Source organism: Ptychodera flava, chromosome 20, assembly GCF_041260155.1.
Source record: "Ptychodera flava strain L36383 chromosome 20, AS_Pfla_20210202, whole genome shotgun sequence".
Lineage (NCBI taxonomy): Eukaryota > Metazoa > Hemichordata > Enteropneusta > Ptychoderidae > Ptychodera > Ptychodera flava.
This window is the reverse complement of record NC_091947.1, coordinates 4,927,392-4,987,212: the sequence shown is the minus strand read 5'-3', so window position 1 is coordinate 4,987,212 and position 59,821 is coordinate 4,927,392. Positions and strand designations below refer to the sequence as shown.

The following is a 59,821-nucleotide window of genomic DNA, read 5'->3' as shown; positions in this document are numbered from 1 at the left end:
CCGACTTAAATTCATTATAATACCATATTATTTGTCAGTCATCATTATTGAACACAGAATTTCTTGTAATACACAAAATTACTTTGTGTCAGTCGTTATGTCATTTGAAGTATCTTGAAGTGTTTCAATATAATGAATATTATCCAAGTCAAATGTGAAGAATTGTGTTTTTCTGTTTTAAGAGAAGGCTTTTCATGCCAAGAATCTAATTTATATGATGACAATCTCCTTTAAATACGGAGTAGTTGCACCTAGGGTATCATTACTGAATGAATCTACGACCAAGGAGAAATTCGAATATACCGGTACCTGTATATGCGGCCATTCGTGCCGATGAGGGCGTCCTCATAATTTTCAGAATCATCCGAATTAGAATCTGCAATGATCGGATTTCATCTTCAGCTATTCACACAGTTTGTTCAACAGCGGCCAAATTCTGCTCATTACTATAAGATTTTCTTATTAGACAGGTAATGGTGTGAGTAAAAATACGGATGTGTTTGCAGTTTTTGACGTGCGTATACTCTTCCAAAGGGGCAACCAATTCCAATGTCGACAACTTCAACATATCTAATTCTGAGGTATTTCTAACATAATTAAAACTTAATGTTTAGGTAGAGTGAAAGCTTTTCTATCTTATTTGACGCTGCGATTTGAAGTTTTTAAATATAATGAATATCATCCAAGTCAAATCTGAAGAGTTTTGTTATCTTACTCTCTGCCAGGCATGTACCTTATTTTCCGATTTCCAACCGATGATACGAATTAGCTCTATCGTTTCACCGTCTGCTGATACGAGACAAAACATTGCCCACCAAGCAATATTGTTTGCCAGCTGCAAATTTACTTAGCAAGTTAAATTTTCTGACGTCACGAAACAAACACATCAGCCTTTCATCTAAATAGTGACTGATTTCAGAGACAATGTGGAAAAATTCGAGAATACGAGTTAAATTCTAAACTTTTTTGTTTACTATACAATGTCTTCGTAAAGCTGTGGGTCGTATATTTGGAACGTTGACTATTTGTTTGGTTCTATCAATTGTTTTCAACTTGCCAATCAATGATGTAGAGAGGATATATTTCTGAAGGAAAATGATAAATTTTAATTTAAAATTGCATTAATACCCACTTTAAATCAGAGAAGCAGAATTGGTCCAAATGTCATTAAGGCTTTGTGGACAAGTCAAATTTATTTGCGTAAATATTAGTACAATACAGGCCGAGTATCAGTGCCAGTGGATTTTTGCATATTGTGTGTGACTCTAGACCCGTACGTAAATTCCCCACTTACTACTAGTGCTTAGCTTAGTATTTCTACCAACGATTAAACATAAGTGTAAGTAAGGCCGATAGCATCATTTGTTTGACACCGGTGAAGAAAGCGCCCTCAGTGTCGTTGAAATCTATGGAAGAATGAGAGTCGGTACTTGTTATATGTTCATAGCTTAGCGCAGATTTCTATCGTGATGCAATAGTTTATTCACAGATGAATTTCTTTGATATATTTTATTTTGATATTTTGCTAGACGGTGCTACCGTCTTTCTCATGCAGAATAGATTTACATAACAAAGTCATTAGGTTCATTTATCGGCGTATAACTGCTACAATTTTTTCAGAAAGTACTAATTTGATGACTGTAATTGAATGTATCCGAGAACCAGATTTTGATTGTGTATAAGATTCCATGCTGCTCTTGTAATAAAGTATACATAGGGGAAACAGGAAGAAGTCTTGGAGTTCGACTAAAAGAACATAAGAAGGAAGTTGATGAGATCAGTGAGAGGACTTACTCGTGCCATACAGAGACGAGCTTCTAAGGAATATAACAAGTCAGCAATCACAGACCATGTCGACCAGAATAATCACATCATAGACTGGAGCGCCGCACAAATAATAGACAGAGAATCAGACAGACTATCCAGGCAAATCAGGGAATCTATCCACATCAGAAGACAGGGGGCATCCATCATGAATAGAGATGAGGGGGCGTATCAACTTCAACATATTTACGATCTCGTCATTACCACTATGCCACCTAGCGGTATGACAACAAACAGACTGTTTGACAAAGCCTGCCGAAGAGGACAGGCGAAACGTTACTAGTTCAGGTAATGAAAATGTTTGGTCGTGCTAAAAGAACATTCAATAATACTAAGAGGTTGCATATTCAGAATTAGTTAATATTACGATTGAATATAAGCTTAATTTGCGAACTAAGTTTATTTAATAGATTTTCAAGCAAAAAATCAGTCACTTTGGGAAATTCTTTCGCTCCGGCGGCAGTTTTTTTGGGCCCAAGAGCGCCCGCCGCGTCCTTGGCAATTTTCTCCGGAAAAAGACAGTGAAAAAGACAACGGTTTCTAATGTTCACTTGTCATCTGACTCTACACTTCCATGGGAGAATACAACAGTTTTCTCACTCATCTTTCAAACCGTAATCTAAAGATTGACATGGCGTCCGTCAAGGTCATCATCTTTATATGTTTACAGGAGTAAAACAGTTTTAGTATGCCATGGTTTGCTGTTTTTGGTCCCGACTGATTTGACGGAAATACTGAGCTGATGCTCCATTGTTTCGTGCCTAATGTCCTCTTGAAAGAATGTAACACTGTTACTTTTTGGATAAGTTGAAAAGTTTCATGCATTAGTTGGCCCACTAGGTGGCTGTATATTCAGAAAATGTCTGATCTCCACTCGGTGTTCGCACTGACTCAGGCTGTTATGCAGACGAGACAGGGATGGTTAGGACAGTGCAATTTTAATGTGGAGACAAAACCTTTTTTTTGGCTTTAACCGTGAGACAGAAGGTGATACTTGAATGCTCCACCCTCTAGTGTGTAACAGATAATGTTTTATAAACCTTAATAAACCATCGTTTACATGAGAATTCAAAAACTCCCACCCAGTGAAAGCAAATGGTTGCGTCATCACCAATCCCCAAATGTTCGCCCACGGTCCTGTATCGTTCCGTTTAAAAGAGAACATTATTTCATATGACTTTTATAAATGCTAGATTTACGTGTAATTTTATTTCATTGGAAATTATATGTTGAAAACACGAATATCAAAAAGTTTTAATTCATTTCAAAAGACAACGAATTAATATTTACGAATATATTTATATATTTACATTATTTATATTTTTATACCATGGTGTACATTCCATCCTGAAATATTGGCAAAGTATTTGTAAACACCAGGGCAAAGTTCTTAAGATTGACGCAAAGACGCTAGAGGAAGAATGTGTGGTCGAATGTACGCGGTCACTCGATAGAGGGCGACTGCTGACCTGTTATCTCAGCTGGTATGCTCCTCAAAGTGAAATACTTTAATTTTTGCTCAAACTTTCCTCAATGAAACTTTCAACCATTCACATATCAAATTAAAAATAAAAATCAGAAGGTCACTTTGCCAATATTTTTACTAGAGAAACACATTACGCGGCCATCCCTGTGTTAACACTTACCAGTATTTGAAATTCAAAATGACGGCCATCCCTGTGTTAACTCTATGGGGTTAAATAAAATTTTCGATTTAAAAAAAAATTGAAAAAGTAAACATTTTTCTGACCCTAAGAGCTTTAACTTTAGCCCCAAAAAGTGGTAGATCGGCAAAGGGTGGTAAAAATTGAGATTCCGAATATCTGTCCCCGAGGCGCACTCTACCCGGTGTGGCAAAGCACGTGTGTGAAGACCTAAAAGTGGTGTCGTCAGACTTGAGTTTAACCCCCTAAATTACCAGACATTTAGGATGGGGACCACTTTGAAGTCGGGGGCCACTTTGAGGTCCTCACACACGTGTACGAACAGATGCGATGGAAGTGATGCCGACGAGAGACGACGCCTTCGTCTTCCTCGTCACCCCACAACTATGGCAACTAATTCAATCGAAACTGACGTGACACAAACCGGTGATCTCGGGGATCATCAACTTGTCTTTGAATTGACAAAGATGACACAAGTGACGTGTTACCCTTTAAAATGACAGTTTATTTAATATTCCATGTTTCTTTACGGTTACAACATTATAGCAATGTTAATATTCAAGAAGTGTCATTTTGACACCTAAGTATCAAATATTGATCTATGAATAAAAAGATGATACAACTTCCCCCAAGCGGAAAATTAAATCTGCATAGTTGTCTTGGAAACGTTTACAACTGTGGAATATCTATGTGTAGGAGAAATGAGATAATGTACTCAGTAAATTGCGTAGAAATAAACTTTGTTAACAAATATCTGGTCACCTTTAAAGCTCGAGGAAATGCAGAGTAATTTTGTAACGGATCTTGAATCTAATGGAAACACTTAACTAAGTCTTGTCGTGGATTCAGTAATAATCTGACAAATGTCGTCATAGAAGTCTCCTTATAAATTTGGATATCAAACATGGTTAAGCTGGTAGTGTCAATTAGGTAATAGTATTGAAGAGTGTAGATTCAGGGTTAAAGTCTACAATTACAAATTTAATTAGTATAATTACAAAGTCTCCACACAAGTCAATGATAATCGTAAAAGATGGGGCGACCGACAACGCTGTTCACCGAAAAAACAGATCTTCAAAATCGGCAGGCCTGATTGGGAAAGGATAGGTTTCGTTTTGTTTAATATAATCGGGAAGTGACTTTGATATTTTAAAACCTGGAAACGTGTATGGGTCGATGAGTGATGAGAATGACTCAGTTTGTTAGAACAGGGCATGCATGGAGGGGGAATTATGTGGTGGGAAGAAAGCATATGTCAGCTTTTCTTGGTGTCTATGCCATCCCGTGATGGGTAACTTCCCAATCAACCATGGTTTGAAGATGGTAAAGCATTGAGCCGGCCGCGAGCCGTCAACGTTACATAATCAGAAAGCAAATTAACTGAGCTGAACTATCATGGAAATCAGAATTTTACGACCGATTGTCAGGAAAATGAGCGCTACATATTCAGATATTTTGTCATTGTTAAAGTCTATGAACTTGTTTATGTAAAGATGACAACAAAATTATAGAAATGGTAGTAAGCGTTTCCATTCTGATGGAAATCACTATACGAACAGTTTCAAACCTAACGTTTGGTGATATTTCAGATTGATGTATTTACCTACAGGTACGAATATTTATTGAGTACGCAATGTTTATATAAGCTTGGTAAAGTCAAGATATACAGACCCTCAGTCGTGTTCAGCTGTCGTGTATGCACTGATGTATGAATATAAATACGATACTAAATGAGTAAAAGAAAAAGCGTGCCACATTTCATTCCAACCGTAGGTTGACATTGTTCTGCATACAGTTGAAAGGTCGGAAAAGTACAAAATCAATTAAAGTACAAAGTTTCTTTATTGAACACACTTTCTACATTATCATACATAAGGCAAAGTGTAAAATAAAGCTATAACTCGGTTAAAAAAATCGTCAAAAGTCGCAACTTGTCAATATGTGGTGCGCAAAATTAAATAATTCCTTATTAATTTATCAAGTTTCTATTGACGTATATGGCTTATTGAGGATCATACATGGCTCAAATGATTACTTAACAGCTAAAAACAAACGGTCGATTTAATTGGCAGTCTCATATGCTCTTTCAAAGCTCAAGTCGGTCTATCAAGTTGTTAAAACTAATGAACTGAAAAGCATGATTTAAAGGTTAACTGACCGTTTGTTCCGACTTTATCTAAACTGGCGGGTAAATAGATTATTTTGATTGATCAACATGTGAAATTCACATGGCGATCTGGAAAACTGTCTCAATCCAAATCGGTGGGTGAACGTTTGCTTTCATTACATGTTAAAATAAAATAACGAAATGACTTTAACATAGCTGTTTCTCCAAGTCTTTGCAATGGATTCCCTAAAATAGTCGAAACAAGACATCTCAGTGTAATGTTGCAAGAATGCCGAAGTGAATAATTCTACATAAGGAAAGTACATAGTGCCTACAGGCTTGCTGTCTGCAGCAGCCCAGAGAATTACCAAAGCCTAACTATAATAAGTTATGTAAATGAGAAGAATGTATTAGAATATAGATCCAGGTAACCGTCTCGAATATGACATGGCTAATGTGCGTACAGAATACTTCTAACTATACATCGCAACTTGACCGAATGGTTGTCGCGTCGAAATTTACCCCTAAATATTCACGATAAACTTATGTCTTATTTTATGGGTTAAACTAGATATGTGTAAGCTTTGCGTAAAGAAAATCAAAGTCGACTTTCGAAAAGTGTTTGCCAAGAATTTGCACTTATTCTGCATGCTATCTCTCGGCTAAGAAAACATCATGTTTCGCATAGAAATATTAAAATATGTTCATCAACATTTCATAAGTGTATTGCAATGTTTAGGACCATCAAGAATATTATTTTACATTCCTAATGAATCTACATATTGTATCGAAAAGGACAAGATAACTAATTCAAGAGCAATCACTAATATATTGAGATCAAATTGATATTTTCATTTGAAATGTCGTTCGCTCTTTTCTTTACAAATCCATTATGTTTCTGGTCATATTTCAAAAATAAGTTCAGAACGTACATTGGTTTGAGCTAACACAGCGTGAAAACAACCGATGAATGACATCTGTCCCGTGATGCTTTGCGTAATAAGTAAGATATCTTACAAGTCTATGAGGATTAATAATTTTTCTGGGTTGAGTAAAACCACTTTGTCGCAAAAAACGGAATCGCCAGAAGGCGAGAAGCATAAGATAAATTCTATCACAAGTTTTCTGCTAACTCTCAAGATGGCCGACTTTATGTACATTGATGTTGGCAACATTTGACACTGTGACTACAAAGTGCATTATACTCACGTGCAGGCGGTGTCGTGATATGCATTGATATTTTGTAAGCCAGCCACAGTGACAAAAAGATTAATTATATTTGCACAAAATGCGTGAATTGTACCTTGCTAGCTCAACTCATTTTCAACACTACTTTGCTTAAGAAATCTGGCTTTCAATTCACAAAATGATGTAAGTGTGGTTTACACTTGCGATAAGCGTACACAATGGTATATTTACATATTGCAATCATCATTTAAAATAGCACTTAAGTTGATTAAGTTTTTTTTTCAATTTTGTACAATTGAGAAAGGTAAACCCTATTGGCCTAACCTCAAACAAAGCATCACGGGATACGTACCTACTGTAGAGTTAAACATACACTTGATGTTAACATTTTATATTCGGCATAATCACCAGCCTTTGACTGGTCTCCATTCCTCAACTACCACACCCTTTGAATGAATATAGAAAGAGCCGTGAAGAGCAGCAGTAGCGCAAGCCTGCAATGAGAAACAAAGAAAATCCGACCGTCAACATCTTGGGAACTGATGTTCCCATTTGTGTATCCAGAATAAGAGAGAGAGAGAGAGAGAGAGAGAGAGAGAGAGAGAGAGAGAGAGAGGGGGGGAGAGAGAGAGAGAGAGAGAGAGAGAGAGAGAGAGAGAGAGAGAGAGAGAGAGAGAGAGAGAGAGAGAGAGAGAGAGGTGGGGAGAGAGAGAGAGGGGGAGAGAGAGAGAGATATCACCAACAAATAGAATGGTATTCCCGATCATACATATAAGAGTGTTGAGCCAAGAGTCCTTTCACTTCTTCTGTCTAATGATTGCAGGATGTATGAAACTTAAGTAACATATATCATTACTTTGTACTTAAAGTAATTTTGTGTTTATATATATATATATATATATATATATATATATATATATATATATATATATATATATATATATATACATATATTACATATATACATACATATATATATATATAATATATATATATATATTATATATATATATATATATATATATAACGGCTTTATATATATATATATATATATATATATATATATATATATATATATATATATATATATATATATCCCATTAAATACTACAAATAATACTCACGTTATAGGGTAGTATTCTCAGTATTGTGCCGATGGGATATCTTCCGAGATCTAAGTTGCCTCTGACGTCTTCGACTTTGCTTTCTTCTTGAAACATTGACGTTATCCTTCAAGAGACAAATAGTAACAATGTTCGTGTCAAGAATGACTCCTAAATATCAAGTTCGCTATCCTGAATTCAAATGAATATTACTATCAGAATCATTAAACAAAGGCTGCAAAAACTCTTCTGCAACATACGTAGAAGTAGGATATGTCACTAACATTTGTGTCAGAATATGCAAATTGAGCAACGATTTCACTATTCGAAACTACTTTTCCTTTTGCTGTGCCATCGAGTAAGGCCAAAGTAATTAAATACTTTGTTTTGCGTCCCCACCCGCTTAAGTTTTTAAGGTTTTCATGAAAAACACACACAGTTTATTTGAATAGGAAATTTTAGGACATAACCGCTTAGCTTTTCTGGACTAAAATTTTGTTACAATTTTATATTTGCTGCAATCAAATTACATTGTGTTTATTTTCTTGTGTGTGTTTTTCAGCCGCTCAGACGCGTACCTTTTGCGTACCTTTTCCCATTTAGAGTGGATGCAAAACAAAGAATTTAATTACTTTGGCCCAATAGAGAGGTTAAGATTGAATCCGTGGCGAGAACGTAATGTGTAGCTACGCGTTCCTACGCGTTCCGTACGCGTAACGCTAAGCACAGACTAGGATAAAGACTTGACTGGCCCCGTCGTTTGGCTTTTCTCGGCGGCAGTAACTGACTGGACTAAGAAGGTTCACATGTCGATGTGCCATCGCGTTCACCTATTAACGATCTACGTAACAGCCTACCACTAATGCGACAGTCTGCTAAAGTTTATTCCTTCACTGTGCTGTTTTGATTTTTATATGCCCATTTACATTGACTGAAAGCAAGTCTACAATAAGATGCGTATGTGCCGACTCACACAAGCCACTCACACAGTCGCATTGTCTAAAGAATTTTGCTCTGATATCAACTCAATAGAACACAGACACAAAAACTTGAAAATACTGCATGACATTTTACTTTGTGTTTGAACAACCGTGCAAAGCCGAACAACCGTACAAAGTCACGGGGGTAAAACAAATGACAATGTTAATTTCCGCCTAGACTGAATGCCAAAGCAGTCGGTATGCGACTTCTGGAGCGCGTGTGTCGTCTGGAGCGCGTGTGTCGTCATCTGCGATTCCACTGCAGGGGTACTTCTGCTTTGTTCAGCGCAACGTTGTATCCTTTTTGTTACCTAAAATATCTAAAAATCAGACGTCGATCGATACAACCTAGAACAACAATACAAATCGAAAGGAATATGTCAGAATTAGGACGCAAAGTTGCGCTGAACAAAGCAAAAGTACCGCCACCAAGAAAATCTTGATATGTTGTACGATTTGGAACGTTGACCTCGCTTTGTGACCCCTTCTCAGCAGGTTACTATGCGAGTTTTAGACAGCACCATTGCCCTTAATCCACAATTCGGTAGAAAATATTGACAAAGGGTTATGATAGAAATGTAGATTTTTGCACCCCCCTGCAAAGTTCAAGAAAAAACGTAGAGTTCATTTGGTAGTTTTCACTCATACCTTTCGTCCATAAATTGACCGTACTGTGACACCGCAGTTGTGCTTGTGGCGTCTATCGAATGCACTCGCGTATAGGGTTACCGCCACAGTACATTTTTTTCCAATACAAAATTAGGTAAATATAATCTTTGTATTGATGTATGCTTGATTATTCATATTAATGTACTTGATTATACTTGGGTGGTTACAAATGAATGTGTGTGCAAGAAATTGGATTTGGAATTTCACCGAAATGTTTAGTGCGTGATATGGTACATTCAAAAGTACTAAACACAGTACAAAATTGAAAACTTGAACACTTTCAAGAGGACAACAAAGTGTCCAAGTTGTACAATAACTATACAATGTATCCATCTCCGCCAGGCCCAAGCTACGCGTACCACTGAACACATATCTCATCAGGTCAACGGGTCAGAGCGCCAATACAACTTTCCCTTCATAAATAAACACGGACCCCGGGTCTTGTTCAGCGGGCTTATCATGCCATGCATACTTGATAGTCATTTATAAAAATGGGATCCAAAAACTGATTTCTTGGAAGTCGTTTTTTTTTCTGTCTTTCGTATACTGTCTTGTCCTGCCATTGAGGTCCCTGGCAAGCCGGAGAGAAGCAGTGAGCAAGGCGCGATCTACACGCACACTCTTGCGAAAGTTCTTTGACCTTGTAAACCGGAGGGGGAAAAAAAACTATACCCGTGCAAGCGGCATCGAGGGTATTTCATTTCTTCTCTCCCTCACGTTCAGGTCACAGGAGTATTATAATTTTACTTACTTACTTTACTTACTTTATTGCCAATTCCAAATATAAGTATAAGTATACAAGGTATACAAAGTATACAATGACAAGGAAAGAGGCAAGTTGGAGCCAGGAGTAATAGCTTAGAGCTAATCGAGCCTGGCCCCATTTTCATGAAATTTACATTGCAATATTTGTTTTAAAGGGCTAATTATGTCAATTGTTAGTCAAAATTCTATATTTGAAAAGAAAAAAAGATAAATATTCACACATCTTGGTATTCACTTAAGAGATGTAAATAAATCTCTTGTTGCACTTTGTTTGACAATATTGGGTAGGTTGTTCCAGACTTTGGCACCCATATATGAAATTGCAAACTGTCCTGCAGTTGTGCGTACCTAGTTTAAATCGAGTGTCATAGCAATGATCAGCTAATCTAAAATAATCACTCAAATTATGTGGTATATTTTGATGATGCAAATCAAACATGAATTTTCCCAGAAGTAATTTATGAAGTTTATAGACATCCGGTATACCTAGTCTGAAGAATAAAGGTGAAGTAGTCTCTCGAAATCTTGAAAACGTAATTATTCGTACCAGCATTTATTGGGTGATAACAATCTGATGTAAGTATGATGGATATGTACTTCCCCAACCTCAAGTCCATACATAAATATTTGGTTCAATAAAAGCTTTGTACAGCAGTACTAGATTTTGCTGAGGTACATAATTTCTTAGCCTCAATATGATTCCTACTTTTTTCTTATACTATTATTTATCTCATTAATATGAAATTTCCATGAACCAGTATAAGCGACTATTTAAAAGTATCGGAACCCGGAAGGATCGTGGATTCAATAATTTTCGCTAAATTTTCACCGAAAAGGTTGTCTTTTATAAAACAAACCCAAAATTTTGGTGAGGATTGATCGACTCCATGGGGGTGACTCACCCCACTGACATAGCGTTGCCACTGTTGATTGCATTTACACTGATTCTCATGTATTTCGGATTTTTCACGTCATGGTTAGAATAATAATTAGTATTTGGAGTAAATGGAAATGGCTAGGTGCTCTGGACACGCGAAACTGACGACAATTTGCAATTTTAATTTCGCCGAATTTCCGTCGAGTGCAATTTCCGTAGACTAGATTTTCCTTAATTTTGAGGCAAGATAAGACTAAATTTTATGTGCGTTTTTAAAAAATATCCATAGTCTGTCACCCATCACACTACAGTAGTGCTTTTGTCAAAACTGTCGCTGCATTCAAGTCTCTGTGCCTCGAGTCAATGCGTGACCTCATGGTGTACACAATGATCGACATCAGTGATAGCGAAAAGTCTATTTTCCTAGCAATGTCGTTGATTGAAATGATTGTTAATTAAAATGCCTTTATGGACAGTGGTTATGTAACTTGGAGTGCACAAACGATATCTATATGAGGTCACTCGTACCTCTGAGCCAAAGTTTCATTATTGATTGTGTATACTATAGGGTCGGGCCAGCATTGCATTGACTTATAAATCTATACGTTGGCGAAGTCATGAAAGAGGTTCGTACCGCTGCAAATATGATAAAATAAGATGACAAAGGAAAATAGGTATTTAAAAATATCAACTGCAATACTGTATTTGCAACGAAGTGATCTTCGAGTGAGCCAAGGTAGCAGGCTGGAGAATTACGGAATGAAAATGCTCGTTTCATGCTGTGAAAACAATTTTAAACAGATAAATTAGACTGATTAAGTCTATTTCTAGATTGGGAGACTTGAAAGAAAACATTATTAATGGGCTTTTTCAGTGTTTTCACTTCAAATTGCTCTGTTTTGTTGTTTCAATTATCTTTTGAATGTTTTTAATGTAAACATTGTGCAAGCTTGTGCTTTGTCTATTATGAAAGCAATTTTTAATATCGAGGATTCATTGTCTGCTTTTAAAAACTTGTCCAGCATGTGACAGAGAGTACATAATACAGCTCAATGAGAATAGATATTAGGGAATTATTAAATTGCAAATACAGAAAAGGAATATGGAAAGTTCGATTGAGTTTTTCGGAAATTATTGAAATGATACAGTAAAGTACTAAAATTGTGAAGGAGTGGTTCCCATACTAATCCATGGTTGTGATATGTGGAAGCATTGTATGCAGTGTTTGTCATCTGCGTCCTACCTCCATGTAAAGAAAATGCAAATTCGTGCAAATAAATGCAGATCCTTACGCTTTTTTGTCAGTCCTACAGATTTCGGATTACCCTGTTTTACTTGAATTGGATACTAATTACCTCTTCTGTGGTAATTTTGAGAAAAGTTGTTCACGAAATGGCTACCGAAGTTATCTTAAATAAAGATGGGGAAAGCTCCCGAGGAGAGAGTTAAACAAGTGTAGACTGATAATCAACGATTGGGCAATTACTCTGTTTTCCATTGACCCTCCCCGAAAAACTGTCATGGCCTCATATTTTTTATGTATAGGGAGCCCAAATATCCCCTGATTCGACGATCCTAGATTCAACACTGCGGCACTATATGTCGGCTATGAACACGCAATATAATCTGCGTTCAATATCGACTTTGTTAATATACGGCCTTTCGATATCAGTGACATAAATTAGGGAAATCGGGTTCCGATGACCTAACACTGCTTTATTTGTCATCACATCGCGAACATATACGTCGTTGGAGCAATTAAACGGCAACTGATACATACATTTGTACCGTATAAGTTATGTAGAATTGGGTTTTTTTGGAACGTATAAGTGAATTCACCATACAGGGGATGTCTGACTTATAGCCACTCTAACATGAACAGTGTCAACGATTCCCTTCAACGAGATGGTTTGAAGCTTTGAAACAATCTAAGTTACCGATCTATTTGACAAGCTATGCAACTTACTTTAGATGTGGATGTCCTTTAAACACACCGTGACCATGCTGGCTGCCTTGATAATTGAGTGCCGTCCATCCACAATCAATCAACAATTGATTTCTGTTTGGATAGTGAGCAATGACTTTGGCTAAGACTTCAATGGCGATGTCGTCTGTGTTGCATGCGCCAAGCGTTTTATTTCGCATATCTGTCGACGAAAACGAAAGTTGTTGAAAAACTCACATAACGCATACACAATCAATGTGACACACATACATAGAACACGATGGGAACTATTTTTGGAGAATTGGATCTTTATATTTTTCAAATTTCTAAAAAGTGTAGGGTGTCCTATAGCTGTATGTTGCAATATTGCAAATTACTCATAAAAACAAGTGCATTGCTAAAAGAGACAAGCAGATGAGCTTACATTAGTAGATTAAACCGACATTAATTCACCATCCAATTATCCCAAATTAGTTCAATTCGTGTTTATATACATTCATAGATAGACACATGCAGGGTTTTCTCTGGACTGCGCAACTGCGCAAATTGCGCATTTCGAGCCATTGTCTGGCCTGAAAAAGTTACTGACAGCGCTGAAATCGCGCACAAAACACATCAAGCAATGACGTCCACATATACTGATATATGAGGGTGACCCAAGCGCATAGTGTAGGGAATTTGCTGTTGTTTCTAAATATAACACTCCCTCGGAAAAGACGAAATATTGCCTGTCATTCACCTTTGGTGACGTGCTTGAAGTGTACGCATCGAAAAGAACTAGCCACCGATGTAGTTGTGGTTCAGTCTCTATGGATACTGGTGCAATTTTATGTTCATGTTTTGATAGCGGTTAAGTTCGACATCAGAACTTGAAAAACAGCACTGTATCAATTACGGAACTATGGATATTTCCAGCTTTAGCATTGTGTAGGCACGCGTACGTTGCAGTGACGATCGATCTCGATCGCAGTGCAAATATAGGCGCCGGAGATCGGCGCACATTTTCATGGATTTAAACCCCAAAATTCGGACCGTCAAACTCTATCGGGGAAACCTGTGGTGACAAATCGACAGAAGATGGAGAGCAGCCAAGCTCATCACAAGCTGACAAACATCATGATGTCGGTGTTCGTATGGTTGTTGCATGCCATATTGACGAAGTAGCTGAACTGCGTGACGATTGTAATGATATGGGAAAGCGTTCCAAAATGGCAAAATCAACATCAAAGGCGCCTGCCCCTAAAATGTCAAATCTGCCCCCTAATTTTGATGAATGGGGCAGAAATTGCCCCTTTCACTGAACATGCAGAGAAAACAACACTGCACATGCATACATACATGCTTACGTGTGTACGTACGTATATACGGACCTAACAACCAAACATATCGATTAATGTAGTAAATTGATTTAATTTTATGTAAATGTTATTATGAAACGTTGCAAAATGCAAAAAACAAACAAACATGTAATTGAGGACTTTTGAGTCAGGGTATTTTCCAAATGTACCTGAACTTTTTGTCATTTAGTGGCTTAAACTATTAAACGCTAAATGCAGTCAGGGCTTATTTGAAGTGACCCTGACTGACCGCAAATCAAACTGATCGAAATTTCATGTGGATTGAGCAAAACAACATGTTGAGATTAGTATTTCAGTGACTAAGAAAATATAGACAAGTTCAGATATTTTTAAGGAAATATTAATATTTGTCATGTTTTGAACAACATTGAATCATATACTGTCATTTGCAAAGTTTGAATATTTTTTTTAAGATGGAATCAAAGCAAACAGCTAGGCTAATATTAAAAAAGTAAAGTAAAAGTATGGAGCTAAAACCTAAGACAACTCGAAGTCATCTGAGCGAGCGAGCTAAATTAGAGGACTTAATAACAGGATTGCAGTCCTGCAACTTAAGGACCTAATAGCCATGATTTTTTGTGTTGGAAGAATGTACCACATTTCTGTGTCATCGTAAACGTTGTGTCTTCGTAATTTATTTTCGTTAGTAAGCAGTGATACAAGTATCGCCTGCTGTTGATTGTCTTGCCGCCTCTTATAGTCTCCCCTTCCACTTTCAAATCGTTTTTTCACTAAATTGTTTCCGGAAAGTGATTTGACTGCTAAGCTTATAATTTGAGTGAGTGACTTTTTTGTTGTTGTTGTTGTTGTTGTTGTTGTTGTTGTTGTTGTTGTTTTTGTTGTTGTTGTTAAAAGACAGGTTGGTGATTTCTGATTTGTAGCTCTAAGTTTCTGCTCGTTTGTATTCATTACTCTCGCAGTTGATGTCCGAGATGATTTTAGTTTGAAAGTGTTCTTTTTAAAAAGTTTTTTTTTCGGAAACTGTATTCTCAGTGAAATCATTCCAATTTTTCCATTTTTTAAAAGTTTTAAAAGGGAAATAGACTGTGATTTTACGATAGATGGGCATTCACTCCTTCCTCATACATTAAGAATATACAATTGTATCTGTTGTGACTCACGGCTGCAGGCAAATTTTTGAAAGAAAAGCAATAAAGAACAAGCTGAGACATTTTTGATATGAAATTGCATTTTTCTTATGGTAATTTTCAAAAATTCTATGGTAGATATGGGAACATAGTTTCCAAGTATGACACAACTGGTATACGCAAATGACGCGTGACAATATTCCAAACTTTGACCATATACGGTAGCTTCACTGAGTTGCCATTGATTTTGACACTTCAGGGCCATGCTTGACGGGTGTAGCGTGCTGGTAGGGTACGCTTACCCATTCCGGACACCTGGTACCACCACTTATGATTGTATTTGTGGTTCTAGCTGGTCCTTTACTACCTTGTACATATTTTATTTTGACATTTAATACTGAAGGACCTGATAATTTATTACTTTGTATGATTTGGATTATTGAATTGGCTTTGACGTCATATTAGCACAAGGCGCTTATTAACATAATTATGTGACAACTATACAACCTGTGGTCGAATAGGTATGGTATAATGCTTACAGTAGATCAGTCACGACCTTTCCTGCATCAGTCCAAAAGAGCGACTATACTTATATTCTCATCCGCATGAGCTTTTAGAACTGTACCCTTTGGAGGGAGTGGACGTCCTAGACAGCCGAAAAAGTTAAGGCCCATGGAATCAGTCCAAGATTACTAAGAATATTATCTCGGATCAATTCCGATTGCGAAAATTGCAATCTGGTACCAGCAAAAAAGGTGATCTGAGTAGACAAGGAGTCCGAGTTTATTGTCCGAGATCGTATTGTCGTACCTGTAAGCATAGTTCCCGCCTCATAAGCTACATGTTTGGCACATTGTATGAGTACTGATCCAATTAGAGGAATTAAATCATGATATCATTGCTTTCTCGTGAACAGATCCATCAGGCCTGAAAGATAATTGACTGAAGGAAACGGCATTGACAAATGTAGTGTAGCATTCTTGTGTATTTCTAAACACACTAAATGCGCGTTTTAAGAAGGGAAAAGTGTGATTTACTTTCAACTGTTACTGTATAATATAAAAGGCATTGAGAAATATGATGTATCAAAAAAGATACTCGAAAAAACACAAGAAATGATTTTGAGTTATTCAATATAAGGAAGGGTATACATTTGGCCGCCATCTTGAAATTATGCAAATTAGCATATCATTCAAACAATTAAATGGTAACATATATTTTTTACGTTGTTTTTAGAAAAATAATTATCTTGAAAAAAAGACCGATAAAAGCGAAATTACAAAAATACATAGACTACTTGAATCCTCTCTCTGAGGCAAAATGTGATATGCAGGCGGCCATTTTGATTATGCTAATAAATTCAAATTGTCGACAGCTGACAGAGTGTCAGTAATGATATTTTTTATTTCAGTGGGCTTGACAAAATAACACCGAGAAAAACCTAAGCAGACAAAACCAGGTTTACCCCATCGGCTGACGGGGACTAAATAAGAATTAGGGAATCCCTACAAACATATGAATCAAATATCAAAGCAATAGCTGCCATTAATGGAATTGTTTGTTAATTGATAAAACGTCATTATGATGCATTTTTGCTTTTGTGCGAATCACACTTTCAGTTGAATATAATAATGCAAACATTTTTTACATCTAAACCGGATCCCATTTAGTTCGGTAAATTTTGAATTATGATTTCGGCGGAAAATTGGTCTGCTGACGAACGGGCTGACGGACGGACGGACGGGCAGAATAACACACTTACAGACAGACAGACAGACTGACAAAGTGATAACACTCGTCCCTAGTTTGCCTTCGGAAGACGAGCTTCGGGCTCACAACACAACAATTGCTTGATAGATCTCCTGTCTGTATCAGACCAGATGGCGTCAAAGGCCGAATTCATTCAATGCCTGTAAACAGTGACGTGATCGATGTACAGTGTTTAATTTTGCAAAATGTATTAGAAGCTACTAGTAATTTAAGTCTGCCAATCCCATGATGATAACTCACGTTATTGTGTTTATTCAACGAAATCATGCACTTTAAACCACAACTTAGCGCGTGAATACTACTGCGCCACCAAGCGACGAATGATAGTGAAGCCATAGCGTAACCAGGACAACTGAACTCGGATGCAGGTTTTGATATGCTGTTTTGCACTGGTGACAGTGTTCTGCTCATGCGCCACATTACACACAGAAACATTTTCAACGAGATATTTGATAAACTACTGAAAACAGTTGAACTCTGGCGTATCTAGTCACATTTCAATGGTTTGATGTATATTATCCGACAGCAATAATATATGTCTGCTAAAACACGGCGATAGACTAAAAGTCACTCAACCGCTGCTATAACAATGCCGTCACTGTTTCATGACCGTTACACATACAATAATAGCTACCGAGGCTGAACGGTACAACCCGTACGTGCATATCACCGTGCATTGCATATTGATACAGTGTTCTATCAGTTTAGTTTTACGCATCCAGACGGTACTCAAATACTAAAATAGTCACTTACAGCTGGGAATACATACATTGTACATCAGCAGCTGGACAATTTACAACCGGCTTTCTGCCTAACAAAGACATCATATAGATGCATGTATATTTATTGAATACACGTACAGCGGCTCGGAAATATTCGATGCTGTTGCCAATGTTGTTACAATTATACAAAATAATGTTAGCAGAATCTTCTTTAGTTGAAATTTATTTATTTATTTATTTATTTTCGAGTTAAATTGTTGCTGCCTAGTTTGCTACAGTTTACCGGGGATCGAATATGTCGTTATTTTCATGAATTTTTAATAACCCTGTCAAAATTCCCTCACATTTTTTATTGTGTTATCATCGGATAGATATCGGTTATTTTATCTTTAACAGCGGTGTCATGACATTTAGTAATATATCTATCGGATATTTTAAACATCGTTTGTTTCAACTGTTCAAAGGTTGCACTTAACATTTTTAATTTATATGCTGAGCTTATGATGAAGACCCATATACTGTCTGAATGCTATTATACAAATACACACTGATAAAATACTTGGATGTTTATAATGTACTACATTACAGATGACACGACATTCATGGATATTTGGTACACTTATAAAAATTGCTCACATCCTCTTTACCGTAGGAATCATTGCTTGCCTTGAGGTGCCTTTAAATGGTGACATAATCGACCCCCTAGAATAATGTTGAATCGTAAAGGATAAACCCACAGCAAATATTATGCGAGCTTGAATGTATTTGTCAAAGAAACTTTTCAGCTTCAAAGTAACAAAGTGAAAGTTGACATTTCGCAATTAAAATATTTACTATAGTCGGGGTTTCCCAGAAGTCCATCAGTGTGTAGAGGAATTTTACACTAGACGAAGTAGCAGCACTTTGTATCTGTTGCCACGTAGCCGTGTCGATTGCGCTTTTGCTACTGACAAACTGATGAAAGGATATTAGCCCGAAGCTATATCGCTGGCCAACAAGGCATGGAGTGTACTTACCGGCATGAATAACTCTTAAGATGTCTCGTGTAATCGATGTCTGTCTTATTTACAGAGTGACAAGTCATTTGTCATCTGTTTTATTGTTCGTTGCAGTTGTCACATTTACGGAGTGACAGGAGTCATTTGTATACTTATTTCTTCGTTTAATTGTTTGTTAATTGTTTGTTGAAATTTAGTTTAGTAAAATGACATATTGCTTAAGGAAGCTGTCAATGTCTCCAATCACAAAGAGTATTAATTATTCATATTTCACTTAAAATCTTTATCCGCATTGAATTTGTGAATAATCACTTAATTAAGTCAATTGCATCTTATCTTCTATATTACGAAAAGTCTGATACAGTAATTATCAATATCTCATTGGAAAGTTGTACAGATCCGAATTTCAGACAGTAAAGCTATACCCTTCATGCAAAATTTAATAATTGAACAGCATGAAGTTATCGAGTGGTGACGAATAAATTTCACAAAACATTCTGCCAAGCGAGATAGCAATCGTAGATTTCATCGCGATGTTGTCTCCCTTTAAAAATTTAAGATTTGTGACTTATAAATCACCATTTATTTTATATCTTGCGGTCATTTTTTTCCCATTTTGATGTTTTATGTTCCGTGTCCCTCTATCTACTCGCATTTCGCATCCCTGTGTTGCTGTGTTTTTCTCTACATTTTTCTGACTACCTCCCCTACTGTATCTCTGTATGTCAGTTTGTTGTCTCTTTCCTCCAGTCTTTACCACTGTCCGAAGGGATTGAATCTTAAACTATCTATATCTATCCATTGTAATGATGTAAGATGGGAATAGATGAAAGGAGCATTGTGTATGATAGCGTTGTGATGCTACAGGACGAAGGTCAGACATATTCTGTTGCCGGGATTGTTACTTAGAAGTATGTGTGATAGAAAATCAAAGAAACAGATCAGATTTTTATATCATTATATGATTCAGCTGGCAGTTACGCAGCGTCTTTGGATTGTGATGCATCCAGCTTATTTTTTTCACACTAATATCATACCTGGCAACCCAGAACTAAATGAAAAGTAAGCCATTGCTAATTATCGATCAAAATTATTAACATTGGTAAGAAAATGTTGTTCGTTGATTCTTACCGTAAAATATATAACTCCCAGCATTCCATTCGGTGACGTTCTTCATAACTTCAAATGGCAAACTGCAAACTGGTGTCGAACCAAAGTTTACGTGAGGAAATTCAACTTTGTGTTTCTTCATTTTCCTGGCATGAATATAAAAACGTTAATTACTGACCGTGAATATTCACTTTTCTCAGCGAGGTACCGTAATGGTTGACCAGACTGATCCATGATCGTTGATCAGATTGAAAGTCGTTGCTATTAATTGTTGATATTTCCGTCAAACTATAAGTTCAATAATCTTTGTGTGCTCTCGGTCAAATTCTTTTTAAACCCATATATATATATATATATATATATATATATATATATATATATATATATATATATATATATATATATATATATATATATATATATATATATATATGTACAAGTAACTATGTGCTTGACGGTAGGTGACAACTTGAATGCGATGTTAGTGGGCAAATGTACGCCTCCTCTGTTTTGACTATAATCTTTTTATTACACGCCCCTCTTGCATTGTTTTCGTTCCAAGAAAAATTAAAAGTTTATTTCTCATCCTATACATATTGCAAAAATGATGCGGTGACGCGGGTTTTTTCCTTCTCAATTTTTTTTTATTCTTCAACTAACAAGAACGCGCAAAAACATGAAAAAATACAGGAATGTACGCAGAGATAAATGCACACCAGTGTTGCTTTAGTAATTTTTTACAGCAACAGTTCTGTGGTTTGACTTTTAGTGCAGCAATGCACAGTTTTGACTGCTTAATATAACAGTGACATATGTGTACAGTTCTGAATGGAATGTTAGTGTCAGTTATTTTGTTTACAGTTCTGTTTTATACAGCACTGTGTTATACGCTATCGTCGCATATTTTTGCTGAGTTTTTTTTTTCCATTTTATTTCCTCATGAGCAGGAAAAAAAGGTTGACACGGCGGGTCTGAATTGACGCGCGAGGATGAGAAACAAACTTTTTTATTTTTCTGGCCTAATCATGCCCTAGCCTGCAATTGACAATCGAATCGTGCCCTACTCTGCAACTGACCATCGAAGCACGCCCTAGCCTGCAGTTGACCATCGAGGATGTCTTCAAAGAAATGTTAACACAACAATGTTGTGACGCAGCTGGCCTACTGGTAGAGTCACTAGCATAGCAATATGCCGAACTGGTCTATATTATGTTCCTCGTTTGTAGTGGTCTGCATGAGGATCACCGAGCCAGGGACATTATCCTGCCTTTTCATTCCTGGCACCTTGTCCATATTATGTTCCTCGTTTGTAGTGGTCTGCATGAGGATCACCGAGCCAGGGACATTATCCTGCCTTTTCATTCCTGGCACCTTGCGAAAACAGGGACGAAAACACAGAATAGACAGGTAGCTTGACTGCCACAGGTGATCACAGTGCAATTCTTGGCTGATAACTTCCCTCTGTTGAAGAGTGCACTTGCCCACGTTATTAGTCTTGAATCTGCCTCGAGTACTTTTAATTTGTATGATGCGACAGCGTGCTTGCACACTGCTGCCAGTATTTTCTGTCCCCTGTCATGATTCATTGTTCATTCCTGTTTTCCTTGAATTTTCAACGAAACGTCAGTTTCTTTGAGACTAATCTTGGCAGCTCTAGACCTTGGTTTCAGCTTGATATGATATCAATCTCGGCAGCTCTTGGCATAAACCATGGTTCCAGCTGCGAGGCACGCCTACCATTGCAGAACTTGTCATCGGGTCTATATGTATACCACTGATGCCTTTTCCGCAACAGAAACCATTCAATGCAAGTGTTGTTGTTTGGTTCATGGCAGAGTATGTATTGTGAACATGACAATTTCAAAGCAGACAAATATAATTTACTTGTCATTTACTAGAAGTACAGACAATGACAAAACATCGATTATTAGCATGACAAAGCCAGGTTACGACCTTGTTGGTAGCTGCACGTCTTTCATAATTTATATTGATAGGCCACGCTATGTAGAAATACTTTGTATTGAAATTCTATATCACTGACTATGTGTTCATTTTGAGTCGTAAAATACATATTGCTTTTCAATGTCCAGGTAATGAAAGTCGGGCTCAGCCAACAAAAACGTACACAGTAAACCTGCGTAGTTGTCTCTTTTTAATATATCAGTATGAGTATGAAATGGTAATATGGTAGTTCAAAACTTGGCGATGTGGTCGTCTGTATGCGCACGCAAGATGAGTTGCCATCCCTGCCTTCTGCGATGTTTCTGGTCAAATAAGTTATTGTGTTGTCATTCCGCAGTTTTTTATTATGCCTCAGTAAGACATCTTTAATTCAGATGCATATATACGTATTAAACAGATTAACATTTAGACATCACAGTGCAATATCATATTCTGGTCCATTTATAAACGACTAGGTCAATGCATGATTAGAAAAAGCAGTGCTGAAGAAGATTCTTGGTATCTCTTCTTGAGGATTCGTTATGGCGTTTTGTTTCGTCAAACCGATCAGCGCATAGTGGCGTAATAATTTCTTATACACCAAAAATTGCTACCCTGCGAGAAGAGCATGAAATTTTGCGACCCTTTTTAACTGTTTGAAATATAAGGATATTCTCCCATAGCAACCACCCTCCACACGGCAATTCTTGTCCAAACTTATTGTGAATACATCGTGCATAAGTATATCGAAATATTTTGTTTCACGTGAGTTCAAGATTACAGAATTAAAAGTAGTGAACTACATGCCGGATCAACAACAAGGTGAAGTTTGATAATTTTACTTTTAACCTTTGCAGCATTGGGAATGTTCCGTAGGTTGAGCATTTCAAATTGTAAACGTTCTCAGTCTTTGTCGATTGGCTGTCATGGCAGTATTAATTCCTTGAAAACGTGAGTGAAATGCAAACCAGTAAACTAAAACGACTTTAATTGGCTCAACTGGCGAACTGTCATGATACCAATATTAAAAGACGCAGGATTGTCGTTATGTGTAAGGTTTCCAAGGTTTAAACCAATTAAGTTTTCAGTTGCCTTCTAAAACCAACCCTGATTCATGGACATTGAAAATTAGTCCCCGTAATCCATCAAATTAGTTTCCATTTCAGACTGAGCAGAATAATTTGTGTTCATTTCCAACATACTAAAATGCTTTAGAAATTTCTAATTAGATATTGAGTAGCCATCACAGAAACGCCCCGAGAGAGTCTTTGTGACCACACTCTCTTGCTATAATTAATGTTTTACATGGATCAAAACAGACCTTTTCATTTGGCATATTTTTATTTCAGGTCTGTTTGAATCAGCTATTTCACATTTTATCTCTTGTCAATCAAGACATAAAATGCCTTGTCAATCAAGACATTCTATGTTTTAACAGGCGAATCTACAGTGAGGGCACGAAATAATAACGAATTTTCAAAACTGGAAAGGGAAGAAAAAAGACATGATTATTTCATTAACGTTTTATCCCTCCAGACCGGACAGTTCCATGGAGGGCACGAACTGAGAGCTATATGCACTAACTTGTTTAGCTCTCTGTTTATCTCAGCGCCATCGATTTTATCTCAGGAATCGCAAAATGAGCCAATTTAAAAACGTGATATTCATGCCAATTAGTAATAAGTCACCATTTGAGCAATACGAATTAAATGGAATGTACCATGTCTTTATCAGTTTGCAAATTGTTGAATGTCCCTCGAGTACACTATAACGAGTGTGTTCAGCATCTCAAAGTGTGATAGTCGTCCATCTGACGGTGCAGCTAGTTGCTTTCCGCTTGAGGTAATTCGCGCCTCCGCCATGTTCTGTATAGTCCTACCATTTTTTAATGATAACCATTCCCTTCACGTACAAACTTGACTATCAGTCAGACAATGCAATTTTGTAATTTTGAAAATTAATCATTTATGTCATTAAAATATGTACCTGAGTCAATGAAGCTAAAAATGTGTCGGCTTGTCATCACAAATGTGGTTAGTTGATCCATTAATGAATTGGTCTGTCAGACGATTAATTTATTAAATACCTGGTAAGTTGGTCGTGCGTTGGAAAATTTGTGAAAATTGAGAGAATATACATATCACGTGATAGGTAGTGTATCCTCCCATGTGACTTTGGATTGTAGTACATTACGTCACTAAGAAGGATGTGTAACCAAAAGGAAATGTGACAATACGGTACACAGCGGATGGAAATTGGTCCAAATTGTGCAGTAATACTGGCATTAACTTAGTGACAGAAGGGTCATCATGAAATACCCCATCATCCTTTTTTTCTCAAAAATAATATTATATTTACAAAGTTAGTGAACATACAAATGTTGTTATCATATGTAAACATTACTTGCTAGTAGTGGATCATCACAAGCTTTGATTGTTAGATATGGAATAACACGTGCAAATGATTAGCTGCAACACAAAATGTAAATATACAAATTACAGTCTTCCACACAGTTTAAGCGTCGTGGCCCATGATTAAATTGCGGTAAAACAATATATTTTAGCGCTAAAACGTGTATGGCATGTTATGCATCAGTGCATTTGTTTGGCAGATAAATTTACAGTTCAGTCACGTGTTCCAAAGGCTGTGGTCGGGGTGAAAGCGGGTCATGGTTGCGTGACGTACACTACAATTAGATCCCAATTCAACTATGTTACTGATAAAAGGTCAACCGTGACAATTGACGAAATTGATAGAAATTTTCTAGCGGTCTTGTCAGTTTCATTTATCTTTGTCCGTTTCAGTTGCCAAGAACAAAGTGCACACTATCCAAAAGCATTTTAATAAGGTGTTATAATATATGAAAAGTCATGTTTTTTACTTTAGATGGTTGTTCATATCAGCGGTAATTTGGCTATCCACTGAGCATACTTTAATTAATTTGGTTGAATTAAGACAGAACTTCAGCGGAAAATTCATCAGGTTATGAGGTTGAAAATTTTGCTTCGTTTCATGTGGTAACATTGTTGATTTGGGAGACCAAAGTCACGTGTTCACACACCTGTAGGCATAGTAGTACCTCAGTTTCTTGGCAAAATTGATCACCGTGTTGGCAGTATCCTGACCGACACCTAGGACAGCTTCAGCGTCCGTGCAGCTGTAGGCATTTTCACAGTTAACATAAAGTCCGTTGAAGAAAATGTTCGGTTCAGATGTCAGAGAAACTGCCAACCCGACACCACTGTAATCAAGGGGGTCAACTCCCGCTGAAAGAAAAGAACACGAAGACTGATAGTAAGCAAGATATGGCGAGTCAGTTGCCTAGCGACGGCTATTGATCGCTAACACTTGTAATATGTCAGTGTTAATTTATTTTTGAGTGGAGAAGATTTCATGTTTTTCACGTCACTTTGATATCTATGTACCCTGTTAATTTGAAAGGCAATCCGAAGTACATTTCCAAAATAGCAGTATAGTCTAATGTAGGTCATCACGTCAGATTCCAATCATCTAATTGAGTTCATCTAATTTTAGTGAACCAAAACAGCTTGCACAAAGCCAGAGCAGACAGCATTATTTCAATAAAACTTCCAAAATTATCAATGAGTCATAAAAACAAGCAACTATACTAACGCATCATCCAGTGAGGTTGTTATTTTGCTATCGGTGATAGCTGCCACAGAGAACTTTGGATGATGGAAAATTGGAACGATGCAAATCGTTGAAGCATTTCACATTTATTAAATTTTACAACATGTACTGGTCCTATCTGATATGAGAATAGTCCTTCCAAAAATAACATATTCATTGCAAGGAAGGCTGTGCATATGTGAAAAGACGACAATACACATCCACAAGTATATAAATTCATATTTTACTATTTTTTCAGAAAAACGGCAACATTACGATGAATGCAAAACCAAAAGACTCGTTTAAGTTATTCATATTACACGCGATTCTCTCAAAATAGGTTTTTTGTTATTCTGTTTGTCGACTAATGAGTGACTCGTATGCACCAAAGAGACTGAAATGCCCTCACACTGAACTAATACCAACCTTGGCAGTACTATAGAAAAGAGTGCACAAATAAACAACCCATACAAAACTAATGAAAGGATCATTTGATGTAGGGACATGATGGCCGACACTGCAAGAGAGGCTAAAGTTTGTAAATGCATTTCATTGTACTACGTAGCATACTTAATTTAATCTGTACTGTTATAAGACGTTTTACCATCGCTGTACTGTTACATGACATTGCATTATCGATATGCTCTTACAGGACATTCCTATATCGATATATTGTAACAGGGTATTTTATTATCAATATATTGTAACGAGACACTTTACTATCGCTATACTGTTAGGGGATATTTTACTACCGATATACTATTACATAATATAATACTATCGATGTACTGTTATTAGACATTTTATTATAAATATGCCGTTGCAGGATATTTTTCTATCGATAAATTGGATCAGGACATTTCTTTATCAATATACTGTTACATGATATTTTATAATCGATATGCTGTTACAGGACATTCCTATATCGATATATTGTAACAGGGTATTTTACTATCAATATATAGTAACGGGACACTTTACTATCGCTATACTGTTAGGGGATATTTTACTACCGATATACTGTTACATAATATAATACTATCGATGTACTGTTATTAGACATTTTATTATAAATATGCCGTTGCAGGATATTTTTCTATCGATAAATTGGATCAGGACATTTCTTTATCAATATACTGTTACATGATATTTTATAATCGATATGCTGTTACAGGACATTCCTATATCGATATATTGTAACAGGGTATTTTACTATCAATATATAGTAACGGGACACTTTACTATCGCTATACTGTTAGGGGATATTTTACTACCGATATACTGTTACATAATATAATACTATCGATGTACTGTTATTAGACATTTTATTATAAATATGCCGTTGCAGGATATTTTTCTATCGATAAATTGGATCAGGACATTTCTTTATCAATATACTGTTACATGATATTTTATAATCGATATGCTGTTACAGGACATTCCTATATCGATATATTGTAACAGGGTATTTTACTATCAATATATAGTAACGAGACACTTTACTATCGCTATACTGTTACAGGATATTTTGCTATCGATATACTGTTACAGGATATTTTGCTATCGATGTACTGTTAATAGACATTTTATTATCCGTATACTGTTACAGAACATTTTTTCTACCGATGTATTAGAACAGGATATTTTACTATCAATATACTGTTACAGGACATCATTATCGATATTCTGTAACCGGACATTTTACTGTTGATATACTGTTACAGGATTTTGTACGATCAATGTACTGTTATAGCACATTTTACTATCGATATACCGTTACAGGACATCATTATCGATATTCTGTAACCGGACATTTTACTATTGATATACAGTTACAGGATTTTGTACGATCAATGTACTGTTATAGCACATTTTACTATCGATATACCGTTACAGGAAATTTTTCTATCGATATATTGTAACATGACGTTTCATAATCAAAACTGTTACTGGAAAGTTTACAATCAATATACCGCAGTTCCGTTGAGTACTTTCGCTCCCTCTGCGGAAGAAATGTTAAAACAGTCGTGCTTTAAGACAAACGATCAGCTCCAATACTTTTGGTAAATCTAGGAATATGGCATAAACTAAAGACTTTATTCTTTCCGAGAAGAGCATCATATACATGCAGAGATAATAAAATTCTATTCATGATTGGTACTATTTTTACTTTATGTGTATTTCCGGTCCCTGGTTACCACAGCTAGTGACGATGACGTTGAATGAATGAATGAATGAATGCTTTATTTCACCAGATGCTTCACAGTATGCACAATAATGAAAATTATCAGAAACTGTGTATTACTGAAATTGTACAAAGTCAAAGAAAAGAAACGAACATTGCAATATTGCAAAATCTGGTGGGGGCCATGAAAATAGTCTAAAATGACTAGTCGAGTTCATGGCCCGTGAGTATACTAATAACTATTCGGTACAAGCTTAAGTGTGATGGAGGATAGAAACAAACACAGTTTTAATGTAAATTCAGTAAGTGATGTTTCAATGCAGACTTGAAAACTTGTCTACTTGACAATTGTTTGAGATAGTCAGGCAGGGAATTCCAGTGTTTCACAGCTGCATACCTAATGTTATGTTGTGAAATTGTTAAATTTGAGCCTGGAATACGAAAATTTTCAACTTGTGTTAAACGTGTTGGATACGAGTGCTTTGGAATCTCAAAATAGTGTTCAACTGTATGAGGAAGATTGTTATTTTTCAAATCATAAACAAACATACAAGTACAATATTTACTCAGTTTGTATATATCTAAAATATTCAGTTTGTAAAACAGAGGTTCGGAATGAGCAATAAAATGAGAAAAGGTAATTGAGCGAACAATCCGTTTCTGAAGGCGAAAAATTGGCTCTAAATAGCTCGAAGAAGTGTTTCCCCAGATTTCCAAACAGTACATTATATGAGGTAAGATAAAAGCATTATATAGTTGAATGAGAATGGATTTTGGAACATAGTGTCTTAGTCGTGTAATGATACCACTTTTGGGTGTAATTACTTCAATGACCTTTCGTATATGATATTTCCATGACAAAGATGAATCTATCGTAACCCCTAAATAGCTGGCACAAGAAACGTGTTCTATTGTATCATTCCCAATTGACAGATCTCCTTCAAATGTGGTGTTTCGCTGTGGTGTCTTTATGATCATATAATTGGTTTTGTCAACGTTGACTGTGAGTTTGTTGGCCATACACCAACTGATAATTTCATTAAATTTGGCGTTAATTTGAGTAAGTTTTACATTCTGGGTACGTAGAGATTTAAAAATATTTGCATCATCTGCAAAAAGTCTACAATTAAAATAGTCTGTTGAATTACAAATATCGTTAATATATACCAAGAATAAAGTCGGACCCAGAATGGAACCCTGCGGTACACCACATTTGATTTGCCTGTAACAAGAAGATTTACCATTGACAATTACAAACTGATTACGATTTGTTAAATAACTATGAAATAAATTTAGTGATGGGCCCCGCACTCCATAATGATGTAGTTTGTGAAGAAGGATATCATGATCTATAGTGTCAAAGGCTTTTTTCAAATCAACAAAAATACCTAATGTAACACAGCCAAGGTTCATCTTTTCTATAAGATCAGCATCAATGTATGTTTTATAATGTCTCCAAGAATAAAGTCGGACCCAGAATGGAACCCTGCGGTACACCACATTTGATTTGCCTGTAACAAGAAGATTTACCATTGACAATTACAAACTGATTACGATTTGTTAAATAACTATGAAATAAATTTAGTGATGGGCCCCGCACTCCATAATGATGTAGTTTGTGAAGAAGGATATCATGATCTATAGTGTCAAAGGCTTTTTTCAAATCAACAAAAATACCTAATGTAACACAGCCAAGGTTCATCTTTTCTATAAGATCAGCAACAATGTATGTTTTATAATGTCTCCAAGAATAAAGTCGGACCCAGAATGGAACCCTGCGGTACACCACATTTGATTTGCCAAGAAGATTTACCATTGACAATTACAAACTGATTACGATTTGTTAAATAACTATGAAATGAATTTAGTGATGGGCCCCGCACTCCATAATGATGTAGTTTGTGAAGAAGGATATCATGATCTATAGTGTCAAAGGCTTTTTTCAAACCAACAAAATACCTAATGTAACATAGCCAAGGTCCATCTTTTCTAAAAGATCAGCAACAATGTCAGCGAGGGCAACTTTAGGACTGTATTTTTTGCGAAATCCATACTGCGTATCAATTAAAATATCGTACTTGTCAAGAAAAGAAACAAGCTGTTTGTTGATAACTGCTTCAAAAATTTTACTAAAGACTGGCAGAATTGAAATTGGCCTGTAATTACCAACATCAAATGGACAACCTTTTTTATAAAGAGGGGTAATTTTTGCAACTTTTAGACTATCAGGAAAAACACCATTTGAAATCGAAAGATTGATAATATGTGAAAGAGGGCCAGCGATATACTCAGCTGCATGGATAGTCAAAAGAGGATGAGTAAAATCATAACCAGGTGTTTTTGAGGAATCCAGGGAGAGTATTTCTTTTATAATGTCTCCTGGTACAACTGATTGAAAAAAGAAAGAATTGCTACGACTCTGCTTCAAATAATTCTGGAAATTGATATCAGTGGAAATTTTGGACGCCAAATTGGGCCCAATATCTGAGAAATACTCACAAAATTCATTTGCAATACTCACAAAATTCATTTGCAATATCTGTACTCTCTGTTATCACCTTGCCGCCAAATTCACTGAGTTCTAATTTGTTAGGGGCCATACTACTCCCATTATTTCTATTGAGAATTTCATTTATAACATTCCATGTTTTTCCAGAATTCCCACTTACAGAGTTTAATTTATTACAATAATACATTTTCTTTGCGTGTTTTAAAACCTTGGTTTAGACATTACGATAATTCTTATATATCATTATAGCATCATCGTTCATGGGACGCTTCGTACTCTTTGAGAAAAGCAAATGTTTTTTCTTGATAGAAATAAGCAAGCCTTTTGTTATCCATGGTTTCCGAATTGACTTACTACGGTGTTTTTTTTTTTGTCGTCAAGGGGACATGTTTCATTGCAATAGCGTGAAATTTTTCATGAAATATATTGTAGGCTTCATTCGCATTACTGCAATCGTACACTTCCTGCCATGAAGTACTACTCAAGTCAGTCAAAAAGGACTCACGATTGTAACTAGAAAAATCGAAACATGTGTGTTGCGTATGATGTTTGAATACATGCTTCAACCCTTCTACAATTGCAAATATAGACAGGTGATCTGAAATGTCAGTTTCGATGGAACCGCATTCCAAAAAGTGATCTGTTATATTGGTAATCAAGTGGTCTATTGTTGTACATGTATTATCAGTTATCCTGGTTGGGGTGTTACTTACTTGATGGAAGTTATACGAATTCAAAAGTGTTGAATAAGAAGTATTTGAATGAGACGATGAAGACGTATCGATATTGAAGTCTCCAACAATTATGCAATTTTTGTCTTTCGATGAAAGGAATTCAATGACTTTCTCAAAGCTTTCAAGAAAGTCAGATGTCGGAGTATTCGGCTTTCTATAAACTACACCAAAGACAACATTTTTCTTTGCAATGGTAACTTCAAAGAAAAGTGACTCACAGCTTGCAATATGCAAATTAACCATTTGTGAGTGGGCAAGCGAGGAATGGATGTACACTGCGACACCTCCACCCTGGCCATATTCCCGACTACATGTGTACAGCTGATATGATGGCAGTTGAAAAAGTGACTGATTTACATTTCTGTTCAACCATGTTTCTGACGTTTGGATTCGGCTTCGTCTATTTCGAACGCTTGTTCTGACACGGATCGATTATACACTGCAAAGGGCCACACGCGCCAAATATATGATAGACGTGGTATTCTACAAAATCTGGCATTAACATTATGTAGCTGTTATCAGTTCCTAAGATTTGACAAAGCTCTGCCATATCTGATATGTTCTATCGTTTTGTATTAAAGGTACAGTGCGTTAGCACAAGATGCATAGCGATCAAAAGTATACTTACAGCTTGAGATTAATGCCGACCGTCCCAAAACCGACGATGATAGAATAGTTTCACATTTTTTACAATAGAATGTAACTGATTCAAATTTTAAGTTTTACATCATTCGTAAAGTAGAGAGTATTTTAGTCTCTTATTTTTTGTATAAATTTTACAGCTTGTCGAGTTGACGCAATGTTAATTTTCTCGACCGATTAATATTAAATATACGAAGACAAGGTTTCCTAAGTGTTACGGTGAATTAAAAATCATATTTTGTTCTGTACAATTGATTGACATCAAGAACCGTGTCAGCTGAAGTTAAAGGTCACAAGTATAGTAAATTACTACTTTGAAATACTGCTATCTGACAATTCAGTTTGTTTCGGAGGTGTGAAATGACCGAGGAAATAAATAACTGGATAGTATAAAAATTTTGTCGAGATAGCTTTCTCTGAATAAAATAAATGTGATTTCAAGTGTTGTCATTCTACAAACAGACATTTTTTCATGATGGAACTTTTTTTCATCGACTTATAATTTGAGGCTACAAAGTTAACCAGCACCACGTCGCGGCATTGCAAATTATCTGTATGATTTGTTCATCGAAGTTGAATAACAGTTCTTATGTGATAAGAAATTTCCATGGAGAAAATTTGAAAACGTAAAATGTCAACCATAGAATAATGTGCCCTGTTGTTTTAGATTGTGTCATTGCCTTTCAAATTAGTGGACGCAATTGAATGTACTCATGGTAAATGCCGTAATACAAATGGAAAAAGAAGAAGCCTAAATCTGTGCCTGACGGAAAATATCGTTATGGCAAGATATCAGCCTTCGTTTTAGTGGGAAAAGTTTTATAAAACGATGGAGTCTTTGCGACTCCCGCGCTCACTAAAAGTTAGTTGGAGAAGGAAACATGGTCAATGATAAATAGCTTCAGAATTATCTGTAATATTTGATACAAAGTGTCAAAGCAAAGTATTGTAATTTCAGAATTATCTGTAATATTTGATACAAAGTGTCAAAGCAAAGTATTGTAATTTCAGAATTATCTGTAATATCTGATACAAAGTGTCAAAGCAAAGTATTCTAATTTCAGAATTATCTGTAATATTTGATACAAAGTGTCAAAGCAAAGTATTCTAATTTCAGAATTATCTGTAATATCTGATACAAAGTGTCAAAGCAAAGTATTCTAAATTTATCAATGAAGAGATACACTTACTTCCATTGTATCTGCATTCTACACCAATATACACAGACCAAACTTTATCATCTTTCAGCGGCCTGTCCCTCAATAACTCGATGACGTAATAGCTATCCAGTAGGACATGGAAACTTTTGATTTCTTCTGCAATTTCGGCACATATTTCCACTTTATCTTTATCTAAGTAACCGGCGAAAAGAATATCATCATAGCCAGCGTCTGCATAGAATTTAGCCTCTGCTAAGGTTGAGACTGAAATACATCTTTTTGTGCCTCCAGTCATGATATTTGCGCCCTCTCTGAAAAGAATTAAATGAATTAAAACAAACACCTATTAGAAATTATCATTATATGCGAAGTTCTAAATTTATTTATTAATATTTGTTTCTCTACATTGTCTGAGTTGCATGCTAATGATAAGTCATAAATAAAAATTGTAATAATCTTTCATACGGATACTTTTGACTTGATGCTTGTAAGACTTGATTATATAAGCATCAACACTGCAACAGAAACATCACGATAAGCGTACTTTATAGCAGTAAATCTTGTATCAAATCCCTTTCCCCCGTTTCCACTATTTTACATTCTATTTGGCCTCTTATGTCCACGAAAACGATGCGTATACTATATTGATGAAAATTCACCAATGACAGCATTGTTACAGCTCATAATGCGGTAAGAATGCAGTGTTTTCATCCTGAATAAAGAGTGCGTCTCTAAGGTCCAATACCATGTCTCATATCGGACCCTACAGTGTATCATGATGGTCTGAAATGACACTTAAATGTCTCGTATCGAACGTCGGGGTGTGTCTCTGAGATCCGATATGACACTTGAGTGTCTTATTGTATATCGGCCTTCAGAGTATGTCTCTAAGATCGGATGTGACACGAATATCTCGTATCGTCTCTGAGGTCCAATACCATGCCTCATATCGGACCTTGCAGTGTATCTAGTAGGTCTGATATGACACTTGAATGTCTCACATCGGACTTCAGAGTGTGATCGTTTCTTATTTTTAATGGAAACAGCTGTTTGGTGTAAACTGCTGTTTGATGTATAAATGTCTGTAAATTTAACAGGGAGCCATACCTTCATTAACTTACATTTATGTTAGATATTCCTTCAACAATTGAATCAATTACTCGAGATACTTGCCATGTTATTTGTAATATCGTGAAAGGAGTGAACAATCATTTAAATGTAGAGTAAACACTTGCGATGACAAAGGTAAACCAGGGGTAGGAACCCTGAACTTTCTAATAAGTTGGAAATTATACAATGACATTTAAAAACCAAGGCACTATGGACATAAGATACACTGTTAACCAAGGAGGATTATTAGCAAGCTGTGTTGGTTTATTCCTGTGTAGCTTAGCTTACTGCTGACCCTAGGCGACAAATTGGCAAATTTGAGTCTACTACATGCGTAAAGTGAAAACATTCACAAACACTGGGAAGTCTTGGTTCTACATGTCTGATACACTCAAGTCTGATACACTCAAATACTGGGAATTTTGGTATCGCACAGCCCTGCTCTTCACGGGCTATGTTAGAAATAGTTTTCCAAAAATTACCTTCTTGAATGGGGCTATTTCTTGTCTATGTCAAGGTAGATTGCTCCTTGGGGACAAATTTTTGGACTCTCAAATTTTCAAAATACTTTGTTTTGGTCTAGGAGACTCGACGTGGACTATGAAGTTTGCAGTGGTTTATTTTGTGGGAACAGAAAATTCTATTTCCCCATGGAGTTAACAAAGGGATAGCAACCATTTTGAGTTTCAAGTGTTGGTGAATTTTGGTAATTTGTGTCTCTGGTACGAAATTTTGTATGATTACCCATGATTTCATTCTTGATTTTGAAAGAGAATGATTTGTATTTTGCTTGCGGAAAATTTTAGCAAAGGTTAAAGATCTTTAAATTTCGAGGTGCATACCAGGCACTAACATACTGTAATAAAGTATCCACATTTAAAATTAACGTACATCTCCTCATAAGAATCCAAGAGGCTAATTAATTGCAAAAGGTCATTTCCGTCCATTAACCCTCAAATAACATGAGGATTAGTTGACTAGTGTAATGCCATGTACTCTCGAATTTCTATGTAGATGTTTGGTTTGTGATGCAAAATTTATGATGAAATGCATTTTATGGTCGATTGAACGCAGCTGGCGTGAAATGTATGTACAACTTATGGGATCATTTCCTTTATAAACTGAATTCTTAACCACCGTATTTCTGAATGTCTTCACTCAAAACTACATCAGAAAATGTCGTCTCTTAATAATTCCATGATGTGAGACTTTGGTTTGATCAGTTGCAATGTTGTATCATGACGTTGTATCGAGTCAAATCTTCCCCAGTCTCGCCGCTAACCTCACTCAATCGACATTTATCCGGGCACCCTGAAATCGCACGCTGATAATCGCATGCGTGAACATTTCAGAAATAGAGTATCGTCAGGACTGTTTGAGAATTCATCGAGGGTCCGACAAAAGCTATTAGTAGAGGAACGTTGATAAATTAATGTCCTCGAATGAACAGCGACAGCTGACGGAAATTCCGCCTTGCTTATTTGTGATAATTATTTGCGTTTTAGGATAAACCGAAAGAGATTGGTAAAAATTCTGGCGGTACACTTAATGCCAACTGATTAGCGTGAATGCCTATAGTATGTCAGAAACGTTTTCCATTGGACGACCAAGCATGATAGGAAGTTGTCGCTATATCAATATCAAACAAAAGCTGAGAAAGGTGGCGAGATATACTTGCTCTGAGACCTACAGAAGCTCTTTATCTCCATATTTCAACAGGAAAAATAGTGTAGTTAGCAAAGACTTTATGCTTTTTTCATCTGTAACAAAACGCTTTTCGATGCTGCTTGATCACATATTTTGTGTTGATAATATAGGATAATTTACTTTTACATACAACTCGTCTACATGACGCTAATGCTATTGGCCAGGAATACAAGTTTTTTAATCGGCAAAATGTATTTCCTTGGTAAAGTGTAACGGGCCGTTTATGAAACTGTTAGCAATCTACAAATTTATAATCCAGCGCCCTCGTCTAAAATCGGAAGTGGCATTAAGACGAGTTTACAGTAAAGTGCTGAAAATGAAAGCCAAATGTACAAATCAATGGAAATCGTTCACCAGTTGGTAAAAACTGTGTATAACCAACGTTTTCACAGACTCCTTGAAAGCCTGAAAGCATCTTCCCTTAATCATTATTTGAATGAAGTCGCTTTAAAGAAAGAGAAATGTAAATCGGGTTTTCGAGCATGCAGACGTTCTACAGTAAACTCTCCTATATTTAAATATTTGTGAAAGACCTATACCCCTTTTCCTGCCAAGTTCATATTTCACCATCAGGTCAAGTTGGTTAAAACTAGTAAAGCAAAACATGGTGCATTTTAACAAAGACTTGAAGATTTGAAGGTCCCTAAAGATAGAGATACTGTAAACATGATTTTTAAAGACTGAAGCTGTTATAACATACCAAGCCAGGTGGGTGAAAATGCGTATGGTTTCGGCTCCATACCTCTGTTTACTGACTTGACAGATGGGGAAGTGATACTGCCGGGCAGGTAAAGGGATACATGTGTTAAGACGCTGGTCTTTACGCCCCTGGACGGTGGGCTAAAGCTCTATTTAACCATCAATATTATCTATTGTCATATGTCATGAACTTGGGGATTAAATAATTAAAAATAGAGCGACTAGAATTTCAGGAAGCCTGAACACTTCAAGGTCATTATGTTGCAGTCTCTAAACAAATCCTATTCCTTTTCATGTAAACTTCGAGCGAACTCATGAAAAGTGTCCGGAGGTTGGTAGGAGGTTGTTGATTAACAGGATTATGTCGGTGACTAAATTGAAACATGCAACATATGTTGTAACAAAATGGCTTAACATGTGGATTCATCCAAATATGGTTACAGAAATCGACATGATATATTAGGAAATGGACATTACAGTATGACGTGCCGAAAATATCGACATGATTATGTCACGCAAAGTTCAGCAGGTGGTCTTGTAACATTGGCAGGTTAAATGAAGCTTTGTAGATGAATAAACTTAAGCAGGAACTACATAAAATATTTGTTCGGGAAGCAGCAGCTGAGATATCGAAACACTGTAAAATCATTTTTCATGCTTATTCAGACAACATGTTGTTCTGAATAGAACCTTTTTTATTACGTTGCGAGACGTATGCCCGATAGCTGACCCGAACTACATTAATGATTGCCGTGAACATTTAAAATTACGAGAAAAAGAATCGAAATCGATAATACTACGAACTCGTCCACGGTCAAAAACATTCATTTCTCAACAGTTAGGATTAAAATGCGTTAAGGTAGTATGGTAGAAAGACTTAAACTTTTGCTCAAACTTTTCTCAATGACCCTTTCAACCATTGTCTTTCAAAATCAAGAATAAAAATCGGGGGTCACCGTGCAAATTTTCATACTACAGAAACAAATCACCAAAGATAAAAATAAAATTTTCGAATTTCGAAAAACTAAACGAATGAAAAGTTTTCTTTCACCAAGAGCTTTAAAATGAACCCCCACAAGTGGTACATCAGAAACGAATTGTAAATGTTTGAGAATCCGAATATCTGTCCCCTATAGGCGCGTTCAACTTTAAACGTTTAATGTGAAATATTCGAGTTTTGAACGCTTGGGAAAACTTCATAAATTGATTGACTGGGGATGAATGACCGTGCGAACAATAAAACAAATATCAGGAAGTCGACAAGGGATCTCCAAAATAATAAAACATTCCTGCTTGTTATGAGTGCTATAAGACCAGGTACTCATCCCAAGGAATTGTGAGTGGCCAGATATTTCACGAGGGCGTATGTCGTGAGATGTATCTGTACTTCGAATTTCTCACAGTCAAAAGGAGTGAAACTGTAGTTACACCCTGAATGAAGGTTAGGCAATATACATTTTATGTCATTGCATTTTATGGTATTACTGTTTTGACTTGATCTAACACTGTGACAGCTAGGCAGTATAAAGCACAAAAAACTTCACATGAGACAAAAATATTGTGCCACGATGCACCACTCTGTCCTACAGTCATGCCCAAGGTACTGGCCCTTTCGTGAAGTGTACACGTCACTGCACTGGTGTATAATCTTGCAACTCACTGAACGCTAAGGGTTTCGCTCGTTCGAATTCAATTTAATCAGCAAATGAGATCGAGCATTGAGAGATGTTATACGAGGGTAGTTGATCAACCACCAGAAAACAAGCAGTCACTCTGATATACATGCATGTGGTTTGGAATTTCGTATGACGCAATATGAAGGTTAAAGTTATACTGTCAACTGTAACAATTTTGCCACAGTTACCATTGAAAAAGAAAATCTGACCAACCACAGATTTTAAGCGGGTGGCTGCTTTTTAAAAACAATGCCCTCACATGGACATTATGAATACCAAGGAACGCCCCTTTGACCATATATGGGCATATTTAGATTACAGGTGACTGTATACCTTTAGGGGTAACACCAGCAGTAGACGCGAACATGAAACAAGTAAAAAATAAAGTTTTGTCTCCGTGTTTTATTTTTGATGAAACCAACAACGCTAATTATGTCTTCTGTGGTAGGCTACACCCGATGAATTCATGATAATCTTCAAAGTTTGCTGTTGCTTTTGATTAAACGTCGACGGAGATGAAAACACCATTCGAAATAATGTAAAAGGTTTAACTTTGAATGATGTACTGTTGCATCCAGGAATTGTCATACAACAGCCTTTCATCCTGGATGATATTACATTTCAAGAGCATCTCGCTGAATCACGATATAATGTCGGTTTATTTTTCAATAACTGAGACGGAGATGTAAATCCGGAATGAGAGAGTGGATACCACATAGACGGTCATAAAGAAACGAAGACTGCAGCTGGTTGGATTCTACGAGTAGCTACGTGTTTTGAAAATATTGATAGTATACTATAAATCATTTAATATGTGTGTGATCAGATGTCCATTCCATGTACATTTCACCTAGCCATTGCGACTCTGTGTCGACTCATAGCGTGTGCATATATCAAAATCATTTTATCGTCTTCGTGCGACGTATCGCGTGATATTGCAAACGGCTGTGGACATCATCCTAGGAATTATAATGCGCATTTAATCTGGTTGACAAATTGACTTTCTTTATTTAGTGTCAGTCAACATACGGTTTTTCACTTTCGTTCCATTATTAACGATGTACAGCCATTTTGCTATACTTCTATTTCGAACTGTACATAATTCATCCCATTTGCTGGTGAAGTGTTCAGTCATTTTGCCAGGGGAGGAAAGTCATTTTCCTGAAGGTAATCTCCCATTTAGCTGTGTAGACACAGGATACAAAACGAATCACACAATTTGAAGTCGAGTCCATGGAAGTAAGCATCTCTCCAAAGTAAATTACACACAGAATCGCTACTAATTAATTAATATAAATGTTGCAATCTGACATTAGTTCGAAGCTTTAAATTCGGACTTCATTGTCCTTGGGGCGATTCGAAGTGTTTGTCCTCGGGCTGATGCAAAAAAATTACAGAGAGGTGATTGCTTCCATAACACGATGGTTTATTGCACTGTTTGAACAAAACAAAGGGTCAATGAGAGACAGAGACTGTACACAAGAATTATATACCAATGTACAGAGGTAGCTTGTAGAACATTTTAACTCAGTGTTGTACTTTAACGAAAACTACTAACAATCATGCTATGCTTACTGTTAAAGGAATGATAATTTATTCTTGAAGGGGACATGACTAGAGTGTCACCAGCACTGGCTGCGACCTTGAAATGTCATCTTCAATCTTTTGCGTTCAACCAAAAAATAGTATCGAGGAAATCAGCATACAACGCCAGTCAGTGTCCAGGTGGAGCGAGTACAATATTTGCAGTTTTTATTTATTTGTTTAAATATAATTGACTAAAATTACATTTACGGGCTATGTATTTTTAAATAATGGAATGGTTGTATGATAAGTTGCCCGCAACACAAAATGGCTGGAGGCAATGGATAATTCAAACACGCGTATGACACACGAAACTCACGCAGCTTTATTCGATTATCCTGCGTAAATTCTTACTAACTATATGCCATTGTTACGCCATGGAACCTTTTGATATGGTTGATTAATAACCAAAGTTTACATTTTGTTCTTTAACCAACTGTCAGCAATATAAACTTCCAAAGAATAATTCCGGCAATTTGCCGTGTTTTGGCAAAGTTCAAATAAAAATGTCAGCGTCCGATTTGTGAACTTCAAAACTTTCATTTTTGGAGGGCTATTTGAGGTTAAACGTCATGAGTTGTGTTACTTTTGCCGTACAAATGACTTTATCATCCACGGCTTCAGGTAGAGAGAAGACAAACAAATAGTGTAGACTGCCAAACACTCAATGGCCATGCAAGGGCTTTAACAGACCACTGCTGTAACATTTAGCCTTACGCTTCGTTGCCTTCAGGTAAGAATCAAAGTTGTGGAAATAACAAAAGGTATTTAACAACACAAATGACGATGATCATTTTCAAAGAGATCGCTACCTTTATCAGTAACAACCGACTGCCTCCCTTACTTTCAAATGAACTCGTTGCGATCCTTTGCCAGATATGTTGGGCGTAATAATGACTATGGCATCTTAAAATTAGCATATTATGAACAAAATAAGTACAAAGAGATTTCTGCGGCCATATCGGTTTGCCTTGAAGGTTTGCCGACCAATCAGAAGGCAAAGTCCTACAGCTTTATTAATGTAAATGCGATGACGTCATAGCCAAATTCTGATTTTAATAAATAGCTTCCACTTTGACTGCAGAGGTCTTTAATTAGTCTTCAATTGTGAGCGATCCTTTTTTATTGGCCACTTAGGTCACAATTTATTTTTCAATTTGAAACATATTTGAAAAACGAACATCCTCGATATTGGTACGTTACATTCATTTTGAGTAATTTCCTAAAGTCTGCAAACCGTGAACTCTTTGTTGTTGTCGATTTATACATGACAAATATATCATCCGCAGGGTAAATCGTGTGCGGAGTCAACTTTAACAGCTGCTCCAATTGATCAAAATCTAGTCATTATATTTTTATACTGGATGCCATGTTACCTAGCAACCAGATCTTCTATTTCTGACAGAAAGAAACGTCATTTTCGTTAGGACCAGACGACGAAGGGGTGACTCTACCAGGTTATCGTAAAAATTTTGAGTCGTGACGAACACTTCTATAAGCATCAAAATCAACTTCACAATGGGATAACGTGATTTGTATTTAGGCAGTACACCTGATTTGAAAATGGCCGTGTAATCGTGAGTTGTAGAAAAAATCCGGGCATAAATGACTCATTTATCTCAAACATTGTCATACGTAACGCAACTGTTATGAAACATTGGGTAATATAGTGTCTTGATGTTGGACTCCTGTAAAGTACGAAACAACATGGATACCTACACTTTAGCAAACGCTTGAGGTGATTCAAATGAAATACAATCTATGTCAAGAACAATTTTTCACTGAGTACTGGAAAGGATATATATCATGAAGCTAGTTAATGCCTTGTGTAAATCTTACACATTGCGATTTATCGGAAATGTAAAATACCTGGCATTGTACACGTATTACATCGTTCTAAATTCCAACAAGTAACGGTACACGACCTATATTCGGTGTCCAAGGTCATGACTGATTTGCATATCAAACTTGGAACACATCTATCATGTTAATCAAGCATTATCGATATGCGTATGCATGAGCAGAAATGTGTCACATTTTTGGTGGTTTGTCACGATTTAACCCGAACAAAACCCACTTTGGCCGGCTTTTGTCTGTCTGTGTATACTAAAAGTCCTAAACAGATTTCAATGGATCATAAATAACGCCGCAGCCTGTCTTTTCAGACACATGGGGAAAGGGTTTCTCTTATATAACTCAGCAGTGACTGCCATTGTTGATTGCCCACAAGTTTGGTTTCTCCTTTCACAATAATAGCATTTCATTTCCTCCTCAGGAATTCCAATGTCACTTGCTTTTAATTGAACAAATGGCTCCAAAACGACTATTTGTCATGTTGATATGAAGCCTTAAAGTCTGCCACACTTGCAATTTCAATACCCCAAGCACACATCAATCTTTCCAAAACTTTTGATCTACATAGTTTTATGACTGGCATTGTTCAAATGGCAGACATCGAGTAAATTAGATTCATATTAGGAATTCCATTCCCAAGATAATTACAACTCAATCATGTTATTTCGACCGGAATGCATTATTAACCAGACAGGGACAACCTAACAGGACAAGTGAATTTGACCTTATTAAACTTAATAACACCATTTCTAATTTAATGTGCATTCTCGTCCCGTCTGATGATAATTGCTGTCTGCAGATGGGACAGTATCCTCACATTTCAAATCGACCATCGTGGGCGATATAATTTGCAATGATAATAGTAATCCAGTGATTGATCTTTGACACTTTCATGTCAACATGGTACTTTCTGAGAGCAATCAAACTGACTTGATACGGCGAACAAATTATAAAAATGATGTATACTATCATCATTGAGAAGTACCGCGATTTCTGGAAAAACAACAGAGTCATGAGGACCTGAGTTATGATTTATGATAATACTTTTGTGCAAGGCCACCTTTCCTTAATTAACAAAAACACAAAAACTTCCTTGAGGGGACGGCATTAAGCTATCTTCTCACTTGAACTTATAGATCCCTAGGAGTAAAAATGCTGTTTTTATCATGTATCTTTCACATCTTAATCTACAGTTTAATTAGCATGGCTGCATATAGGAAAAATAAATTCGGTACTACTTTCCTGACGGACTATCTTCGTGGGTAAACAAGCAAGATGATTGTGATGTTGCAAGACCATGCCAAATAAGCCATGAACTCTTACGTCTATTAAGCTGCCCGTACATATTCGATGAAGTATAGCAAATATTAAAGATACCTGACCATCAATCCATGCGGCATAAATGTTGACTCGTCAGATACAGTATGAGTTACCTGCCCTGTCCCTTCGCACATACCATCGATGAAAGCACCAATGAAATGACATAAATCTGAATCAAAGTAAATTCCTCTTGCAATTCTTCAATAAAACCATCAATACAAGTCAAATAGACAATCTATAATTAATTTTCTTTACACCGACTCTATCTTTCCGACAAACACAAATTGATATAGCAACTACTTTCGGAACAGACAGTGTTCATGCATTCCTAATCACCATTTACAGCTGAAATAATCAGCGGACAATACTTTCAACACAAAAGTCTCAAATTAATGCCAAAATATAACGGCAAACACGATCATGAACATCGAATTTTTATCATTTTCTTTCAGTCGAGCCGGTTTCGTATCGACAGCATTGCCAGATTATTATCACAATATAATATGTTTGACCAATGCAACGTCATCAAAGCTTTTCTCTCAACCTCTCAGGAACGTTGTTTGACCAATGCAACGTCATCCAAGCTTTTCTCTCAACCTCTCAGGAACGACAAGACTTTGTATTCTGATACGAGTTTACATCAACGATTCTCTATTCGCTTCCGCAAAGTATCAGTAAGTTTTCTTATATTGATAATTTGTGTTCGGTGAACACAGAACAGCTGCTTCAATGTAGGCTATATTTGAAGACAAATAGTCCTGGAATTCATTTGCAATCCATTGAGGTTTTGAAACGTTTACACATGGCGATGAATTTTGCGAATCATACACTATATCATCAAAATGTGAATTTTATTATGTAAAGAAGAGGCCAGGTGTGACTGATAAATCATATGAGGATCATAGAGTCAGCTTAGCGTCTGCTTAGTGGTTAGCATTTTGATGTTTTATGATTGTTTTTACGATCGATGTAAAATTTCGAAGGAGAGGCAAAACAACCGTAAAGAACCCACTCGTACTTGTTTAGATCTACAACCTCTTAGTTTTCCACAAATTTCTTATTACGTCACGCTTGAACTATTAGGTATAACTGACAACACCTTTGATAGAAAGCTTACAGATGCAATCATTTATGGTATTTCAATACCATGAAATTACTGATTCAAGTTCTTTGACTCGTTTGCAGCAGTGTTCCATTTGAGTAATGACAAGCTGTATATGGCAGCTGCCCTTCCCCACAATAACCTTTGCCACTCGTCGGGAATTAGTATTTCTGACGGTAACACTTTCCATGTGCAACAGCTGCCTTGCCTGTCGTTCCGAATCCTGTGAGAGATTGAACGTTATGGGTAAAAGCTTGTATGAACCATTCATATACAAATTGCCCAGTGGACCAATTTTGAACATTTCCGGCACTAAGCTGACAAATATTCATAAATAGAAATACTTCTATCTTCTTTGGCGTAATCTTTCAAATTTCTGTTCATCATGAACGACATTATTAATCGCAATGCAAGCAGCTTCTATTCTTTCGCGCCAAAACGACAACTCTACACATCAAGTGTAAACAATGCAGACATTCAAAAATCAGATTAAGGTAGTGTGCGCACCGTAATTGAAAGAATTTAACATTTTGCTCAGAATTTCCGCAAGCAAACTTTCAGCCACACTCTTACCAAATCAAGAAATTAATATAAGGGGTCACCGTGCAAATTTTGCAACGGAAGAAACAAATTACCAAATATTTACCGATATTTGAATTCAAACTGACCGCCATCCTTGTCTTAACTCTATGGGGAACAAGAGAATTTTCTATTTTCGCAAAAGAAGACAGCAAAAACTTTATCTACTCCAAGAGCATCAAAGTGAACCCAAACAAGACTCGAAAAGCATTGTTAAAATTTGAGAGTCTGAATATCTGTCCCCGAGGCGCATTCTACCCGATAAAATGAATCTTCTGCTGGGTTGGCAACATTCGATTTGAGTATCGTCCTCGTCTGTAGATTGCAGTTTGCCTTTTGAAAGGAATGGGTGAATGGTCACTAATGCCTTCCTAGTGAAATGCGTCACTGAGACAGATATTCTGACTCTCAAACTTTTACAATGTAAATTTTGTCTACCATTTGAGAGGGGCTCATTCTTAAGCTTATGGAGTAAAAATAAAGTTTTCATCGGCTCAGTTTTGTGAAAGTCTGGAATTTTATTTTCCCCCATAGAGATAACATGCATGGCGGCCATTTTGACTTTCAAATATCGGCAGATATTGGGTAATTTGTGTCTCTTGTACCAAAATTTGTACGGTGACCCCAAATTTTTATTCTTGATTTTGAAAGAGAATGGGTGAAAGTTTGCTTGAGGAAAGTTTGAGAAAAGTTTAAATATTTCACTTTCGAGCCTGGGGCACGAACAACCTTAAGTTGGAAGTCACAACACGAGGCTAATTAGACCTGCTAAGACGATTATTCGTCCTGACCATGTACACGAAATCACCATACGACACAACTACTTGTTTGAGGGAGTTTTCAGGGAAAGAGCACAGATGTGCTGCCGTACGCTGATGGCAAAATTGATAATAGAGCGCGTTCTGAGTAAAGTACAAAACAAAAAGTCATCATAAAACCACCGCTGTAAGATCCGTTAATCGGTGACATTCATTCAACGTCATGACATATTCATCTTTTCCAACTTGCTCTGACGTGCCGACACGCCATAGATCACAATTAAAGCGAATTTTCCTTCGGGCAATACAACTTATGTAAATCATTATATCATATATGGTGTGTAAGGTAGTACCTCCAAACAAACCATCCTTCTCAGCAAGCGCTTCAATTATGCCTTCAAGTAGAATCGTCCAGTTATCGACAGACGACAATTTTGAGTCTTAAGATTAATAATTTCATTTTTCCTGATGTAAGCCCTTCAAGGATTATGAAGAATATTTTGTTGGTTTATTTCGCATGACGAACTTTGCCAACATGCTTTGATTGACTAATGTCAATACAGTCGAGTGGGTATATTTCACCTACCTTCGTTTTATTTTGCTTGCAATCGAAATTGAAATATTGTACAACTGGGACCACACATGCGCTGTAAATTTTGTTACCGATTTATAGTACTGATGTAAGACTGTGTAACCGTATAAAGATTAGGCACCCACACTACATCCGCAAACATCAAATACGTATAGCCTTATATTATCGCTACGAGACAGCCATATAACTTCCATAAGTAATTATCAACAGGACCGATCAGCCTTTCGAAAACTCGGTTTCTTTGACCGGCAAATTTCAGTCTCTCTGACAAGCAGATGAACTCGTCATCTGGAAAATGCACAGGTTTGTGATTAATACAGACAGACAGACACTTCAGACTTTTTGATAACTTTCTAAATAAATGTAAAAAAGAAACGTCTTCACTTTGATGTACAAATTACAGATGATTGGTAACGTTTAAAATCATGGTCATGACTGAGGGACTTCGATTGCCGATAAATATTTCAGTTTGCATCCTCACTGTGAGGTTATCATGAATGTGTCCGTTCTTGCAGTAATTTTCAATGAAGCACACGACAGGAATGTGTTGCAATCAAACCAAGATACTGAGTAGTTGCAAGAACAGCACGGATCCGGCTGTCGTCAAGTCAACAACGTACGTGGTTAAGGGACTGGACAGAAATTACGGGAAGAGGCCGGTGTTTAAGGGTGGGTCGCAAGTTTTCGCGCAACTATTAGAAGCCAAGATGTGGTTGATACAGTGCTCCATCCAAAATATCAAATCATGATAAATGGGAGTCCATTGGGAAAACTATCAATATTTTTCACCAAGAAATCAAGCAATATCTATACTTTTATACATGTTTCATAGTTTATGTAAATGAACTTTGCTTGATGTAGGCTGTGAAAATTGCATGTGTGTACAAGAAATTTGATTTTGGAAATTCACTGAAAATGTCGATTCACTGTACATTGGAGTCCATGAGAAAACCATGAACATTTTTTACAATGTAAAACCAGCAATATCTGTTTGTAGACGTTCGGTAATTAATATAAATATACTTGATTAGAATGGTGTGGTTACAAGAACATAAATGTACAAGAAATTTTATTTTCTAATTTCACAGAAAATATTGATTCGCTATACATGGCCGTCTATGAGAAAGCTGTGATTTTTTTACCGTAATAAACTAACTAAATCTGTGCCTTTATAAATGTTTCACAATTGATACAAATGTACTTGATGTGCACGAAATATAGAATATTGGAATTTCACCCAAGAATATCAATTAACTTCTCATGGTAGTCTTGGGGTAAACTATTAAACATTTTCCCAGACAAAACTTGCTATATCGGTGCATTTATGGGTATGTTGTTCAATAGTCACTTATAGGCTGTAATAAGTTTCTTGACAAACAATGACAGTGCTCTCTGTATAACTATAAGCCAAACGATGAATGAAGGTAAACATTACAGCTATTGATTTTGGATAGTATAGTAGTTAATAAAATTTCATATTGTGGAATGTGATCTTTTGTCATCGGATTACTTGAAACCGTGCATAAAAGTGATTATTTGGAAGGTTAAAAGAACTCGCTGAATTTTCAAAGGAGTAATGAGAAATTATGTGTCAATTGAGATATTATTGATATGAACTGTGACACGCAGGGGGAGGGTCACTGTCGTTTTGCACATGAAAATTGGGGAGGTCACTTGTTTTTTCGCAAACACTTTTTAAGGGTCACTATTTTTCGAACAGCAGCATTATTTTGAAAACAATGCCCCCCCCCCCGTAATTTCTGTCCCGTCCTAAAAGTGCTAGGTTCGTTTTCAGGTTAGTCTTTATTGGCAATTTACTCGACTAAGTATTTGATCTATGGCATATCGATTTCTGACTTGGAGGGGATGTATTACTTAACAACTCGAAAAGTATATATACTGAAACAACGAGCACCATGCAAAGGACATCATCACTACCAATCTGGTTATTGGGGAAATTTCTGTCTAATGCATCTTAGAAATTTACCCATGAACCTGCTACAACATAACTTCAACATAGATGTGAATATTGAAAAACGACATACTGGGACGAGTTTTAATTCCGAAGTCCATAAAGGGTTGAGTGAGCCATTAGCATACAACGAGTCTCATTAGACTTCCGTCTGTCGATAATTTCTGTCAAATTCCTGGAGTTCTTTCACAATACTTCCGGCAAAGGCTCTGAGATTTTTAATTAAAATGCATCATCCACATGTTGCTAAGTCTAGACGTTACACTGTAAAAGTTAACTCTGGACTATCTTCATATGGTGTATGGCTGTGCATAAGGCGCAGTTAATCTTCAGGTTAGGCTAAGAAACGTGCTAATGTCACAACGACTTATTCTCTCGCAGTCAGGGAATCTTGCTAGTGGGAAACAGAGCATTGTGGGAGAGAGCTGAACCTTTCCATGGTTCGTCACAACAAAGAGGTGAATGTGATTTCATGGCCAGTGTATTGTATGGTGTTTCATCATTCAAAGAAAGATTGTCTCGATTTTTCCAGATATCTTTCACAAGAAGTTAAAAGAATTTATTCTTCACCCTTTCATTGACGAAAGAGGAAATTATTGGAGTTAGCCGCTCGACTATGGCCATTGCAGTTGGTGTTAGTATTGTTTATTATACATTGGGCTGCAGTGAAAGAACACTAAATCTTAGAATTGCTTGTGGTCAAAAATATCAAATACCAAGATATCATTCCTTCGATACGTTAACTGATCATTATAGACTGATGTGCGTCTTCAAATGAAAAACAACACAATTTAGTCTGGGGACACAAGGCTAAAGTCATCAGATCTCACAAAGACTATGAGCAAGATTATCATAGTTCTACTTTTCTGTCCTGATCAACCATATGTAGGCCTTACAACTGATAGTCCGCATACCATTGATTGCCGACAATCAGGCATAGCTGTCACAGAATTACCCTCCAGCGATAATATTTCCAATCCATCTTATATACACCAGCTGCAAATCACCAATAATCTTCCATACAATGAACCACCGTGGTTAAAATAATCACGGTATCCATGGTAACAAAGCCACTCGTAAAAGAGTGTTGATTGATTGCAGTTGCAGCGGTCACTAAGGGTTACCGCAAAAGGAACAATCGATCTCTTACCAAAAGGTATATGCATAATAAATGTTCATTCTTGTAATTAGCGAAGCTGATGTAATATGCAACTCTGTGATTATATTAAAAATTCAGCGTCACTGCACGCCACAGGTTTGTATGGAAATGGTTACTAATACGATAGATCATCTCAACAATTTGTTTCCTTCAAATTGCCATCTCAGGACATATGCTGTATTCATATGCATGCAAGACGTACACCATGACACTGATAAGGTGTCTTATGATATAAAATGCATGAAAGTGCCAAATTCTGTTGTTCGAAAATCAACCAAGTGACAAAGTTGCTTACGTGCATGCATGCATGTATGTATGCCTTATACATATACGTCATTAGAATATCGTTGGTTTGTTGTATTTTCCCAGCTCACAATTTATCAGTTGTAATTGCGACCGAAATTTTCATGGATGTTGTGTCAAAATTAGCAATCTGTAACCTGACAATGTCCCCCAAGAATGATGTTCCTGAACTGCCATGACTCTGGACGTTCAGAAAAACGGTAACTGTCAAGTTGCTTCAAAAAACCTTAATGCAAAACGGATTCTAAGACGCTATAAACTTTTCCACAGTCATATTTTTTCTAGAGTTGTACAATTGAAGACGTTTGTTTTCAAGTGCTCTCGGGGCGAGTTTCTTGTACGACATAAATCTAAGAATGCTTTCATTATACGTTATTGACACAGAATAGCTTCAAATTCATCGTTGATTAAAACACCATAGTTAATTAAATACAAGCATAATTGCACAAGGGTTTGAGTTCATTATTTCAGTGTTTAAGGAGTGAACGGAGAAAAAAGTGATTGTTTTCATTTTCATTTTCATTACAATTGCAAAGTCCTCTTAAAACGTAACGACATGATTTTTGCATTGTCGGCATGAAATAATCCACAAATAGAATTGTCTCTTACGGAGATCGGCAGATTTTCTGTAACACTTGGAATTTGAAACGTTATGTGGTAAAATAACAAGTGAGGTTTTATTTCAATAACCAGAAAAATGAGTAATGAGGATGTTGTACATTGCAGGGAAAATCGAGCCTTAAATTGCTTCAGCGATGTCTGTCCATATTAGCGGCTACTCAGATGCCGTCGAAGTTTATTAATCGTAAAGGCTTGCCAAAATGTGTTTTCAAATTCTTTGATCCGAACATAACAGCTATCAGACTTCTTTACATGCATTATCGCACGATACGAATAATGTTTCGTAAGAATCGTTGCTTGTGAAATAACACTTCGCGTTTACCGATTTTCTGCTGCATCTGTTAAGAAACCTTGTCTTTTGATTGTTCGCTGCGCCATGAGAAGGTCGTGTTTGCATGCGTACCGATGATTATACCGGATGAATTTCAAACGTATGGAGCAGTGTTGCGAATCGATCGACAAGTAAGCTGCTTATACGGTTAAATGTCAATCAACTCTAAGAAAAGTAAAATATTGAACCAAAGAAAACATCTGTTGTCAATATAAAACCTTTGATTTATTTAATTTACATCGGTCCTGATTCTTCAACATTTTTTAAAATTGCGTTCGGAATAGAGTATGAACTGGGAATTTACTTCAAAGCCATTGGAAACCCTTTACCACAGGAAGAGTTGGCAATATATCAACTGATGTTAATTTTCATTTCCACTTTTTCCTTCCTTATGTTCCGTACACTATATAAAATTCACTAACATATTTCTTTTGAAGAAATAATACTGTTATTCTCTGAGGTGAACCATTGATTGCCATTACTCAATACAAAATCTGCTTTGTGAATTGCCGTCGGTCCTGCTTCTCCATTTAATAAAATATAACAGGAGAAAAAATATTGAGACACCTCAAAAAAACTTGAAATTGTTCACTGATCCCTTTGGTATGGATATATCTGTACTGTCCAAACCCCGTCTTGTAGGAAATACTGTACTTCAGGGACTTCGTCATCGGTGTTGAAACAATGTCTAACCTTGTCTAAACAATGTCGAATTATGCCGAACCATGTCGTCACCCCTTTCGACCTGTGCCGAACCCCTTCGTAGATTAGAAATAATGTTGTTTCAGGAGGTTACCGCTGAGTTTCGAGAAACTAATTAGCCGACGACAAGAATCTTTTAGTAGCAAAGCTGAAAGGGTCACCAAATTGTATTTCAATCAGCATATCACGTATACCATTCCAGTCAAAAATATTCAGTCATTACATTGGCACCGTAATGCCACGATTACCACAAAAATAATTATTTTTGATACGGGAATTTCAATTCTCACTAATTCTGAATGCAATAAATGTAAATGTATTTAAGATTATAGCATACAGGAAACTGAAGTATATAAGTCATTGCGGTATCTGTGTCTGTGTAATTTAAATTCCAGAGCGAAAAACATACAGTGGGTTTATTTCGATTGGCATTTGCATTGATTAAGTTCATATTGTGCTGAAACTTTGTATTACTTTCACGATCTTCTTTTCATTTTTATTACACAAAATGTGCTAATATTGTTCGTATTTTTATGGGACATTAGATGAGAGTATTAATTCGCAATGAGGAAATTGACAATAATGTGACGTGATTATGAATATAATTTCGCGATGACCTTAGTCGTAAATCTGCCTCAAAAATGAAAATTCTGCTTGAAACAGTGAAAGAGCTATTCTTCACATGGCAACAATTTTACAAAAACAGTGCAACGTCATAAAGGAAAACGTATGAATTGAAAGTAGTAAAACTCAATACCTGATAACCATTTAGACAATGGACCTCGTAAATTCATTGAATATTAAAGCTACTTCTTTCTTGTTAAATTTCAGCCGAACAAGAAAACTGTCTACAGTCTCTATGCCTGCGATTGATTCATGTTAAAACTGTCGAAAGAATAACGTTTGAATTTGTGTATTTGAATTTGTAGTAAAAGACACTTTTCCACTTATTTGTAAGATTTGTAAGAATACAGTTGGATCAAAATTTACATCGCAAAGTTTTCATAGTCAAGCGTTAAACGAGGTGAGTCACAGGCACCTTGACGATCAAATATGCAATTCTGGCAACATTAGATGGCTTTTGTCTTGTGCTAGTGGGTAAAATAACATGATATTAAAATGCACTGTGGGTAAAAAATCTACTTCTCATCACAGCAACAGTTTGAGAAAGTAATCTCATAAATACTTTTAGCACAAATGTAATCGTTGTCAGGGTAAAAAGTTCTGTTCGTTCGTTGGCTTAACTCATTTACCTTTTCATCCTTTCTTGCAATAAATTCATGTATAACCAAAAACATTTACTTTTGCTTTTGTAATCTTATATGTTTTACGTCTAGAAATCCGCTGTATTGAATATTTGGTCGACTCACTTAGGTGACAAAACCTTATTTACGGTACCGAAAATCAGACATTGGCACCGTAAAGCTTTTCTATGTCATTGTCACTGAGTCATGGCCGATTTAAACTTCAAACAAATAAGACGCTTTATGTCCGTCACCCGCCCATGGTAAAGTCTCTTACAATTTATAGAGACAACACGATGCGTCCTGGTCTTATATAAAAACTCATCACACCTAAAATTGGGGCGACATGGTAACCGTCATTCGCTGAATTCCTCCCGACTGTAAAATACTGACAGGTCCCTAATAAAACGATTGAAGTACCAGTGATTTTGATGACAACATGTTGTTCCTTGAACAACACAACCCACTGGATCAGACAGAAGACCAATGACCATTTGAAAGACTTTTACCAGCATATCTATATCACTTGATACAGAAAAGAACGCTTTACAATACGTTTATCGCAATTTAACCACGGTTACTTTTTTACAATAACCGCGGTTTGACCTATGTTGCTGGATATATATATATAAATCAAGCAACATATATATATATATATATATATATATATATATATATATATATATATATATATATATATATAGATAGATATAGATAGATAGATAGATAGATAGATAGATAGATAGATAGATAGATAGATAGATATAGATAGATAGATAGATATAGATATATATAGATAGATATATCCATCTTGACAGTCAACTATGTTTAACCCTTATGAAGTGGGATTAAGGTCACGAAACGTCAGACAATAAAATTTAGTTTGTAGTGAAGAACATCCTAGAGTATAGAGGTTTGTTCATGAATATTGTACACACATACAAAGAGAGGGGAGACATTTTCACAGTCCATGCAAAAGGATGTCATTATTTCCCAGGGGAAATACGACATTAAATCCGGTCTTAAAGTTCTTAAACTTATACTTGGCTGTCTTTTATCACGCATTCGTCTACATTGCCATGCTAATACTCCTTTTCCTTGGTTACTCGCTTTCAAAATGTTTGATGAATACTGAGAACGATTATTCACATTCTTGAAAAGAGCAAATGACTGACTTCACATTGTTTTGACAGCCAACATCAAAAGCTTTTGAAAAACTCTTCAGGTCCAGACTCACAAAATATCTTGAGTGATTGCCTTTTACGTTCACACTTTTCTAGTACCTTAAAGCCACTAACAGCGAATATTTGCTACAAAACAATACTTACAGCGTTTTATGTGCTTTCATGTGCGGTCTAAGCTGAACACCATACTCTTCAGCCCGCTTTAACATGGCTTGCGCATTAGCTTTGATTCTGTCTATGTCGAGTACCAATGCCGGTGTCATCAGAGAATCAATGGCCTGTCCTATTCTGTCAGGTGTTATCTGAACCACCTTCTCAAGTTTGTCTGTAACATCGTTGATTTGATTCATTTCGGTGTGGCTGATTTCTTCTTGCATGGGTATGACGGGGGTAGTGGGAGCGGACTGGGCGCCGTTGTTGCTGGAGACAGCTGTTGTACTTTCTGATTGTTTTATCGGTGTGATGGGTCCCGATTTGCTAATCGGAAGTTGCCTCTCTTTTTCCTTGTTGCTTTCTTTGGCGGTTTTACCCGCTATATTCCTGAAAATGCAAAAAATGTGTTCTTTCGGTATGGATTAAAACAAATAAAACGGTACAAATTGCACTAGAGAAAATCACTGGATGGATCAATAAAATTAAGGCAAGGGATGCGAAGGAAACACAATTTATTGAAATATAGATCACTTAACTATTTGTATTTCTGTCACGTGATCCAAGCAAATATACCAGTCCTTCAATTTCGGCAATAAATATGTTGACTGGGTCATCTAGAATCAAAGAACGTTTGCTTGGATTCTACCAAAGTTGATATTTTTTCGAAAATACCAAAAAGTCAGTCATTGACATACACTTCTGCATTGTTTAAGTTAATCAGCGGTTTCGTTCGTGTTTTGTCATCACATACTAAATGGATTTATTATGAAACGTTGTTCAGTACTCGTTTCACTGTATTGCTATCTGTTTGTAGTGATTCGGCATTTAGTGTCATAAAATTATTTTGGTTACCCAAGAAATCACGAGGGTCGTGCGTCGCCTTTGTCGCCTTGTCTGGAAAATTCGAAAAAAAGAGAAATTTTCCCTCCTTGTGTATAAGGTGGCATTTAAATAACCATTACTTGTCTGTTCTTAGGTTTTCATGAATAGTTTTGTCTGCAAATATGAAACCAAGGCAAGGTCATATTATATATTTATGGATATCACTCTAATAAACTCATTTCCTTGTTCAAGACTCTGACTATGCCTGCGAGTTCCCTTTTGTTTTACAAAACAATAGATACTAAGAGACAGATCGTGATATCATACCTACACTGAAATTTCTTTCAACCTGTGTTTAACAGATTTGCATTCACTGAAGTTATGAATGATGGTGTTTTCTGGAAAGTAATTAATTAAAAGTCTATGGGGCATATTGTAGCAGTCAGTTTTCTGTCGAAGAGAGGATTTGAAACTTCCGACAGAAGTACTTGTTTGATTTTCAGGAAATGATTCGATTTCCTGGTGGTTTCAGCTGTAAATCATTTGTCTTCGACGTGGAAATGTCCGGAAGAAATGTCAGTTCCATTGCGAATGTAGAAATACAAGGTCAACTGCAATGTGTGCCTCAAAATTGAAAGATGTCTCAATTTTCCTAAACTTTCCTGAAGCACAATTTGAAAGATTGCTTTCAGAATCAAGAATGAAAGTCCGGGATCACCGTGTCAATTTGAAATTTACTAGAGAAATAAGTTATCTGAAATTAACTGACGTTTAAAACCAAGTGGGCCGGCGCTGAGATCTATATGGCATCTCTGCGGGGAAAATTAATTTTTTGGTTTCCATGAAAACAAGTCAGTGAAGATTTCATTTTGTCCTTACAGTTAGCTTCAAAATGAATTCATATAGCATTGAACAAAGGGCTGTGAAATTTGAAAGTCGAGATATCTGTTCCCGAGGCGCATCCCACCTTGAAGACTAACCATCCTTTCGTAACAAATGGCATTTTCTGGAGTCTTTTCTTTATTTAGAAGATTTTGAGTTACAAGATCAAATATTGAGGTAGATCGATCTTTCTCAACTGTACATAATTTCTTATAATATTTAACTTTGCAGCAAGTTACTATCAAAGCAGAATCGTTCTTTATGAAGCTCTTGAAATTTATGAAGAAATTTTCCCACTACATCAAATATAATATATTCGGAACTGTTCGACGTCAGTATTAAGACGACTATGATTGTTTGTATCTATGGCCGGCGCGTTGCTGTTGATAAGTTGTCGAACGCGCTCCAATCGCCATGTTTTCCTTTCCAAACGTTTAATCTTTCAAATCAGAGGAAATTCAAGTTTCTTTCACTGCTGCTAGTATTTCTGTCAAGACGACTCCCAGGTGTTGGTAATATTTCCTACTATGGGAGTTTGAAAGCATTGCTATGGTGCCTACAAGAAGGCCTGCTGCCATTATTTACATTGTGCTGCGTTGGAATCAAAGCATTTGTAAGTTTCGTCTATTTTACAACACAGCGCTGTTGAGTCCTGAAAAAAAACCGGATTTCCTATGCTAGTTTGTTGCATGTGGAAAATCGTCTGTTTTCGACGTCTGCGATTCGGTTTGCCTATAATGACAAGCGAGAAAAAAGCGCAGCGGATGGCGATATTGTATTAGTTTCTAATATCTTTGTGAATGCATGCTTTTCAATCATGATTAATCGCCGGATTAGTTGTTTGAAAGCGTTAAAATATTGCTATGCATAGACCGTATTCCTAATTCCCGCGTAGCTAGAAGGGCTTTTTCCGTCCTGAACTTATTTGCGGTAAAATTTTGTAATTCACATTTTGGGAAACCAGTTTTGCGTAGTAAACTAGTTCAGGTATTTTTCAGATGTATCCTACTGCTTTTGAAATTCTCTTATTGTTGTTTTCAATTTCTATCAATGAACTGAGTGATGTGTAAATGAATATTTATGACGCAGAATAAAAGTCAAAAGTTAATGAATGTGAAATTTCTTGATTTCTATTAACGCCAAAAATCGGGTAAGTAATACGATTAGTGCTCAAATGTTTAGCTACAAATTAAATAAGTTGAATATTCATCATAAACGCCTGCAAGAATTTCAGAAACCTGATCTTTGACATTTTAAGGATAATATTTCTTTTAAACCAGTATATTCTGAAACTTGCCGGCAAGACCTGGATCATATAGCTACCGTTGAATTGGGGAACAATTTTATGTAGACTTTTCGCTGTCGAATTAAAAAAAACATGGATTGCCATGACTTTACGCGTCGATTCACATTTCATTAAATTGAATTTTAAGCCTATGGTTCCATTACCACTATTTTAAATTGTTATGACCGTAAGCCGCAAATATTTCTTGTCGATAAAAACTAATAACGTCCTGTTACGATGACAACATGAAAAACACAAACAAAGACGGTCTTGATGGACATGTACCAAACTCTCTCCAGACCATCGTAGATATTTGTGCATACCCATGAAGTAAACAGAGATAATTAACCTCGGTACCTTGTTTTTATATGTCCTAGCAAGAATCATTTGTGAAATAAAATATCATATAATTGCTAAAAAATGGTATACGCAAATGATTTGGCGACTCCTTTTGTTCACATATATCAAGTCCGGTATGGTAAAGCCACTGGCGTGAAGTTTTTTGTTTTGAATAACAGTTTGAGAGTGGTGGTACATCCAAATCATGAACTTTGAGCGACTTCAAAATGATTACATTCTTCCGTAATATGTAGACCACGCGCAAGCGTAATTTCAAATTTGATAGGTCAACCAGTGTTAACGAATTGTCAATTACGCCAATGAGTGATACAAATTGATGTCATTAATAGAACTTTACTATCTATAATGGCGACATTTGAAGGCAATTTTGAGTACCTATATTGAAGAAGATATCAGCATTTTTTTATTATCGCGAAATACATGGGGAACTGCAAATGGAGTGAATAGACATCTTGTCTGGCGAGAGACCAGCGTATCTAATAAATTTGCCGAGCTATCTTGCAAACGCCAAACGCGTAATTACATACCTCGCCAGATTACTATTCCGCCGTCATTAATTACACTCTTGTCACGAACACCCTTCACTCAGGGCACAATGCATACCACCTGAAGCCAGTAAATTCCATTATTTATAACCCACCATGCGATCAACAAATAAATAGCACTCCGTCAACAGATGAAATGCGTGTCCATATGACAAAACGTTGTTAAGACTTGACTTTATGGGGAAAAAAGCTGTTGTTGCATGTTGAACAAACCATCATCGTCGGAATATGAGTCCAGGTAAATATCTCCTGGTTGCTCACTGTGCATAGGGTTACTTTAAAGCGTTAGCTTCATAATCGTATTTTGAAATTTCCCTACAACATTGACAATCTTAAGCAATTAGAATAACAAACGAAATTAAGTTTCGTAATATTACGTGTCAATGAACAAGGATAACAATATGCAACGATGTCAGTGAGAAGGAATTAAAAGGTTGTGGTATTCGTCGACATGGCTGCGTAAGGCAGCAACAATTTTATTTCAAACACACGCTAATAGAACGTATAATTCACGTCGCTTTAATTCCTATTCTTTATTTGTTAACGATGTGAAGGAATATACTGCCTCATTGGTTTTGTGTACAACAAAGTAGCTATTATAGGTGTTGATTGAGACACTTCACAGGACAAATGGAGAGATGTACGGGTTATGCGTACTGCAGCCTCACAGCTGGCGAAATTTTGTCCGGGTGGCCTCAAGTTTTAGTGAATACGCTGACCAAACGCATTACCATTATACCTGAACAATGAAATATTCCCCGAGAGGTTGGATGTTCACCAGTTATGGCGACACCAACACAATAATCGTTGCAGAAATATGTCTCGCCTTGTGCAACGAAGCGTACAACTCGAAGGCCTTACATATTACCCACATATCAACTGAACACTACAGACCAAACGCCGATAAAGCATGTTATATATATTTTGGTATGAAGCGACAGATGCTTTGAAGAAACGACACATTTTGGTCACTCTATTCGCGGGAAAAAATGCATTGTTGATCAATAATATTTTATAAAGCATGTTTTCTTACCGTTTTAAACACAACATGATCCGAGAGATCAGCTCAATAACCAGTTCAGTACTTACAACGCTTAAAGCTTGTGTTGATATTAATTTGCAGCAAACTCTTCTGTGCCGCACAACGTAAATAAAAGCTGTTCAAAACATGCAGCCACCAAATGGGGACCGACTTGCTGCTGGTCACGTGACAAACGGATGTCCCCGAGTTTTATCCGGCTAACCTCGTTTTCGCTTGCGTTCATGTCAGTGTCTGCTTGCTGTAACCTTCAGCTTGCTTCAAAGAAGCGCCAGTCACAAATGAGTGTATCAACTGTATTTATCAACAGAAAAGTTCTTAATCTCTAGCCGTGATGATTTTCGCGGCAGGGTAATTTGCAAAATGAGAGATGATATTTTTCAGCTCTTTGATAAATTGGTTTTATGTGTGAAAGATGACGGTTTCAGAGTTGATATTAAATTTACATTTAAATCCTTTAGCTTTCCGTTATTTTCATCGCACACACGTTTGACCCAACACCGTCCCTTTTGACAATGTAATCGCTATTCTAATTCTTTGCGCTTCGGAATAAAAATATCCCATATGCAAAGTACATTGTGATATAAACGGTACTGGAGTCACCATTCTCAGAATCATGAATATACGGACATATATCCAACACGCATGCGTAACAAACATGGGGACACAAAATAGCTGGGTATATTTGAATTTAGAGATTTGTCATGTCATGTGCTATGTAGGTACCTAGATTATAAACCACACCACTTTGAAACGTTATGAAAACTATGAAAAGGATTGGGCCCACAGTGAAGGCAGAATGATTATTTTATGACATCACACATTTGGTAATCGGCACTACATATTTAACAGCTCAATACGAACAGGTGTTGTTGGCATTGTTTTATAGAATAATACATTGTTAATTTTTGATGAGAATGAGATGGTCGCGTAACCTGTCACATGAACATAGATATAACGCGAATATTATTTAAATCCCAGGGTTCAATCTATTGTATTCACAATTAATGACGTCATCATATCAATCACAGGTTTGTTACAATGTTGGACGTGTCCATATGGCTGGAGCATTATAATCCTAAGCTACACACATCACGATAATGATATGAAATGATTTGTAAGTTTAACTTATTTGCAGGAAATTTTCGGCATATTGCTCATTCTCGTTTAATCGTTTCAATTTTTATAAACCATTCAACTGCCTTTTCATCATTTCAGCGTAAGTGAGTAACTTAAAGAATTGTCAGCATCGATCATGGATTTCTCGGA

The 59,821-nt window shown here is 36.4% G+C and overlaps 1 protein-coding gene across 2 annotated transcripts; it reads right to left on the bottom strand.

Annotated features, from left to right (window-relative positions):
• Window positions 1-7,023: 7,023 nt before the first annotated feature.
• On the bottom strand, window positions 7,024-58,722 carry LOC139119816 (D-serine dehydratase-like). 2 transcript variants are annotated; one of them, XM_070683724.1, is made up of 8 exons: window positions 58,547-58,722; window positions 53,611-54,006; window positions 33,000-33,280; window positions 25,171-25,375; window positions 20,190-20,314; window positions 13,144-13,324; window positions 7,908-8,013; window positions 7,024-7,277 (listed from the first exon to the last, which is right to left on the bottom strand). In XM_070683724.1, exons 1-8 carry the CDS (start codon window positions 58,561-58,563, stop codon window positions 7,188-7,190), a joined length of 1,401 nt encoding a protein of 466 aa, XP_070539825.1. In that variant the 5' UTR covers window positions 58,564-58,722; the 3' UTR covers window positions 7,024-7,187. The 2 variants fall into 2 exon arrangements, with proteins under 2 accessions (XP_070539825.1, XP_070539826.1); XM_070683725.1 differs by having other exon boundaries at window positions 25,189-25,375; window positions 58,547-58,711.
• Between the last annotated feature and the right edge of the window lie 1,099 nt (window positions 58,723-59,821).

Coding starts and splice junctions, on each gene's coding strand:
- LOC139119816 (XM_070683724.1), bottom strand. Junction 13,325..20,189: donor TGGGAGTTATATATTTTACG/GTAAGAATCAAC, acceptor TTTCGTCGACAG/ATATGCGAAATAAAACGCTT. Junction 8,014..13,143: donor AAAGGACATCCACATCTAAA/GTAAGTTGCATA, acceptor TGTCTCTTGAAG/GATAACGTCAATGTTTCAAG.